The following is a 72,089-nucleotide window of genomic DNA, read 5'->3' on the forward strand; positions in this document are numbered from 1 at the left end:
CCCAGCTTGTAATGAGTTGGCTGTTGCTAAGGTCAACTTAGAGCTCAAGACTGCTATTAGCAGCCACATATGTTACTCTCCAGGACATAAGTCCAATTGACAGGGACCATGTGTTTCCACATGGGACTGGGGAAGTCCAGGAGCTCCATTTGTAGGTATTGGCCTTGGGACAGGGACAACTAGCATTTGCTTAGTGATGTTTTCTCCAGATCCAAGATACAATTCTGTGCTCACCTTGGCACCCTACTGCCCAGCGACTAGAGTCTTGCTCCTTAATACATCCACAGTTGGTCAAAGGGTGATGAAGGTAGTTTCTTGGCTGCCCTGGTTGACACTAAGCTGGTTTGCATCTGAGTCTCACAACTACAGGGATCTGTACAGTCTTGTGGAATAATGCCAATCTGGCAAGAGTCTGAGAGTGATGACAGCCAAAACATTCATCAGTGCAACCAGGACACAGATCAGCACTTGAATCTTGGGTATGTTTTCTAGACATACATGTATCTGTATGTGAATACTTGCCTGGAGGTGGGGCCTCTGTACTCTTTCCAACACTAGGTCTCCCTGACATGATACTGGCACTGATCACATACCATAGATTCTCTCATTTAAGTATGTAATTCAACAGATTTTAGTATATTCATATTTTAGTGTTTGAATTAAAAATAATTACTTTTGTCTTCCAAAATTTTGTCTAATTTTTCTATCCCTATACATCCCATAAACTCAGCCCTTAGCAATTATTAATCGATTTTGTGTCTACCTAAGATTTGCCTCATTCGGGCAGGCATTGCTATAGCAGTTAAGTCACTGCTTGGGATGCCTACAATCCATATTGGAGTGCCTTGATGGAATCCTGGCTTTTTGCTTCTGATTCCAGTTTCCTGCTATTGAACACTCTGTGAGGTAATGGATGTTGGCTCAAGGGATTGTGTCCCTGCCACCTCACATGGGAGACATAGATGGAGTTCCTCACTCCTGGCTTTGCCCTGGCCAAGACCTGGCTTTTGCTAGCATTTGGGGATTGTATCATAGGATGGAAGATCTTTCTATGTCTGACTCTCAGTCTCCCTCTGCATTTCCAATGGAATGAAAATAAAAATTCTTAAGAGAATTTCCGTACTATAGACATTTGATTTCAATGAAAAATGTAATATGTAGTTTTTATGAGTGCTGTTTTTCAACTATGTTTTCAAGGTTCATCAATATTGGTGTATGTATTATGTTTTCAGTCTGTTTTACTGCTGCATAACACTCTATTGTCTAGATATTCCACAATTTGTGAATCCATATATCAGTTAACAAACATTTGATTTTTTCTAATTTGGAGCTAATATGTTGTTGAACCCATTTGTGTACAATTTTTTGTGTTATTGTATGTTTTTGTTTGTGGGGGTTATATGTCTGGGTATGGAATTGCTGAGTAATATGGTAATTCTATGTTTAATGAGAGAGGGAGAGAGAGAGACAGAGAGAGAGAGAGAATTTGGATGTATGTATTTGTATCCTCTCCAGATTACATTGGAATTTTAATGAAATGACAGAGGAAAGAACTTTAAAAATGAATTGTGCCATCAAACACTAGTGTTACATATTAGAAACTAAAATTTTAAAAATTTTTAACACTCAGAAAAAAACTAAGAAATACATTGTATATTATCTTCTCAAATTTGCACACTCAAGTCTTTTCTTTATTTTCTTGTATTTTTATATATTTCACCTTACATGTTACACGATATTTTTTTAAAGATTTATTTATTAACTTGCAAGTCAGAGTTACACAGAGAGGGAAGGAAAGGCAGAGAGAGAGGTCTTCCATCCTCTGGTTCACTGCCCAACTGGCCACAATGGCCAGAATTGTGCTGATCTGAAGCCAGGAGCCAGGAGCTTCTTCCAGGTCTCCCACACAGGTGCAGGGGCCCAAGGACTTGGGCCATATTCTACTGCTTTCCCAGGCCATTGTAGAGAGCTGGATTGGAAGTGGATCAGCTGGGACACGAACTGGTGCCCATATGGGATGTCAGCACTGCAGGTGGTGGCTTTACCCGCTACTCCACAGTGCCAGCCCCCACAATATTTTTTACAGATGTTCTTCTTCAGAGTACCTTGATGTCACCTACAGCAGTAAATCCTCAACCTTTAAGAATATCAGTATCATCCACTTTTCATATTAATCACATGCACTCTCACAAAACAATTAAAAAAAAAAACATAGATTCTTGGATCACTCTGTAGAAATTCTGATCCTATAGATCTGAAGAGGGTTTTGGAAGTCTGTGTTTGAATCGTGTGACTATTTTAGCATAGTCAGACTGTGCGCCTTTTTTATATTATAAAGTGTTTCTCTCTATTTTTTTCAGAGTTTAAGTTCACAAAATTTACCAGAAATATTTCAGTCGCATTTATGTTGACTTTAGATACATTAATATTTTTTTACTTTATTCTGATATTGAAGGAAAAGAAAGCCAGGCAACCCTGGTTAATAAATGTGAATGCTGCAGAGGATGTGGGGAAAAAGGGACACTAATCCACTGTTGGTGGGAATGCAAACTGGTAAAGCCACTATGAAAGACAGTTTGGAGAGCCCTCAGAAACCTGAATATAGCACTACCACAGGACCCAGCCATCCCACTCCTTGGAATTTACCCAAATGGAATTAAAGGGGAGAAAAAAAGAGCCATTTGTACCTCGATATTTGTTGCAGCTCAATTCACAATAGCTAAGACATGGAATCAACCTAAATGTTCATCAATGGATGACTGGATAAAGAAACTATGGGATATGTACTCTATGGAACACTATACAGCAGTAAAAAACAATGAAATTCAGGCATTTACAACAAAATGGAGGAAGCTGGAAAACATCATGCTGAGTGAAAAAAGCCAGTCCAAAAGGGACAAATATATGTTCTCCCTGATTGATGGCAACTAAACGAGCATCTAAAATAATACCCATTGAAGTGAAATGGACACTATGAGAGACAATGACATGATCAGCCCTCGTCTTGACTGTTGAGGAACAACTTACTATTTTATTCCTTTTAGTATTTTTGTTGTGGTGGTTGTTGCTCTGTTTGTTCTACATAAGACCACTGGTTGAACTCTGTAATCAATGCACAATCATTCTTAGGCGTTTAAAATTAACAGAAAAGTGATCCATGTTAAACATAGGAGTGGGAATAAGAGAGGGAGGAGATATATAGGTTGGCACATGCTCACTCGGACTTACCTCCAATGGTGGAACTAGAAATGTGCCAGGGGATTTCAAATCAATCTTACCAAGGAGGCAGGTACCAATGCCAGCGCACTTGGTAAAGTGATAAGTATAAATACACAACCGATCAAAAAGATAGGGTATGTGTCGAAGAGATTTCACATATAAGACCAGTGTAAGCAAAAAATGAAGGATAGAATTAAAAGGGAGAGAATGATCCTGCGGGGGAAGCAGGACACACAGCAGACTCATAGAATGGCAAACGCCCAAAACAGCACTCCTGCCTCAGAATCAACCCTTGGGACATTCGGATCTGGCTAAAAGGTCCACTAGAGTCTCACAGGCATGGAAAGCCATGACACGATGGCAAAAAACAATCTAAATGAAAGACCCTGAGAGGCGCCTTTCTCTGAAGGGAGGAAGGAACCTCCACTGTGACACGGCCTTGACTAAACAAGTTCAGAGTCGGTGAACTCAAGGGACTTCCATAGCCTAGACAGCTCATAGCAAGAGTCTCGGGTGATTGCTGACCTCACAAATAAGAGTGCCAATTGTTAAATCAACAACGGGAGTCACTGGGTACATGTTCCCCACGTAGGATCTCTGTCCTTAATGTGTTTTACTATGAAACTTAAAAACACTACTAGTCGAACAATACCCTATACCTTGTGCGGTTGTGTGAATGCAGCCTGTTGAAATCCTTGCTTAGTATATACTAAGTTGATCTTCAGTATATGAAGGTAATTGAAAATGAAACTCGATAAAGGGCAGGATGGGAGAGGGAGAGGGGAGGGCCACGGGAGGGAGAGAGGTTGGGGGGGGAGCCACAACAATACAAAAGTTGCACTTTGTAAATTCACATTTATGAAATAAAAAATAAAAAATAAAAAAAAATGTGAATGAGTCACAAAGGAAGACAAAGCTCTTTTGATAACGATAGAAAAGAAACTAAAGTATTAAAGAATTTTACCAAAATTGAAATTGAATCTCTAATTCTATGCAATTCTAGCCTGAAAGGAAATTACAATAGAGGCAGTTCAATAATTCAGGGATTCTATAAATATAAACAACAAAAAATTGTAGATCTTTCATATTTAGATATCTTACAAAATGTTGTTATGTGAAGAATACCCTTTATAAATATCTGGGATATACTGTATACCCTTATCAAAGTAATTTTTGAATCAACTTGGTTTTGGAGAGAATGCTAAAGAACTAATACTTTATAGAAAATGGTCAAAGTTATAAAGCTTATTCATAGTGCCTTCCTCAAAACTTTCTTCCCTCAATACAACTCATGGACCCGGGTTTATTTCATGCTGTCTCTCTCTGTACATCACTTCATTTTTAGTCCCTAATAGTTCTTTCCATAGTTCCAAATTCACATCCTCAAGAGAAGACTGTGAAAGGTTGATATTTCATACACTATTAGAGATACCTATCTAGACAAAAGCTTTGAAGTTTCACATTCAAACTGGCTTAACAAATTGTAACATGAAATGAACTGGGTCACACAATTAAAAATATGACTTCTTAGGAGATCTTTTTAATGAGTGATAGTGTTACCTAAAGGGATTACTGAACAATGAATTTATGATTTTCCAAAACTTAACATAGATAACGTAATGTAATTTAATATTAATAAGTACTAAGCATCATAAATATCTTATTATTTTTATACTAGTTCTACACTTGAAAACCATAAGCATTTGTAGAACATCTCATGCTTTATCTGTTCATTGAACATAGACTAGGGATTTTTTGTTCATTTATTTAAAATAAAAAAAAATTAATACCTTCACTTTTATCCTCATTGTCACAAAAAGTGATTAACGTTAACTTTTGAAAAACTGAAGTAAGGTTACTACTTTCTAATATGTGTAAGCTAAAAGAGTTCATTTGAATCAGCAGATGTTAGTGTATAATTTAAAAATAGAATGATACACATATACAAGTATATAATGAACCAAGAAGCAGAAATATTATGAACATATATGATGAACATAGAAGTAAAACATTTTAACAAAATATTAACAAATTAAATCTAACACAACATATACACTATATTATAATGAAGTGTATTTTATCCCAAAAGTGTAGAGTTTCTTAGCATTAGAATATTAATTAACATAACTCAGCATATTAGTAAATCAAAAAATGAAATTATATATATCAATAAATGCAGAAAAATGACAAATGAAATACCCTTTTATGATAATAAAAAAAACTTGGAAAGCAAGTCATAAGGCAGGATTTCCCCAACCTTACAAAGATTATAAAAATCTACAGTTAACATTATACGTAGTGATTAAGCTAGGAACAAGGTGAGAATTTACATTCTCGCCACTTTTATTCAACACTGTATTGGCGGTGCTACAACTGCAATTAGGAAAAAGAAAGAGAGGATATCTAAAAAAATAAAAGTACAACTGCCTCTTTTTCTCCTCATGTAAGACTGTTTAGGTAAAAATTTTAGTGGAACTACAAAAAGCACCTAAATACATTAGTTTAGCAAAGTCACAAAATATAGGTAAACATGAAATATTTCTCAATATTGATAAAAATGAAGTTAATATTTTAAAAATCAATTACATTTCTAAATATTAGCAAGAACTAAATTGAATAAATGCATATTATAATTTAATTAATAATAGTATGAAATACATAATTCTTAGGAAAAATGTAGAGTACTTCTAAGCAGAAAACATTACTGAGAGAAAGTTAAATAAAATCTAAGGAAATGAATTAATATTACATACTATGATTTGAAAGACATGATAAGATTAGAATGTCATTTCTCCTCAAATTTCTTTCAAGATTCACTGTTATACAAATTAAATCCTGAAATTCTTTTTTTGTGTAAATTTACAAAGTGATTTTAAAATGTACATGAGAATGCTAAATGTTTGGAATAGGTAAGACAATTTTGAAAATGATGATGTTGCTCTTATGGGTTTTTTTTCTCCTCATGTGTATTAGTAGGAGTTCCCAGGAAAATTCTTGTTTCATAACATCTGAACCCTCCAAACGAATTATTCCTTCTTCGGTTATCAGGAACTGAATGAAAACCACAATGATGAATTTTTTATAGTAATCCAAAGTCAGGTGTTAATGCTGCATTTTAATTATGAACATGGAATCTGCAGCTTTTTATCATCTCCTCAGCTTCTAAGAAGACACAAGATAATGAAGAGAAGTTCTAAAATATCCTCCCAAATTCCCAGGACAGATCACACTTAATATTGTGATGTCATGTTTTATGTGTACAGAATTGACATAAAGGAGAAGTAAAAGTCCTCATATTCCTCAAAGAAAATATCTTTGATTCTTTAAGTAACAGGAAGCAGAGATTTAGATGCTAATCAAGAATATAAACTACTGCCTCCATGATCTCAAAAATTAATGGCAGTTTTTCAGCATCTCCTAATACCTGGAAATTACCTTTATTGTAATAGGCATAACCATAAGGTGGATCATCTAATATTAAAATAGATGTAGTAAAAAAATGTTTTACAGCCACTTCTTCTTGCTTGCCACAAAGAAAATAATAGCAAATAAGATGCTATCTATCCATAAAGCTTTCTCTCGCCATTCCAGTGCAGGAAGCAGATTTCAATCATTTCTCCTGCCCGCTTGCTGGACAACAATAAAAGCTTACTTTTCTGTAAAGACTGGCACTGCTAAGCATGATTGTAGGCAGCAGGAAAGAGAACTTGCCTCATTTCATAACATGCATACTCACATGTATTTTGGATTATAAAATCAATTATCTATATTTTAAATTGTACTGAATTCATATTGTGCTATACATTCCAAAAAGTATTAACTGTCATATTTTAGCATGAATGTGCTTAGGAGTTAAAAAGTGCCACATTTTCTATTAAAATATTTTAAATCACCTAGTGAATATTATACTATCTTATAGGATATTGTGGAAAGTAAATTATAGATATAAAATACATTTTTTATTAATAAGGAAAGAGCAATATAGGAGACCCAAAATATGGATAATCTATTGTACGAGACAGATGATAAAAATGAATTTATTTTCAAAAAATATATTTTAGACAGAATATGTTAAGGACCTGAATTAATAAAGGTGAAATGGAGAGGAAGAAACAGTTTTTGTTACAAACACTATAGAAAGTAAAACAAACAAAAAGCCCAAGTCTCTGTTGTCAAATATTCTTCTAGATATTAGATCCATCTTTATAAAAAGCACAATTGCCAGAATATAAGGAAATATTTGAAAAATATATATATGATAAGAGATTAATATCCAACATATACTAGGAACTTGGACAACTCAATAATAGATCAACACATAATCCAATTTAAAAAATGGACAAAGGGCTTGTATAAACATTTCTTAAGATATGCAAATTACCAGCAGGATAAAAATATAGCTCAACATTATTACACTTGATCTTACCCAAAAGGCCAAAAAGCAAGTCTCAACATTATTAATCATCAGAGAACATCTAATTAAAATCATAGTTTGATAATGCCTCAAAAACTCAACGAATCTAATGTATTAATTAATTCTTTTAAATGAAAACATTCAAAGAAAAAATAAAGTACTATAACTTTAAAAAATAGAATGGCTATTATGAAAAAGAGAAAAGATAAGGGGACAGCATTGTATTGCAACAGGGTAATCCAACAATTGTGACACTGGTATCTCATATCAAAAACCTGTTTAGGTCCCGGCTACTCTGCTTCTGACCCACTTCCTGTTAATACGCACAGGAAACAGCATAAGTTGGCCCAAGTACTTGGGTCCTTGATACCCATGTATTAGACTAGGAAAGAGTTCCTGGCTCCTGGTTTTGGGGTATATATTCAAATGGAGCAAAATCATGCCAAATATAAATGAATGTAAGTGTCCATAATTTAATTAATAGATTTTAAAAATGTGAAATATCTAAATAACTAGATAATACAATATTATTCGGCCTCAAGAAAGAATATCCTCTTTTGAGACAACATGGTTGAACTTGTAAGACACTGTATTAAGCGACATAATTCACCCACAGAAAGATAAATACTAGATGATCTCAGTTGTAAGTGCGACCTCAAATACAGAATTCATAGAATAAAGCAAAATGGGGTGAACGGGGGATTGGAATGATGATTTGGGCAGAAGTTAATTAAGAGGTCAAATTTCAGTTAGATAGGAGGAATACATCGAGCAGATCAATTTGAGGGACCAACAAAGTTACTATATTTAACAAAAATATACTGTATTCTGGAAAATTACTAAGGAGTACATTTTAAGTATTTTCACTTCTAAAAAATGACAATTATGAGATATATCAATTAACTCAGTTTAGCCATTTCATAATGCATATTTGTTTCAAAACAATATGTTTAAAATGATAAATACTAATATTATTTGCCAACTCAAAAATAAAGCAAATCTAAAAAAAAACTGATTGAAAGAAGATATGCAGTGGTTTCTTTGCATAAACAAATATTGCTGGTAAAATGAAATAAAGACTACACATTTTGCTAGTAAATCAATCAACAGAGTAAGATTTAGTGGAATAAATGCTTCTGTTTCAAAGATATTAGCTTTCATGACTGTAGACTATGAAAACATTTTCAATAAATGAGTTACCAATTCTACCATTATACACAGGTATGAGAGCAAAATTTAGAGGGAAGAAGAAAACTAGTATAAGAATTATTTTAAAGAAAAATGTCAGCCTACACCGCGGCTCAATAGGTTAATCCTCCGCCTGCAGCGCCGGCACACCGGGTTCTAGTTCCAGTTGGGGTGCTGGATTCTGTCCCGGTTGCCCCTCTTCCAGGCCAGCTCTCTGCTGTGGCCCTGGAGTGCAGTGGAGGATGGCCCAAGTCCTTGGGCCCTGCACCCAAAAGGGAGAGCACAGCACCGGCGGTAGCGGCCATTTAGGGGGTGAACCAACGAAAAAGGAAGACCTTTCTCTCCTTTCTCTTTGTCTCTCTCTCTCTCACTGTCCAACTCTGCCTGTCAAAAAAAAAAAAAAAAAAAGAATAGAAAAGAAAGAAAAATGTCTTCCTTTTGTCTTTCATTCTTTCATTTTGGGGATTTAAAAACATTAAATACTTGTTTTATCTCAATAGTAGACATCATTTATGAAAATGAAGAAACACAGTCCAAGTCTTTCTCTCTCACAAATCAGAGTGATTTCCTTATCTATATTAATTCTATAACATCTTTAAGATATCTCATTATCTCTTACAAAATTTATAACAACTAAAATCCAAGTCTTTACATGGTATCAAAAAGCACTTAAACGCTTTGCTAAGGGATCCTCTCCCATTATTACAGCTTGTTCCATGTAAGTAATACCCAAACCATGTAATAGTCAGGATTCATGGTGATATTCTCTCAGATGATAGGAGCCAGTGTAGCCTAACTTTGGTTGGCTGTATAGACATTTTTTCTCATTCAGTAGAAGTTATTCTTTCTCCTGCAATATTTTACGTCTTAATTCACTCACCCTTGTTACCTGATACAAGACCTTTGTACCAGAATTTTCAATTGATGCTAAGTGGTAATTTCATTTCTCACCCCTCTGCTTGAAGTATAGATTTAATAAACTTAGATTTTGCTTTTATCAACTTCATTCTTGAATTCAGTCTCTAAGGGTCTATTTCCTGGAGTTCAACGCTCTTAGCAACTGTTTCAATATATGATTTTTGATCCAACTTTTAATAATTACACAAAATGAGATCATGTCCATCCCTTCTTCTCAGTGATATCTTAAGGTCAGAGGGAAGAATATACGTGTTTAAATAAGCATTTTGGTACTAAAAGTTCCTGCAGATCTCTTGCTCAGTAAATTCTTAGACAGATCAAGGAGTGTTACGCTAGAAATATATATACATACTGCCAGACACCATTGCTTTAGAAGCTTTTGGTTGGCACTAAACTAAACATCTAGGGCTTCCTTAATGCGATGCTTTATTGCCTCAGCAAAGTAATCTTAATCTCACTTTGCTATTAGCCTATATATAATGAGGCAATATATTATATATTCATCATCTACACAAGGAAAAGGATATGACAATGAAAGTATGCTTTGGAAATTATAAAGAAAAATCTTCTTTAGCAAAAGCTAGTAAAATGTATATCTTGAATCCCAGTGTATTACTTCCACAGCAAGTGAAACCAATTGATTCACAGATTGTGTTGAATTATCAATACTTACATACCTCTCGAGTATTTGCCTATGCACCATTGTGATCTGTGCAATAATTACAAGTAGATATTTGAATAGCGTGTCATTGTCCATGGAAATATGGCAAGATTTAGATTTTGAGTATGATGACTTTTTAAAAGATTTGATTAATTGTTTTTTTGAAATGCAGAATGACACAGAGAGAGGAAGAGAGAGATATCTTCTACCTCCTGGTTCACATCCCAAGTGGTCGGAAAAGCCAAGTCTAAGCCAGCTCAATTCAATAGCCAGGAGCTTCATTCTAGTCTCTCACATGGGTGGCAGGGACCCAAGTAGTTGAGCCGTCTTCTGATGCTCTCCCCAACTAAGTGCATTAGCAGTAATCTATTTTTTTATAAAAAGAAAAAAAAAATATATTTTATTTATCTGAAAGGCAGATTTACAGAGATAGAAGGGAAAATGGAGATATAGAGAAAGAGAGATTTTCCATCCACTGGTTCACTCTCCAAATAGCCACAATGGCTGGGGCTGGGCTAAGCCGAAGCCCTGAACTTCATCTGGGTCTCCCATGTGGCTTCAAGGACATAAGCCATCTTCTACTGCTTTCCCAGGCCATAGCAGAGAGCTGGATTGGAAGAGGAGCAGCTGGGACTTGAACCAGTACCCAAAGGGGATGCTGTTGTTGCAAGCAGTGGCTTAACCTGTTACAATACAATGTCAGCCCATGTATAAGAACTGGAGCAGCCAGGACTTCAACAATCATTCCTATATGGGACAATGGTGTTGCAAGCAGTGGCTTGATCTGCTGGGCCACAGCACTAGCCCTAATAATGAATTTTTTGAGCAAGTTTATGTTGGGAACACTAGGAAATAGCTTGCACCTAGGGCAATGCTAAGAAAATGAGGCTTGGAAGCAGGACTGGACAAAAATTTGATGTTTATTTCCAACTACTGAGCAACATCATGAGATTCCCTGGAAAAAAATTCAGACCAGAGCAATACAAAATTTCAGGCTTCCAAGTAAAAAAAGAAGGTCATAGGAATCCTGTGGAGCTTCACACAGAGCTCTGATCTGTAATGCATCACAGGTACTCAGTGGGATTCAGCACAACACAAGTCGTTTGATGTTTATGGAAACTAAAGAGAACTTGAAAAGAAACAAGCTGATCTGGAATATAATATAGTCTTGATCATTCTCCCTCCCAAAACTGGCCTTCTCAAATATGCCTAACATACTATTTCCATTAGTATGTTTCCTTTTCTTCCTTCAACACATAGATTCTTTATGCAAGTGAATATATGTTACTGAAATGTATAAATGCTATGAAATAGATGATTTTGTTCTTGATGTAAACGAATGTGATCATTTACCTTGTTTCCCTCACTCTTCTCTCATTTTCCACACACATCAGTGAAAAATCCATTTTTGTATCACAGAAGAACCACAAATGAAGTATTTCTTCATTATTGAATGAGTACATTCCAGACCAAATTCTTTCCAGCATAACCTGCATCACTAAATGACACCACAATTTGAGAATCAACTTGCATACCTCCTATTTCAGACCACTTACAAAGTCATGCAAAGTCATCCAAACATCAATCTTTTCTATTCTCAATGAACCTACACTACCATAATTCAAGCAGAAATCACCCCCAACCTGAATCACCCTCATTGTCTATTAAATCTTCTCAGTCATATAGCAATGATTTTCTCAAATGTTTCCAAAATTTTTCCACACTGTTTTTCCACACTGTTTCCACACTGATTTTTCACATTATTTCCAAAAATATAATTTTACTTAAATACATAAATGCAGTATTAGAGATTTACTGTTTTATACTGGAATATTTATTTTCCTCTGTCTTTTCTTGCTTGTTTTTCTTTTCCAAACTTGTCCCGTATTCACATGTATTACTCTCGATGCTCCTAGGCAACCCATGCTAGCAAACTAGCACATATCCCTTCATATTAGCTTCCAAAATCATATGACTAGACATAATCAATTATATATACATACTCATATATACATATATATATATAAATGTTTTTAATTGTTTTTAAAATTATGGTCATCCTGTTAGTATTTCCCTTGCTAAATAACTAGTAAATACTCTTATTTAATGTATATATTCAGATAACATTTGATTATAAATTGATGGTATTTGGTGTTATATGCTCATTTTCTACTGTGTATAACATTACCATAAACTTAACAGTTCAAAACATTCATTTATTAGTTTACAGTTTTATAGGTCAGAGATCTGAATATGTTCCATTGGGTTCTTAGTTTATGGTCTAACACAACCAAACTCAAAATATCAACTCTTATTCTAATGCTCTGGGGAAACTTCCCAACTCAACTAGTTATTGACTGAATAAGTTTTCTTGCGATATAGAACAAATGTCCTCTTACTCTTGCTGGATGTGGATGTCCCCAAACTAGTCTACTCCCAGAGTTCTCATATATTCTTTCTCACGTGACCACCTATAACATCACAATGTTCTTCTGTTGAACATTTCTCCAACTTCCTGTTCTGCCATGAGCTAAAGAAATAAATAAAATAAAATAAAAAATAAAAATAAGTCTCTACTGATTAGGTCAGCTCTCTCAGGTAATCATTGTATTTTAATGTCAACTATGCATTTGTTTTATGCTTCTTATTATTATCACTTTAATTCCTGGCATCTGCCAGAGCCCAAGATTTTAGAAACACTCAACATATATTTGAAGAATAAATAGGCAAATTAATTGATATAAATATTTATAGAAAGAAATCAATAACAAAAATAATAAAAGCACAAAATTAGTAATTGGGCTATAAGAATAGAATAAGCTTTGATTTGAATAGATTTCTGTAAGTAAGCTTTGAGAGTCCACACATACTTCCTAATGGCAAAGAAAAAAGAAAAATGGAAGAAAGATCTATATCTCTTAGAGAAGGCAGCATTATCCCTCATTTGTTTTTTTGTTTTGTTTTGTTTTGTTTTGTTTTGTTTTGTTTTTTGGTTCTTTTGACAGGCAGAGTTAGACAGTGAGAGAAAAAGAGACAAAGAGAAAGGAGAGAAAGATCTTCCTTCCGTTGGTTCCCCCCCAAATGGCCACTATGGCCGGCACGATGCGCCGATCTGAAGCCAGGAGCCAGGTGCTTCCTCCTGGTCTTCCTTGCGGGTGCAGGGCCCAAGGATTTGGGCCATCCTCCACTGCCTTCCCCAGCCACAGCAGAGAGCTGGACTGGAAGAGGAGCAACCAGGACAGCATCCAGTGCCCCAACCGGGACTAGAAGCTGGGGTGCCGGCGCCACAGGCGGAGGATTAGCCTAGTGAGCTGCAGCACCAGCCAATCCCTCCTTTTTTGCACTTAAATATAAAATAATGTTGTCACATCAGGCTTTGTATAGAATAATTTTCTCCCTATTTTTCAACTCTTTTGTATTTTAAAAGTAACTTACATTGGATATTATTATATTTGCCATATAAAACATTTATGCATACCTACTCTGTACCAGTTACTTCTCAAGTATAGTATCTCCATTCCTTCATTTAATTTTCACAACACCAGGGAGATCAGACTATAGTTCTCTTTTTTTGCGCCTTTTTCTGGCTTTGCAATTTAGGTGATACTGGGCTTATGAAGGAGTTTGGGAGCATCCCAACTCTTTCAATTGTTTTATATATTTTAAGAAGAATTAGGATTATTTCTTTAAACATTTGGTAGAATTCAACAGTGATGCCATCTGGTCCTTGGCTTTTCTTTTTTGGGAGCGTCTATTTCAATCTGTGTCTCGGGTATTGGTCTACTTAGGCTTTCTCTGTCTTCATGCCTCAATTTTGATAAATTTCATGTGTACAGAAATCTATTCAATTTTTCTAGATATTCCTAATCGTTGTCATAAAGCTCTTTGTAATAATTCCTAATAATCATTTTTACTTTATTGGCATCGATTGTAACATCTCCTTTTTCTTTTCTTTTTCTCCCCCCCCCCCCCCCCCCCAGGCAGAGTTAGACAGTGAGAGAGAGACAGAGAGAAAGGTCTTTCTTCTCCGTTGGTTCATCCCCCAAATGGCGGCTGCACTCGGTGCACTATGCCGATCCAAAGCCAGGAGCCAGGTGTTTCACCTGGTCTCCCATGTGGGTTCAGGGCCCAAACACTTGGGCCATCCTCCACTGCCTTCCTGGGCCACAGCAGAGAGCTGGATTGGAAGAGGAGCAACCTGGACAGAATCCAGCCCCCCAACCAGGACTAGAACCCAGAGTGCCAGTGCTGCAGGTGGAGAATTAACCAAGTGAGCTGTGGCGCCGGCCACATCTCCTTTTTCATCTCTGATTTTATTAATTTGATTTGGATCTTCTTCCCATTTTTGGGTTAGTTAGGTCAAAGGCTCATCAATTTTTTTTCTTTTTTATTCAAAAAACTAGCTCTTAATTTCACTGATCTTTTGTATTTTTTTTTTTATTTTCAACTTTGTTATTTCTTTCCAATTTTTATTCTTTCCTCTTACTAGTTTTGGGTTTGGCTTGTTCTAGTTTTCTAGGTCCTTGAGATGCATTTTTACTAGATATCGTTCCAATTTCATTTTCTTAAGATTTGCTTATTTAAAAAGCAGAAAGAGAGGGGGAAAGATAGAGAAAGAAAGGAAGAGAAAAAGAGAGATCTTCCATCTGCTGGTTCACTCCCCAGATGGCCACATTGGCTGGGGCTGAACCCAGCAGAATCTGGGAGCCAGGGCCTTCATCCGGGTCTCCCACATAGCAGAGTCCCAAGTACTTGGGCCATTTTTGTGCTATTTTCTCGGACATTTTAGTAGGGAGCTAGAACAGAAGGGGAGCAGCCGGGACTTGAACCAGTGTCCATATGAGATGCAGTATTATAGGAAGTGGCTTAACCTGCTATGCCACAATGCCAGCCCCTCCAATTTCTTGATGTAGACACTAATTGCTATAAACATCCCACTAAACGCAGCTCTTGCTGTATACAACCCGTTTTGATCTGTTGTGTTGTAATGTTTGTTTCAATTAATTTTTTTTAATTTCCCTTATTATTTCTTCTCTGATCCACCGTTCATTTAGGAGCATGTTGTCCAGTCTCCAAGTGTCTGCATTTTTTAGAGTCTATTGTGTTATTAATTTCTAACTTTGTTCTATTGTACTCACAAAATATACATGGCATTATTTCATTTTTTTTTTAATTTGTTGAGACTTGTTTTATTATCCCAGAGTGCGTTCCATGCACTGATAAAAAGAATGTGTATTCTGTAGCTGTGGGATGACATGTTCTGTAGGAATCAATTAGATCCATTTGACTTATAGTGTAGATTAGCTCTATTGTTTCTTTCTTGATGTTTTGCCTAATTAATCTGCCCATTGATGAAAGCAGAGTGTTGAAGTCCCCCATTGCTATTGTATTGGAGTCTGTTTTCCCTTTAGACTCATTAATTTTGTTTCAAATAGCCAGGCACCTGGCATGGGTGCATATACATTTATTATAGTTACATCTTCCTGTTGAAGAGATTCTTTAATCATACATAATGCACTTCTTTGTTTCTTTTAACAGCTTTTGTGTAGTTCTCCTCTGTAGTCAGTAAGGGAAAGGGGATGATGAATCTAGGTTTTATTGCTCAACTAATATTTATTAGGCAGCTGGCACTCACACTTAACTTTTGTGGATGAAATATGTTAGTGGGTTTCTTTTCAGTATTTCATAATTTGCCATTCTCTGAACAACATTTTATATTCTTCATCTGCATATGACATTTCTGTAAAGAACTTTGCAAGGGAGGAATTTAGATTTTTCTGTATCGTGACCATGTTTGTCTAAATCCTTTGTCATGGCATTTCACGTCTTGGAAATGTGGGTTCAAAAACATATCAAATACTTGAGAAGAAGCGAACATCCTTAAATGAATCAAAATAACTCCTTCCTATTTTTCCATAGTCATGTAGTCTTGTCTGGGTTTAAAATAAAATAGCCTAGGGCAGGCTCTGGGCAGAAAAGTTAAGTTCAAAACCTCAGCCTGCCTTTCATTACTCTTCAAATTTTGGCCGTTTCCTACCTTTCTGACTTTATCTCTGTTGTTCTGACCATAAATTTTCTTAACATCCGAGTCCCTTTCTTGCCTCTGGCTCTTTGCTCAACTCTTCCTTCTGCCTAGAATGCTTTTGCCCCCTATAAACTTAATAAAATACATTTTGAAGCCCACTCAAATTTCACTTTCCAAGAATATGCCTGCCTGGATACAGTGAGGATTTTTGTATGCCTCTCTTTCTCTTCTGTAATAAATCTGTAGATCCATCAGAACACTTATTACCATCTGCCTCAAACCGAATTTATCCATTTATTTCTCTGTGATTATTTATTTACTGGTAACCTCCTGAAAATCTATTTATTTTTAAGTTATGGATTGTTGTTCCTGCAGGATGCATTGCCAAGTGAGTTTTTACACATTTGTTGGAAGAAATTCTACACAGACCGTGGATGGAATCAAATGTTGAAGGTGGGTTCATATATTGCCTATATTCCTTGTATAGACAAAATAATCTCTAGTGTTTATTTTCTTCATTTGTAAAATGGAAATAAATTTAGCTACTTTACCAAGCTGGTTTATTTTATCAAATAAAATAGTATTGTGAAAGTGTATGGACCCATAAAACACAAGATAAGCATCGATTGCTGTAATTTATTTATTTTTATTCTTTTTAAAGATTTCATTTATTTACTTGAGAGGCAGAATTACAAAACGAGAGAGAGATAGACACAGAGAAAGATCATCCATTTGCTGACTCACTCCTCAAATGGCTGCAACTGCCAGAGCTGGGTCATTCTGAAACCAGGAGCCAGGAGCCTCTACTAAACCAGGAGCACTTGGGCCATCTTCTAATGCTTTCCCAGACCAGAGCAGGGTGCTTGATCAGGCGAGGAGCGGCGGGGACATGAACAGATACCCATATGACTGCCGGGGCCGCAGGCTGAGACGACCTAATATGCTACAGCATCAGCCCCAAATTGGTGTAATTTAGATTCTCCTTTCTTTTCAGGCATTTTCTTGTCTTTCTTGTGCCTCATGGGCAGGATTTGACATGCAAAACTTTTTCTTCCCTTCACATCAGCCACTGAATAAATTTTCCTAATGGATGGATGTCTTTACTTGGTAATATATGTCTTCATTTTTAGTTTAAATAGTTTGTTTAAAAGTTAAAAATCCAAAAAGACAAATACTCAGGATTCCAATACGGCTAAAAAGGGAAACAATATACTGATTTTGATCACAGGAAAATACCAGAGAAATAGCAGAGGATCTGCATTCCTGAGAGACAATTGAAGAGAAATTTTCAGCGAAAAGTCTACTGAAAGAAGAGAGGTTCTCTGTAGCGGGGAGGACTGTACAGATCTGCAGCAGCTCACAGGGCACCACTACTAACTCTCATGGCTGGCAACTGGCAGGGAGCTGAATTTCCAGGGCCTAGGGCAAGGTGACAGGGATCTGCAGAAGCCTGCGCTCCACTGTTTATCATGTCTGGGGAAGAGATTCGGGGCCCCCACTCTCTTTGAGCCCAAGTGGATGAGTTGGAAAGTGACAGGGTATACTTTTAACTCTGAACAGAGGGCCCCAGCAACCAGTGGGGAAAACATCATCTTCCCAGAGTAAGGCAAGTGGAGGCTAGAGTGGCCTGTACAGCTCTGGTGGATTTTGTCAGAGGGAGAAAACCCCATTCCCTCTCACTTTGGGTACAGACAGATGTGCTGGCAGGGGTCAGGGTGTCCACTTAAATTCTGTGAATGGACAGCATATTTTTTCTCTCTTCTCTGGCACCAAGGTGCCCAGTTCATGGACAGGGACTTTTACGGACAGGTCTGCTCGCAGGGCAGAAAGTGGATCCCCTGTGCCTGTGAGAGTGGGAACCCTTCACCTGTGACTGTGTGAGTTCTATGACTGTGTGATATGATGGGAAACCAATAAAGGAATAGCGTGTGACTGGGTCTTTGGGCAATTATTGACCCTGACTCCAGAAGCTCAGAATTCCCTCAGTGCTGTGAACAGACATTGCAGAGTTATAAGACATAAAAATATAAATGTATATATATATGTAAATATATAGTAAAAACATATCACGCATATATGTGTAAAATATGTGATGCTAGACAAATATACAAATTATACATAAAAGTATAAAAAAGTAAAAGGAAATGTATAAATTGATAAATAATGCATTTTCTTTTGAATTTATGCTTAAAATTAAAATTCAACTTAAAAAATACTAATAAATGCCAGTGAATGATAGCCTCCATAAAACTATTGTTCACTAACAAGTTTATTCATTTTTTTTTATAAAAAGTAAAGTCAATAAGCTTTTTAAAGCACATAAATTTAATATTGATTTTGGCATTTCCCATATAACCTTGCTTCAGATTTTGCTATCAGATTTTAAATTAATAAGATTTCAAACTTTGTTAACAGGTTAAGAACATGTCAGGAAGCTGATAATTTAGTTAATATATTTAGTTTTCATCTATTTAAAAAAGAAATGAAAATGCAGAAGGGAAATTAATAACTATTTGCTTTTAGGGAAAATGTCTATTTTGAAGGTTCAAAGATATTTTTGAAAGCTTAAAGGCATTATAATCATCATCACATTTAAAAACCCTTTGAAAATATGAAATGAATTCTTGACAACCTTTCGGATAGGTAGTGTTTATGTAAGCTATTGAAACTTTTAGATAGATAGATGTGTTTTGAACAGTCCAAGCTTGGTTTTCAAGCTCAAAAAAAAAAAAAAATCAGAAAAGTCTTCTCATTGTAAAAAAAAAAAAGTGCAGAGCATGCTCATACTTGCTTCCTACTTATTTTTGAATTTTGAATTTGTAGTAATAGCAATCACTGTAACTCACTTTAAATATAAATTGGTGAATGTGACTATAGTTCATATATACAAGATCCTCTAAATTCTGATATGCTTAATTTCTTGTTGATAGAAATAAACAAGACAATAAAACTATTTAATGCATAATTGACTTAAGATTTCATATTTAATTTAATGACCTTGTGGACTTTAAGTATGGGTAACTGGCATGGTGGAAGCCACAATGCAGGAAATTATACAGTTGCTGGCATCCGGGGTTAGTGGAAAAATCCACCTATTTTGAAAACATGTGTGACACTAATCATGTGTCATTGCACTATAAAAGGCACAGACTGAATATTAAAGTAAAAATGGTATTTTTGTTGGCACCAAATGCCTTCCTAGAGATATAAAATAGAATTAGTATATTATTAAAACGATAGATAATTCATTACTATTTAGAAAAAACTGACAACCTTTTATTCTTGATTATATTCTGTGTCACTTAAATGTGACCTAAAGTATGATGTGTGACACAAAATAGATCAAAACAAAATAAAAGATTTTTATTGTAGAAAAGTAAGATGCACAACAAAGAGGATTGTTAGGGTCATGGAATTATTTGGTAAGTTATCATAATAGTGGATTCTTGCCATTATACATATGTTCAAACCCACAAAATATACAACACCAAAAGTGACCCCTAATATGAGCTATAGACAAACTTTGGATGGTAATCATGTATCAGTGTAGGTTCAATGATTGTAAAAATACATCATTGTGAAGGATTTTGACAGTAGATGAACCTGTGTAAGTAGGAACAGAAGACATACAGGAAGTCTGAACCTACTAGTTTTTCCAGTAAAGGCAGCAAAGGACAAAGGGATGATTTTTAGATACTGTTTGTAAACATATTTTAAAGAGTGATTCTGGGGCCAGTACTGTGGCATAGCAGGTAAAGCTGCCACCTGCAGTGCTGGCATTCCTTTATGGATGCTGGTTAGAATATCAGCTGCTCCATTTCTGATCCAGCTCCCTGCTAAGGTGCCTGGGAAAGCAGTGGAGGATGGCCCAAGTCCAAAGTAAAAATGTATCGATTGTTTATTTCTGGAATTTCTCATATAAATAGTATTATATGGATTTGCCAGACCGTAGTTGACTCCAGCTAAGTGAAATTGTGGAAAGCAAAGTCACTGGGTAGGCAGCAATTTTGTATAATAAAATGTCAAGAAAAATAATGAAGAGATTGCTACTATTACATCAATTACTGCAGAGAGAGAGAGAGAGAGAGAGAGAGAGAGAGAGAGAGAATAGAAAAAGAGGGATGTAATTGTGTTACCCACTTACTTAAGTTCAAATGTATTTGAGGAGATCCTTATATAAGTTAACATTGACATGATATTAAATTTTGGAGTTATAGCAATTCGGCATTATACTCATATAACCATTTTTAATATAGAAAATAGATTGTCACCATTATAGGAATGTGAATTATCTAAGCATAGGAATTGTCTGTATTGCTCAAACTCTGTGTACTTAATTTGTAATAGCTAAATATGAGGCAATAGCCTCATAATTTCTCTTAGGAAATGACATAAGGTTATATAATAAATAGGGACAACACTCTAAATTTATGAAGCTTTAAGCATTATCTTTTGTAGCCCTGAAATAAATATTGCTCAATTCCATTTGGATTGTTTATAATCCAAACTCTGTTTTGCAACCTTCTCTTAGCACTTTATCCTTCACACTATCGTTAAGAGCAATGAAGCACATGTCTTACTAACTTCAACAACATTGATAGAAATTTTTTAAAAATCTCCTAGCCACTAGGTTCAGTTCAAAGGATGAAATAACCACTAAAATTCAGGTTGAGTAATTTAAATTTCTATGTCCCAATAGCTATTGATGCATGTGAGTTGTATATAGAAAATCCCAATACTCATCAATCTGGCAATATTAAAACATGAGAGAGACTTTTTAAAACTTAAATCCCTTCTCTGTCTGTAACTCTGCCTTTCAAATAAATAAAATAAATCTTTGAAAAACAAAGACAGGACGCATTGTGGCATAGTGGGCTAAACTACTGCCTGCAGCACTGGCATCCCATATGACCATCAATTGTAGTCCTGGCCACTCCACTTCAGATCCAGTTCCTTGCTGATGTGCCTGGGAAAGCATCAGATGATGACCCAGGTCCTTAGGCCTCTGCACTCACTTGGGGGACCTGGAAGAAGTTCCTGGCTTGATCTGACCCAGCCCTGGCCATTCAGGCCATTTGGAGAGTGAACCATCATATAGAAGATCATTCTCTCCCTCTATCTCTCCCTCTCTCTGTAACTGTACCTTTCAAATAAATAAAATAAATCTTTTTAAAAAGTAAATCAATATTATAATTTTTATTTGACCTAAATTTTAACTTCTGAAATGCTTACACCACATTACTGAATAGTTCATAGTTGTACTCAATCAAAAGAATATTTAAATGTTTACTCCTTGTGAGATAATGTGACAGCCTCTGTTGTCCAGAAAGGTGCTTAAATATAGAACTTGCCCTCAGGTAACTAAAAATCAAAATATAGTTTTTATCAATGGCAGCATTTTTAATTGAGAATATGGAGAAATAAGTGTGTAAGTACTCCTAGACATTCAGAACCAGAAGACAGGGACAAAGGAAAAGATTTATAAAGGAGTGAAGAACCTCTTCAATGAAAACTGGCCTGGTGAATGAGATAGAACAGAATTGGAGGCAAGGGCCAGATTATGGAGAGAAAATCATTCGTAGAGGCAAATACCAACACAATGATTAGAAACAGAATTGTGTGCTTAAGGAATTGTTGGTAGTTAAGTATGTTCAAAGTGCAGATTGCAAGAGAGAGGCAGGGTTGAAAACAGATTGGACTGAGAAGAACAATTCTGAGTGTTACTGAACAAGGTAGGTCTGCTACCCGATATACCTAAATACAATCTATAATATTGATCCCTTGAGAAGAGAAAAGTTTAATTGCTGGACAGAGGGATTTAGGAGCTTATGTTTCAAATCTACCTTTCCAATCAGGGTACTTTATGGATTGGGTAGGAGAGAGCTGGTGTGTGGAATTGTAGTTCAGTTTGGAGGAGTTTGAAATCAGGTCAGCACAGCATAGTATTTTCCTAAGACACAGGAACCTTAAAAATATACACTAAAACCCTTGATTAAATCATAGGATAGAAGTCCCTCCAGGAAGAGAATGGGGAAAGTCTAACTCTTTTGTGTTTGAGGTGTCGGGGGAACTAAATAAAAGGATGACTGGTATCATGAGCTTATAAAGCAGGACTTCTGTCAATATTTATAAACCATGAAGGGAGAGTACAAGTGAAGATTTACACATCATGTGACAAAATGTTTAGAAGTTATAAATTATGCCTTGAAAAGATAAAACAAAGTAAGTTATATCTTAGGTGTGACTTATAGTACATCATTTGCCTTGGAGGCTGAGTTTTAATTTAAAGTTTGGAATTTGTTGGGAATTGATGCAGAATGTGACAATAGGTGAGACCTATTCCCAGTTTCCTAACCTGTATTCAGCCACTCCTCTTTTCTCTTCTGTATCTACCCTATATGAACATATACACACATGCAAACACATACATACAAGTTCCACCCATATCCTTCTCTTAAATTGGCCATTCATAGGACCCAGTGTTGTAAACACAGGAAGGTCATTGAGTTCCAGCTGTGCAGTGCATTGTCTGAGTCAGCTTTTATGCGCTCATGAGCTCTGGGTATACATACAGCTGTGGCACTGTATGCTGTCAAGAACTGACACAGATTAGGATGAAGATAGGCCCTGAAAAACAGGCCACCACTGAGCAGACATTCTAGAATAATATCTGAAATATGTGAGATGCAGGAGCAAGAATTTTAGATGAGCAGATTCCCTTGACCCCACAGAGTGCCTTCTGGTAGAGAAGTGTCTACATAACCAAAGGAGGGTCACAGGGTATTCTGAAAGCACAGAGGCATGCCCAGAGGCACCCCCTGCCTGAATGTAACACTGGTAGCTTCATAAGTTACATGCAATAGTTAAGACCATTTTTTCAGCCTTCCCAGAGCCTTTTTGGTAGTAAATGCCTATCACAATGACTCATTCAATGTAATAAGGGCATTGAAATGTGAGTACAGCTAAATTTGGATCTCAGAAAAATGTTAAGCACACAATGGTGGGTGTTGTGTACCGACCCCCACCTTTGGAATATAAATACTCATTTACCAGGATGCTATAGTTAATGGCTGGATCTTTCTCTGGGAATTGTCCTTTTCCAAAGGGAACCACCTCCGCCAGGGTTATCCTGCCTTCCTGGTGACAATTAGTCAATGTAAGCCCCTTTATAAAGGATGAACCTTTGTGACTCCACTTATTCAGGGAGCCTTCTCAGTAACAAAGCTGATCACTTCGCAGTTCATCCTCTCCCTTTGCCAAATCTACTTCCATCACTCTCCCACTGTCCTCTTAAACTCTCTGCAAAGGATCAATTTTCTGGAGAAAGTGACTAGAAGACATAATAAACTCATTATTTCTTAGAACATTTATCTTAAGGCATGTGGGAAAAACATCATTTTGAAAATCGCATCTTAAGTCAATGGCTCCACTTTCCTTCCATCTTTTCCTTAATGTTATAATTCTGTAGTTATTTTACCTTTGTCAAATATTTTTTAAATATTTCCCTGGGGAAGGCACTGTGGCATAGCAAGTTAATCAGCTATCTGCAGCACCAGCATTCCATATGGGCACTGGTCCCAGCTGCTCCACTTCTGATTCAGCTCCATGCTAGTGTACCTGGGAAAGCAGCGGAAGATGACCCAAGTGCTTGGGCCCCTATAGCCACATGGGAGACCCAAAGCCCTGACTCTTCTGGCTTCCACCTAGCCCAGCTCTGGCCATTACATCCATTTGCGGAGTGAACCAACAAATTGAAAATCCCCCCCCCCCTCACTTTTCTCCCCCACCCTGTAATGCTGACTTACGAATAAATAAATAAATAAATCTGTTAAAAAAAAAAAAAACCTTTCTCTTTGCTTTCCTGGATCATTTCCTCCAAAATCTGGTTGCTTATAAATCCCGTAGATGTCCCTTCGAAACATATATGAACCATTTGAAAGGCTAAATAAACTAATGTTGAAACCCAGGAATGTTTCTCCCAAGGATCTGGAAGACATCTCTTTGAAATGTAAACGTTAAGGAAGCCAGCATCCCTCTCTACCTGTCTTCAGAATTTCCTCCGAAAGGAATTGTTCTAAATTGTATCCACCTATTTGTCATAAAGATACAGAAGATTTTAATCTCTTCAAATAAAAGCAATTAGTAAACCCTGCTGGTTACCCACATTACCAGGTGACTTAGGAATGAACTATGAATGTGCTGCATTAATCTTGAGAATGTGTATGTAATAGATTATATCTCCTAGCTGTGCTTTCTTGCTATTTTAATAAACTGACTAGTAGATAGCCTGTGATGCATACCAGTATGTTTTAACCTTTATTCAATAATAACATTCTTTTTCCTTTTTTCTATATTTGGGAAAAGGATTTTATGAATCAACATGGGATTTAATTTTCAATTTTCCCTTACAAAAGCAAAAATAGAAAATAAAACAATTCTATCATCATTGCTAACTCCACTGATGTCAGTGACACCCCTGCCTCTTGGCCATTCCTGGATATATAGTTGTAGAACTCCATTAATCTAAAAGTGGAAACAGGGAGATAGGTGGTTGGACTCAAACTCTAGAATTCCTATCTGTGCAAAGCTCATAGGCACATTTTATACACTGTGAAGTTTGAATCTCCCATTCCTTTTTTTTTTTTTTTTTTGACAGGCAGAGTGGACAGTGAGAGAGAGAGAGAGACAGAGACAGAGAAAGCTCTTCCTTTTCCATTGGTTCACCCCCCAATGGCCGCTGCAGCTGATGTACCACGCTGATCTGAAGCCAGGAATCGGGTGCTTCTCCTAGTCTCCCATGCGGGTGCAGGGCCCGAACACTTGGACCATTCTCCACTGCACTCCTGGGCTATAGCAGAGAGCTGGACTGGAAGAGGAACAACCGGGAAAGAATCCGGCACCCCGACCGGGACTGCAACCTGGGGTGCTGGCGCCGCAGGCAGAGGATTAGCCTGTTGAGCCGCGGTGCTGGCCTCTCATTCCTTTTTGATTCCTGGATATTAATGAACTAGCTCTGGGTGTGCACATTAAGAAAATTATTCTCATCTAGAACTAAATGACCTGGTTTCAAACCAGTACTCCTTGGTCTATTGTCCCCAGGTCAAGAATTACTAATCTTTTTAGGAATCTCATGAAGTCTTGGAAACTATGAACATTCTACCCTCCAAAGAAATACATACATCCACATAAAGATAATGTTTGCATGGAAATTTAGGAAAGTTCTAAAATCCCTGAGCCTCTTTCCTCCAATGATCATGAGAATGAAACATTTCCTAACACCATATGATTTGCACCAGGTGGGCATTCCATAAATGCCAAAATTCCATATATTTTAAATTTTAAATAATTGGATAAATTCTAGTCTCACATAGAGAAGTGACAGAAGCTTGTGATTTAAATTAAAAAATTTTTTCTTGTTTCCCTGGGAAGAAGTAAGTTTCTAGATTAAATGGGCCCCTGCCCATTCTAAAACATCCAGTTTAACTTCACTGTTTAGTAAGAATTCTGATTGTACTCATATACACCACTTTTCTATAGTTGAGCAATGCATTTGTTAAGAGCACAGCTCTGGAGTCCAATTGCCTCAGTTTGAAATAATAAGCCTCTCTATTTCACATCTCCTATAAAAAAGAGATAATAACTGTATCTACCTCTTTTGTGTTTTGTGTGTTTAAAAACATTTTATTTATGCATTGTATTTAATTGAAATGTACACTGAATAACTCCCATCAACTGGTTCACTCTCCAAAATGGCTGCAATAGCAAGGGCTGGGCCAACCCAAAGCCAGGAACCAGGAACTCTTCCTAGGTCTCCTAAGTATTTGTGTTATCACTCCTTCCCATGGTACACAATAGCAGGAAGCTAGAATCAGAAGCACAGGTATTACTCAAACTCAATCACTCTTGATATGGGGGAGCTAAGTAAGGAGTTAGGTAGGAATAAATGAAGCTGGAAGAATTGTTTTTCATAGTTTCTTTGTAGTATTGCATTGTAACTCTGCCCCCTTACCTGTCAATCCAGTACACTCATTTTCCAATGATGCACCTGTGTCTCATCTGGGGCCAGGAAGGAGGATGGCCTCATGGAAGTTCAGCTTCATGTGGAGGCACCATGAAACTCCTAAGAAGCTTCACCCTCACTAAGCCACACCCCCTTTTGTATAATTCATTAGGGCAACTGGCCCACCTCATAAAAGTGACTGATACATTCGGAGATACCCTTTTTTACTTTGGTTTTTGGATCATGCTTATGCTTCCTTCTCTGGCTTCCTCATAGGCAACTCTATGGCCCACTCATGGCAAGTATTTCTTCATGTGGGATTGCTCACACTTACCCAAAAATGTGTATCCAAAAATGTGTCTTTAGTTTTTATTCACTCTTTTAAATATATCCTGCTCTCACTGTATACTGTATCTATGCCTCTGAATTTTTATCTCTGCAGGGCAAGAACTTGGAATAAAAATTCAGATATATATACCTCTAACACTCTGATATGGAATGTAGTCATCCCAAGTGATGTATTAACTTTGCCACCAAAGGCCCACCCATATAGAATATTTTTAGATGAAAATTAACAAGTTAATTCAACTACTATGCTTAAAATATTTGGCAGAGTAGAAATCCAATAAATAGAGACTCTAAAAATTATAAGAGGGATGTTTATATTCAAAAGATGCCATGGGGAATTTTAAATTTATTATTTTCTCTCTGAAGTTTCAATAATGTTAGTCTATGAAACAAACTGACAATAGAGAGATATTAGAAAAAAATATAAGTTTTATTCCATGCCTAGGGTATGAGATTGTGAAAATCCAATAGGGACAAGATGGCTGAACTTTACATGGAATTTAAGGAACAGGTTTTTGGGCTTCTGGGAGAGAGGGAGGTGGCTCAGACTACAAAAGGTGGGAATGAAGCTATGCCCTGCAAGCTAAGGCCATCCTGTTATGCAGATGTGCTTTGCAGTCATGTATGGGCCACTAGAATCTGTCAGATTCCCCAACCTCTTCTTCCAGTGGAAAGACCCTGCCTAAGATGAAAGGGAGAGGAGGTATCAAGTTTTAAAAAAGCTTGTGCATACATCTGTTATGATCTCAACTAATTTTGAGAGATAAAACTTTCTTTCATTTTTTAAATTATTTATTTCTTTAAGAGGTAGGATTACAGAGAAAGAGAGGGAGAGACAGAGAGAAAGGTCTTCCATTCAGTGGTTCACTCCCCAAATGGCCACAACTGCCGGAGCTGGGTTGATACAAAGCCAGGAGCCAGGAGCTTCCTCTGGGTCTCCCATGTGGGTGTATGGGCCCAAAGCACTTGGGCCATGTTCTACCGCTTCCCCAAGCCATGAGCAGAAAGATAGATTGGAAGAGGAGTAGCCAGGACTCAAACCAGTGCCCATATGGGATGCTGGTGCCCAGGCAAAGGCTTATCATACTATGCCTACAACTTCTTTCTACAAAAATATACATCTTTTCAGATTCATTCTTGTGTCTGCAGAGGTCTGCACTTTGAATAACCTGCTCAAAGTATGTCAAAGCAATATATTTGAGATGGGATGATTTACTCCCCTCACTATTTAAGGATTCATCTGGCAGAGAAAGCAACCATTGGAAAAATTAAATTGTCAAATACTGATACTTACATTTGTACTTGAAAAGTGCAATTTTTAATTCACTATGTAAGAAACATCTATAGACCTGTTTCCTCTGAGGCAAACCAACCAGAAAAAGTGAAATTGGGAAAAAGAGAAAAATAATAGTGGCCTGATTGACAAAGGTGGGAGAGCTGGAGCTGAGGAACAATCCTATATTTGAAATCTTCACACATGAAGAGAAATTTTTGTGATTTTAATAGGACACGCACAAGGTTCTTTCCTTTGGAGATAAGCGTTCTGGTAAGTGTTGCCTTTGAGATAAATTTTCTTTCCCTGTGCGAAAAGTGTTCCACTTAAGTGTCTCTTTTAGATAAGTGTTCTTCTTAAGTGTTCACAGACTTCAATTTGATGAATGGAGAAAGAAAAATGAGCCTTAATGGTGAAGTTATAAATGATGTGACAGAATTTGAATAAGACAACTTGGGAATGATTGGAGAACAAAGCTTATATTGGCACTATGTTCATTCTTTACCCTTCCCTCCAAAATTATTTATATGTTTATTGTTTTCCAGTGAAAATTATATTTAAAGAAAATTAAATCTTTATAAATTTGAGTAGTTATTATTTCTCTTTTAATACAAGCATACTGAAAGTGAGAAGCCTTATCATTCAGCCAACTATTTGTGAAGTGCTTGAAGATGCATATAATGAGTTAAAACGATTCCAGGTTTAAATTTTCCAACTTATTTAGGCAGGGAGAAAACAACAAGGTTTATTTTTTATATATATACTTCATTTCCATTTAATGCCCTGGAAGGGATGTGCCAAATTGTCTTTCTTTTGCAAAATATTCTAGGGAATCAAAGCTACAAATTCTGTAAACCACAAATAGTAATAACTTTTCACAGTCAAAACAGTCAAGGTGGATTTATTACAGAGAAGCACAGTTTTGCACTTTTTTCCTGCTTCTATAAATTCAAGGTCTGTTGGACTGACTCTCTGGAGGAGGGAGTAATTCTCTCTGTGTTTTTCTTTGACCTAAAGATGAAAGTTTACTGATCTCTATTTCATGTGTGAATGTACAATAGTAGACTACTTCCTCATAAATATTGGCAGCATCCACAAAGCCACTATTTCCTGTTTTTGCATTTATGACTTCCAGAAATTATTATGTTACTTAAAATTAACTGTGTCTTATTGTGAATTTCTATTTTCATTTTTGCAATGTACACATTGTTTGCTATACTTGGAATGCAGATCTAGCCTTTATTAAATTTTGCACCTCCCCACACCCAGCTTTAAGTGATACCTTCTCCCTCTCTGGAGCATGAATTGCAATTAATGCTCCAGAGAGCATTGTTGCCTGGGGAAAAAATATCACAATTGGCTACTTTATACATGGCAGTGGACATGTTGAATCCTTGAATGTGCTTGATAGCATTTCCATGGAAGACTCATGCCTTACACTTCTCCGTGCTACAGAAAAGTATTTTATTTTCTTTGCTCCAGAACTAAGAACAACTACCATGCAGCTGAAGATGCTTGAGCTAAAAAGTCACTCAAAAATTTCTCTTTTTGGGCTCTATGTGTTCTCCACAGGGGTAAAAAAAAGGGAAAATCAAGTCCTAGTCATGAGCTGGGCATTGGGAAAACTGTCCCAGCCTGAGATGGTTCTTTATTTTAGTGGTGATCTTGAGGCTGCAGATAAATGACAGTAGCTGAAAACGACCTCTTCACAGTCTCCTCTTCATGCAGCAGCCTGCCCTTGTGACTGTTTTATGCATACGGACCTCTTTTTATCTTCAACACAAGACTGAAAGTATTGCTTCTCCACCCTCTATTTGGGCAACACTAAGATTGAGGTACCTTGAACATTTTGCTCACCACAAAGAAAATGGTTGGAGTGAGGTGGACATGAGGTAGAGATGTCGAGAATGTGGACGATATGGTCTGGCAGAATGGGGTCTGTAACAAGGTCAGTGTCCCCAACAAGAAGCATGTGTGTGTGTGTTCTTACACTGAAATAGTTATCCTAAACCTGTCTTTCTCTGTACTGAGTGATACAATTTGGCCCAAAGCAGCTTCTGTAATAGTGTCCTGTACTTAGTTTGGTATGTATGTAAATAAATTGTAAATCCACCTAAGGGTATATCTTTGAAATTCTCAGCCAATCATAACAGCTGAACTTCCAGCCAGTCAGAGCCTACAAGGTGCCAAAAAATGACCATAGAAAGTAAATTTTAACCATAGTCAATTAGATGGTTTCTGTATATTTCTACTTTTCTCTGGATATCAGTATAACCTGCAAATGTGCAGATGGGGCATTCTGAATTAATTTTTTTTCTGTGATGCACCTGGTTCTAGAACTCTTTTTCCTGTTCAGTAAAATTTTGTTAAATTTAGATAATTTAAGATTTAAGAACAATCAACGTTGCTAGAGAAAAGATACTTTCTTTCTCTATAGAACATATTACAAAGTGTTTATTTTTTAAAGTGACAAAGAATATGCAATAAAAATGTAACTACACAAATATTACCAATGTAAGTTTGGCAGGTAACTAAAATATTAGAAGTTATATTATCCTGAAAGAATTTGTGATGTTTGTGGTACTTATAAACTTATAAAATTTATAATTTTTCTTAAATTTATTTTTTTCTAAGAAGTTGGAAATGGGCATTTTCTTCTGTTACTGAATTTGCATTCTTTTTCTTAAAGAATGCATCCAAGCATTTAGATTCTGCTACACAGTGAAATTTATCATATTTCTTTGTACCCATAAGATAGTTCCCATCTTTTTAATCTTCTTCAAAGCAATCCTGATTCTTTTCATACTTCTTTTTCATACAGTCAACTCTTGATTATCCTCCCACAGTGATGAAAAGTATAGAAAATTCAAAAGAATAAGTAATGCAAGAGTCAAGTATATTTGACTTTGGCATTCTTTATATAGCTTCTTAAAGATTATTCTTAGTTATCTAATACCACCACCATCAGAAAATGGGTCAGTATTTACATTGATTCCTTGATATATACGGACACTTGTTTCTATGGACTAAGACAACATCAATACTCATAATTAATCTGTATTTGAAAAGAATGTGATTTTTCCTAATTTGTATTACAAGGTTCTCATACACACACACAAACACACACACATACACACACACACACACATATATATATATATATGTGAGTTTTAATGGATTTCAAAATTTTGCACCAAAATAAACTTGTCTTTCAACTCCATTTTCCATCAACTCTTTGAAGTTCCCTCACATATGTTATCAATATTGTTACATGTTTTAACTCTTCTATATCATTATTAATGTTTTTGTGTTCTTGTTCTCTGTCAATTAGTATGTTGAATTACACATCACAATGATAGATTTGCTAATTTTTATTTATAAGTCTCAATTTTCATTTTATGTATTTTGAAATGTTAATACCAGTATGAGAACAGATAATTTGTATCTGCTCAGTGAATTTATTTTTCTATTATATAGTATCCTTTTTTGAAAATCTTTTACCTAATAATTTTTATATAATATCCTTAAATCTCTAGAAATGCTTTTGCCTTAATAAGTATTTTAGTTTATCAGAATCATCATATCTTCCTCATTTGCTTAATATTTTATATTATTGTCTTTTCAAAAGTTTTATCCTATAATGATGATTTTAAACATATTTGAGCCAAAATTTTACTACAAATAAAATGTAAATGTAGAATAAATAATGAAAAAAATCTATTATATCAATTAAAAAATAAAGTATTATCATATTCCCAAGAAGTGCCATTCATATGTGTCCCCAGTCAAGTTTCCTCAGTGACTCCAGGAAGATAACCACAGTAATGACTTTTATGTAAATCACTTCTTTTTGTGTTTTGCTAATCCAACCCTAAATACAATTTAAGTTTACTCAATTTTGTAGTTCATATAAATGAAATCATATGATAAACCAAAATGTTTGACTCGCATCCTATATATGACTTTCTAGGACCTCATCCTGTCTTAAACTCTCCACCTTGATGTCTGAGATTCACCTCACACTCAATATGAACAAAACAGTTTTTATAGCCTCTATGGTTTTCAAGATTCCATGTCTGTCATCTTATTTCACTGCTCCAACCTATGGACTCAGACTGGTGGACCATCTAATGAGAATTGACAGACTATCCCATTTTCAAACTAGGTTATTTAATTTCTAGTGAAGTAGACCTACTGTCTTCCTGTAAAAGAGCAACCTTCACCATTTCAAACACTTAGTTTCTATTTATTCATTGTTTCTACAGAATTTTTTTTTCTTAGAATAGTTACTGGGGCTAGCACTATGGTTTAGCAGGTAAAGCTGCCACCTGCAGTGTCAGCATCCTATATGGGCACCAGTTCAAGTGCTGGCTGCTCCACTTCTGATCCAGCTTTCTGGTATGGCCTGAGAAAGCAGTAGAAGATGGCACAAGTTCTTGGGCCCCTGCACACATGTGGGAGACATGGAAGAAGCTCCTGGCTCCTGGCTTTGAATCAGCACAGCTCTGGCCGTTGCAGCCGGTTGGGGAATGAACCAGTGAATGGAAGACCTCTCTTTGTCTGTCTGTCTGTCTGTCTTTCTCTCTCTCTCTCTCTCTCTCTCCCTTTTTCTCTCTGCATTTGTAACTCAGCCTTTCAGAGAAATAAATAAATCTTACAAAAAAATCTTGAAAGAAAGGGATATCTTATACAAAAACATTGAGGGTCAAAGTATACCTTGTTATTGTTACTATAATTATTTTGTATAAGTAGTATAAACAAAATATGGAACAACATGAGAGAGAAAGTTATGGAAGTATGGGGCCAGTGCTGTGACGCAGCGGGTTAAAGCCCTGGCCAAAAGCGCCAGCATCCTATATGGGCACCGGTTCTAGTCCCAGCTGCTCCTCTTCCCATCCAGCTCTCTGCTATGGCCTGGGATAGCAATAGAAGATGGCCCAAGGACTTGGGCACCTGCACCCACATGGGAGACCCAGAAAAAGCTCCTGGCTCCTGGCTTCTGATTAGCACAGCTCCGACTGTTGTGGCCATCTGGGGAGTGAATCAGCAGATGGAAGACCTCTCTGTCTCTACCTATCTCTGTAACTCTGTCTTTCAAATAAATAAAATAAATCTTAAAAAAAGTTATGGACGTATGAGAGGCCCAGAGTTGATGATTCCCATCTTTTATCACAACTCTATCTATGGTATCTTGGTGTTCTAAAGTGACTTTTTTTCACAGAGACAGGTCCATTACTAATCTCTACAACTCTTGAAGACATGCCTACATTTTAATCACATTTTCACTTGTAGCTTCTAGATTAGCGTCTTGTGCTGCAGTCAATAAAGACTTAATGAATTATTTTGCACATATTATTTGCTTAAAATGTTTCATTACACATGCATAGAATTGATCTTGCATATATTGAAGTTCAGCATTTTTTTTTGACAGGGAGAGTGGACAGTGAGAGAGAGAGACAGAGAGAAAGGCCTTCCTTTTTGCCGTTGGTTCACCCTCCAACGGCCACCGCGGCTGGCGCGCTGCAGCCGGCACACCGCGCTGATCCGATGGCAGGAGCCAGGTGCTTCTCCTGGTCTCCCATGGGGTGCAGGGCCCAAGCACTCGGGCCATCCTCCACTGCACTCCCTGGCCACAGCAGAGAGCTGGCCTGGAAGAGGGGCAACCGGGACAGAATCGGTGCCCCAACTGGGACTAGAACCCAGTGCTGGTGCCGCAAGGTGGAGGATTAGCCTGTTGAGCCGCGGCGCCGGCCAGAAGTTCAGCATTTGAATAAAAACCTCCAATTAAAATAAAATAATGAACAGGTATAATGAACAGGTGGCAAAAAACTACAGTAGTGTATTTGAGACTGATCTTTTCTTTTTTTTATTTTTTAAAGATGTATTTACTTATTTGAAAGGCAGACTTATAGAGAGGGAGAAGAGACAGACAGATATCCCATCCACTGGTTCACTACCCAAATAACTACAAAAACTGGGGTTAGGCCAAGCCAAAGCCAGGAGCCCAGAACTTCTTTTAAGTCTCCCACATGGGTTGAAGGAACTCAGGGACTTGGGCTCTTCCACTGCTTTCTTAGGAATATTAGCAGAGAGCTGGATCAGATCAGCCAAGACTCATACTGTTACCTATATGTCATGCCAGTGCTACAGGCTGCAGCTTAACACACTGTGCCACAGTGCCAGCCCTGATTTTTTCTTTATGATAAGAAAACTGTTTTGTGTCTTTTTAGCATGCTTTATATGTATTTATACCTTTGTATGCACAAGTTAAAAAGTGTTAGAAAATGAAGATGATATGTCAGATTTTGAACACCATAAAATAATAATCTTTGGATACTTTCTCATTTTAATTCCCCATGTTTTAAATCCTAAGCTTCAAGTTCAAGAATGTCTTCAATAACACATCCACTATTAATATATTGGCCTTTGAAGAAGATCAAAGACTGGCAAAGTTTCCTCTGTGGAAACTGGCATTTATCAATAGAAAATTCTATGAGGCTGGGGTGGATGTTCAGCTTGGCGGTAAAGAATCATGCATCCGACATCAGAGTGCCAGTGATCAGGTCACAACCATGCTCCTGTTTCCAGCTTCCTACTAATAGAAACATGGGAGGCAGGAGACCAGGATCAAATGGTTGGGTCTCTGCTGTCCACATGGGAGACTCAGGCTGAGTTTTTAGTTTGTGATTCCAGCCAGGCCCCAAAGCTTGCAACCATTTGAGGAGGGAACCAGCACTTGGGAGATCTCTGTCTGTTCTCTGTCTTTCTCTCTTTCTCTCATAAATAAAAGTAAAAATATATAATTTTTAAAATTATGTGGTCCTGAATAAAATACCACAGTATATTTAAAGTACAAATGAGAACAGAGACCATTGTTTTATTAATTATTACATCTCCCAGAAGACCAAGTCACTGCTTTCCTATAGGAGACAATTCAACAAATGTTCATTGAGTCTTTTTTTAATTGTAGCTTAGATTATTTGGGGTTCTCATGAGTAATTCTGTTAACAATTCCAATTTTTTAAAGCATGTGAAATGAATAATTAACACAAGTTTTTGTACCAATTTAAAATTAAGGCGTTAGATCCAGTTTGTTAAAGACCTAATAGTATTTTCACATTGAAAATTAATACAAGGGACTGATCCTTGCTAATATGTGAAGTGGCCTTTTTTATTTTGATTCTCTTCTTACTGTTGCCAAGTTCCCAAATCTATTTGATGGGTCCTCTCTGGGGTTTTTGTAAGTGTCATCTGAAACTCAATTCCTTGCCTGTGATGCTTCATTGAAAGGCTTCCAATTGAATAATTTTTATTCCTCTTCTGCCTTTACAGTTTGCTCATGTTACAGAACAGAATTCCCCTACAACTTGGGGCCACAACTTTGCTAATATATAAATCATTGTAGTTTAACATTTTGCTGCCATGAACAAATAGCATGGACATTTCAGGAAATCTGGAAGGCAGAAGAAATATTTATTGGAAAAAGACTCCCATAGGCTTATAGGCCCGAAAGGGCTTACATCCCTGTACTATATCATTATTTATTGAATGCCAAATAAGCCACACCACTATTCTGTGTACTTCTTGTGTTGCATACTTAATTATCACAACAATCCAAGGATGTAAGTATATTGTTATACTCATTTCATGAATGATAAGCCATAAGACATAGGAAGATCAGTATGAAGCAGTGAATCAGTAAGATTTCATGAACCTCTATCTGACACTGTTTTGTAAGTCTTACAATTGTCTCTTATCTGTGTGTTACTCTGAAGTACTTCTCCTAGGACATCTACCAAAGATTTTGCCCAAGAGTCATTGCTTTCCATTTCTAGACTTGCATTTCGTTATGGTTTGCTGAGAGGCTTGTTGTCAGCTGATGAAATTGGAAACACCAAACCTTTAAGTTCCTCTGCCTACAGTTACTTTTCTGCATTACCCCAGGGCACAGCAGATGAGCTACAGCACTGTCAGAAATTGGCTTGCATTGTAGCACATTTCCTAAACTCGAATAACAGTACCATCAATTTTTTGAAATACTCTTCAGTTTGTATTTGACCTATGTTTTCCAGAAGGAGATTTTTTTTTCTTTAAAAGGATTCTCTTTCTCTGCACTGGAAAAAAAAAAAAAGAAGTTTCTCATAAATACAATATAAATTGCTATCTAATGCATCGTAAAAATTATTCCTTCCTTTAATTCCCACTGGTTCTGTCTTAACTTGAACACTATTTATAAGTCCTGCTGCTCATTACAATAGTCTTAATAATTCCTTGTTTTCAAAAATCTCCGTTCAAAATCATGCACACAATTGCCATATTAAAAATACTAAAATACAACTGCCATTATCTTCCCTCCTAATTAAAAATCTTTGCTGGCTCTAACATATTAATAAGTGAAATTATGTGAATGGTATGTAGGAATTCTTTATATTACTACCTCACATTTTTTACTTGCAAATTTAAAACTATCCTGAAATATAATGCTTAAAAATAATAGAAGTAAAATACCTTAGGCATTACTTAATTAGATAGTAAGTTGCAAAGACATGAACTTGAAATCCAACTCTTTTACTTAGCAATTTTGTGATTTGATAGTTATTGTGTGCCTCTGAAAGTCAGTTTCTTTTTGAAAAAATAAAATGGACTGTCCCTTCAGAGAAAGTTAATTAACACATGCCCAAATGTTGGAAAACAGTAGATAAGACATAAATGATGGCTGCATTTCCTTAGCATAATTTTCAGATCTTTCTACTATTTTGTTCCAACTCTAAAAATAAATATTCCTGAACAACTACTATGTACCATGTATAGTATAGTATGTATAGGAGAGAACAGTGGAAAGGAAGATACCAAAGTCTATGGGTCAGTCCATTTACTAGATGGCAGCTCTTGTTTTCTTTTGTTTTTTAAAGATTTATTTATTTGAAAGGCAGAGTTACAGAGAGGTAGAGATAGAGAGATCTCCCATCCGCTGGTTCACTCCCCAGATAGCTACAATGCTAGAGCTGCACTGATCTGAAGCCAGGAGATTGACGCTTCTTCTGGATCTCCTTCATGGGTACAGTGGCCCAGGAACTTGGGCCATCTCCTATTGCTTTCCCAAGCCATAACAGAGAGCTGGATTGGAAGTGAACCAGCCAGGATTTGAGCCAGCGCCAATATGGGATGCCAGCAGTGCAGGCGGCAGCTTTACCCACTACACCACAGTGCTAGCCCCAGCTCTTTGCTTATTTTGTTTTATTTATTTGCATATAATCTCCTTTAATCTATTGAATGCCCTCAAGTGATGGGAAGTTTCTCAAGCTCAAAAACCATGACAGAGAATTATTTACATCTACAAATTGTTCTATACATAAAACAGGAACTCAATAAATATTTAATGAAGGAGAAAATGCTTGTAGAGAAGCAAGCAATTTGGGGATGAATAAAGTCCATCTGGGATAAGAGGATTTCTTTGCTAATAGTTTATCACTCTCCTTAATAACACCAAGGCTTAGGTACTAGCCCCTATGGTGAAAAGAATTGCTTTAACAATATTCCAAAATGCACATACCTTATTTTAGTCATTTTAATTCCATTTCCTGAAGTTGTTAAAAAGCTAAAAAAAATTGACTTAGATTTTATTTTTAGTGTTTTTTTAATAGTGGAAAACTGAAAAAGAGATGAAAAATAAGATAGATATTGGGAGAGGGAAAGAAACCTTAGAAACAGTTTATATATGGGAAAGCTATCCTCTGTATTTACAAACATTTTATTATAAACTGTAAACATGTTTTCCAAGGTGTTCTAATTAATATGAATAAATATGTACATATACACTTGTAAAATAAATTTACTTTTAATGTATATTATTTAAATTGCTAATTAAATTATAAAATTATTTGATGCATGTGAGAGTTCGAGGAATTTTTCTTAAAATCAAGTAAAAGAGTTATTTTCTATAATCTGTTATAGCAACAATAGACAATTGATTATAAACATGTTTGATCACTCCTAGCAGAAATTTATAGAAGACCATTTGAAAAAAGCAAGAGCTCTTGGTCTCCATTCAGAGGTAGAGTGCTGGATGAACAAGACAATGACTCTTAGTGGTGTTTTCATCATCACAGTGTACCCAGCTTCCTGGAGGATCAGAAACATATTAATGCTGCTTAAGTTATTGTCCACCAGGTACTGTCACCTGCTAGAGTGCAGCTCCAGCCAGTCTAGGGGTTCCCAAAGGTGTGAAAGGTGTCAGGGCAGGAAGAAATGAGAGACACACTGGCAACAAGGCCGATGGCATGGCTCTGGCTCTCGAGCACCAGACTGTTTTCATATAATAAGTCACATTATGATTCTTTCTTCTTACAATAACAAGTCTGTTGTCCACTTTCTTAGAACCATTGACCTTGTATTTTGTTTCCTCTAGATTCTATGTCTACATCTAGTTACAATTTCTTTGATTTTCAAGGGCATATTCAGAGCATGGGTTACAATCACAGACAGGCGCGAGATAACAAGCTGCCCACACAAGCCAAGGCCTTGAGTGCTGCTGAGCTATGCAGAAATTGGCTACACAAGCTATGATATTACCTTCCGAATCTAATCTTTACTAGAAGCCCCAATGTTTAAAGCAGACCCTTTTTTAAATGTATCCCCTTTTGCAGTTCTTTCTGTAACTCTTTAATTTCTTTATTGTACTTATCTAAAGGTTCACTTAGATATATTCCACAGTTTTGACATCCTAACCATTGTTGTGTTAGTAGCACATATTGAATTAAAGCTTTAATAACATTTACCTTTGTTTTAATGGGAAATATACACTAGGGAGCCTGTTGCCTTTTAATTCTTTTCCCCAACAGCTCAATCTTGTGTAAAGCATTAACCCCTTCTCCTACACTAACATTCTGCTTGATTAAAATTCTACAAAGCAATGGAAATTTGTGGGATTATGAGACTAAGCATTCTTCCCTAAGATTAGGAATACAGCAATCATTAGTGGGACAACCAGGAAGCTCCGGCTTTCTTAAGCAGAGTGTAGTTCCCAACAAACCTAAAACTACCAAGAGGACCATAGCTGTCCTTCTCATGCCTTGCTGAGACAGACCTTCTGCTATGACCTTGTCAGCCAACCAAAGTTGCCTTGGCCTCGCCAGTCACCAAGTGTTAAAATAACTACCATGGACTAGGCATCATGCTTCTAAGTGGTTATAGAAATGAGACTAGAAACTTGTGATTGTATAAACAGGTAATGGAAAGGAAATGTGATCAGGCTGACCCCAGACACACAGGTATCAACCCCAATTGCATGAAGCCCTTCCCTGCTGTGTCAAGAGTTGGCTTCAAATTCTTTCTCAACAGTGTGATCCATGCAGATTCTCTACATCATTTAGAGATGGCTTGAGGACTGAGGCCACACGCAATCAAGATGGGCTTTTTTATTAAAAGGTTTAAAGACTGAAAAGAGTATGTGAACCACAGAGCCTTGACCTCATCCTATTGAGACACTTGTTTAAATCCAAGTGGTTTTGACCTTGCAAGCTGAGCATATACAAATGAAATCCTGAGACACATAGAAGGGCATGAATGTAAGTAGCTTGAGGCCATTCATTAATGAAGTAAACCTCTAATAAATATTAATTTCTTGCTAAGAAAGGTGGAACAGAGATGTCCAATGGGAAGTTGCTTGGTATATATACAGAAGGGCATCTGTTGAGGTTACCCATTCCTCAGAATTTTTTCTGTCTCAGAAATTGTATCAAGCCATTGGCAATGCCTTTCACTTCATTTAGCATCTCTGTGGATTTTGCATGCTTCTAATATTTCTTCACAAACGTTGCTAACAGTAAAATATATGGATATGATTTCCATTGATGCATTAAAGAAAGGTAGATGCTGTGGTCAGCATTGTGGTGTAGTGGATAAAGCTGCAGCCTGAGACCCCAGCACCCCCTGTGGAGGCCGGTTGATGTTCCAGCTGTTCCACTTCCAATCCAGCCCTCTGCTACTGGCTGGAAAGAGCAACAGAAATTGGCCCAAGTGCTTGGGCCTGTGCTGCCTATGTGGGAGAACTGGAAGAAGTTCCTGGCTCCTGGCTTTTGCCTGGCCCAGCACTGGCCTTTGCAACCATCAGGAGAGTGAACCATTGGATGGAAGACAACCCCCTCCCTCTCCTTTCTGTGCATAACTCTGACTTTCAAAAAAAAATAAATAATGAAGCAGGACTGAGAGCTCCTGCTGTCTCCACATAAATCTGCTGTGCAGTCACCCAGGTAGAGCCAGGTCACGTGGCACACTCAGTGATGTTCCCAAAGAAGCAGGACTCCTGCCTGCTCCAGGTTGTCCTCTGCACCCATATTTTTCATGCTGTAGAATAGAGCTATTGAGACTGAGAAAAAATTATTTAGAAATAGTCTTTCCTAGGCTTAAAGCCAAGGAAAGAGAAGAATTTAGGAGATTCTAGGAGCGAGAAGCATAATTTATAAAGCAATAACTCTAGGGTTTCAGAGTGTTGAAGAGAATAGTGCCTGACTGCTAATAGGTTCTCCATAATTCACATTGTGTAAGGGAACAAAAACATATTTGTGGCCCAAACTTAAAGAAAAAGTCCTATTTCCTGAAGTCTGGAATCCAAATTGCCTCTATCAAGAGCCTGTAGGGGTAAAATAAAAAAACTATATTTTGGTGTCAATATTAATAAAGCTCAATTCTGTAATTAGGGTATCTAGTGTAAATATATCTTCTTTTTAATTTTTTAAAGGAGTAATGTAGGAACTTTCTTGATTTCTAGGTGTTTTTTTGTTTGTTTGTTTGTTTTGTTTTTTACGAAAGGAAAAATTATCTAATACAGGTTTTCTTCCATGTTCTTTAGAGATCAGTCTCTCTAGAAGTGGAAATCACTCAGAGATAGTTTAATGCTCCTAATCCAGGATCTCACTATTTACACATTTGGATTCATAAGATCTGGAGCAATGAGTGGATGAGAACTCTGTATCTGTCTATCCATTTCTCTCTCTCTCTCTCTCTCTCTCTCTCTCTCTCTCTGTGTGTGTGTGTGTGTCTCCTCCGCTCCCTCCCTTCTTCCCAAATACACAGATTTTAACTGGGGACAAGTTGTCCACATATTTTAGGAGCTTTTATCCTTTCATTTAACATCCTAACCTATTCAGCAATGTCTTAGAGCAGTCTTTCGGCATCATTTGCTTGAATCTCATGATGGGAAAACTCATTATTTTCCATAAAAATGAGCTTTTAAAATAACAATATTTGTTTTACTAGTTTCAGAGAGTCCCTGTGTGTACAGGCTGACAAGAAGCAGAACAAGCCGTGTGCTAACCTGTTGCAAACACAGTATACAATGTTAGAGGTTTGAAACACATTTTCTTCTGAAAGATTAAGGAGTCTATGAAACCAACTATTCCATAGATACTTCTGTTGTTGAGCCAACACGGTATCTTTGCATTCATTCTCTTAATGAATTTTGTTGAAATAAAAGAAGGCTCAGGAGAGCAAATAGAGGCTATTTATTCACACAGTTTGCTACATAGCAACCTTCTGTCACTGGCATTTAGCAGAGATTGAAGGACAGGAAGGGGATGGGGAAAGCTTTACAAGGAAAAAAAAAGAAGGAAGGCGTCAAGTATGTTGTGGGAGGGTGGCATGAGGATGATGGAGGCAGTCTAACTGGAAGCAGAACGTCTTATGTGACTGGTTTGGGGCACACATTGAACTTCCTATAACTGGTCCTGAGTTAGAAAGGACAAAATGTACAGGGAAACTGGAAAAGTCATGATCAGCCAAAGATGATCACAAAGGTAAGATATAAAATCAGTTCCCACTAACAGAAAGCAATTACTCTTAATCACTACTTTACCTATTTTACAATAGGAAATGACAGTATTTAATAAAATAGTGCATTATATATGTGCCTACTCAAGTTGTTTCATTTTCTTTCTCAAGAGCCCTAAATTTATCCCAAGTTGTATAATGACTCAAGAAAGATCAAAGTGTCTCAACTACAAAGTAATATTAATTCGAGATTAGAAAAATTAGAAATACCTTCAAAGATTTTTAAATTTAAATACATTTTTGTTTGTTTCAGATTTATTAAAAACAGTATTTGCGAGAAAAATATTTTTTAAATTTTTGATTGCATGTTATATTTTTTGAGATTTATTTATTTATTTGAAAGTCAGAGTTACACAGAGAGAGGACAGGTAGAGAGAGAGAGGTCTTCCTTCCACTGGTTCAATCCCCAGTTGGCTACAACAGCCAGAGCTGTGCCGATCCAAAGCCAGGAGCCAGAAGCTTCTTCCAGGTCTCCCACATGGGCTCAAGGACCCAAAGACTTGGGCCATTTTCTACTGCTTTTCCAGGCCACAGCAGAGAGCTGATTGGAAGTGGAATCGCTGGGTCTGGAACTGGCGCCCATTTGGGATGCCAGCACTGTAGGCGGCAGCTTTACCCGCTATGCCACAGCGCTGGCCTCTGCATGTTATTTTTTATTTGGAAATATATTTCTTTAATTACAAAGAGGACTGCTATATTTTGAGAGGTAGGCAGTTTAATCTTTAGAAGATTATCCAACACACAAGTTAAAAGTATTCTATTGGTAGAATTCCAAAGAGCTTAGTAAGTAAAGAATACACTTCCATATACTGCTGCATTTTTATGACCTTAAAAGAGTCTTTATTTTTCCTTTTTTATAAATAGAAAATGAAAAAAAAACATTATTTGCAAAAGTGTGCCAACACGATGAACCCCAAGTGTATTTCTAGAACTATCTGAGATATCTGTTCTTTCTGAAATATATGAGTGTCGTTTTTATTGACAAGATAGAAATGAAGAGAAAATATTCTGAGTCAATTCATGTGATTTAATTGAAAATAACAATTCAAGGCGCCAAACACTGTGGCATAGCAGGTAAAGCCGCCACATGCAGTGCCAGCATCTCATATGGGTACCAGTGTGAGTCCCAGCTGCTCCACTTCCAATCCAGCTCTCTGCTATGGCCTGACAAAGCAGTAGAAGATGGTCCAAGAACTTGGGCCTTTGCACCCACATGGGAGACCCAGAAGAAGCTCCTGGCTCCTGGCTTCGGATCAGCGCAGCTCCAGCCATTGCGGCCAACTGGGGAGTGAACCAGCGGATGGAAGACCTCTCTCTCTGCCTCTGCCTCTCCTTCTCTCTCTGTGTAACTGGGACTTTCAAATAAATCTTTAAAGAAAATAACAATTAACTAGTACTGAAACAGTATTTTACATTTTGCGTTTCTGTGTGGGCGCAAACTGATGAAATCTTTACTTAATATATACTAAATCGATCTTCTGTATATAAAGAGAATTGAAAATGAATCTTGATGTGAATGGAATGGGAGAAGGAGCGGGAAATGGGAGGGGTGTGAGTGGGAGGGAAGTTATGGGGGGGGAGCCATTGTAATCCATAAGCTGTACTTTGGAAATTTATATTTACTAAATAAAAGTTAAAAAAAAATTAAAATTAAAAATTAATAAAATAAATCTTTAAAAAAAGAAAATAACAATTCAAAAATAACTTGATTATTGAAATTTTTAAACTTTCAAAAATATTCATATATTTCTTAGTAACGTTATAAACAAAAAGCATAGATCATTATATATTTTAATATTTGAAGAAAGAATGAATTTATTAGTATATTAATTTCAGTATAAATTGGGATGAATTTAAAATTTATTTCATGTGAATTTTTGTTATTTGTATATGAAATTAAGTTTTCAGTTGGGAAATTGAACAGATTTTTATTCTTACCTTGTTACATATATTCCATCACATTAGCTTGATCTGCATAAGGCATTTAGAATTTAGAACAAAAAAAAAAAAAAAGGAAGAAGCAAGAATGTAGGAAGAGTATATACTTTTGGAATGTACCTCCAGAAAGTTAAAGTAAGATCAAGAAAATAGCTTTGCAGTGGAGTAGGGAAGGAATCACACTTGTATAGTACAAGTTGATGAGGAGGGTCAAAAGTGCACTCCTATTGTTTTTAGTGTTGTCATGAAGTCATTATGGCTTGACAGATTTATACAGCTCAGTCTCGTGGGGAGAAAGATTGAAATCCAGGAAAGAAATCATTCTCTATAAAAATACTGATTGCCAACATAATTTCAAAAAATAATTCTGTAATACAATTCTATTTCTGAGAATTTGTTAAGAAATGAGTATTTGAAATATGTGTAAAATATGTCATGAGTTAGACAAACTTACTCTAATTGGGACATTACACAATGTATACATGTATTGAAGCATCACATCAGACCACATAAGTATGGACAATTTTTGTGTCAATCACAAATTCAAAGAAAAAAACTGAAACTCAAAAAATATGGATCTGTTATGAATCTAGCACACAGAGGACACCAAAAACTATGTAATGGAAACACATACTGTCAGGACATAGTCACTGGCCTGCATTGACTACATTGTAAGCAAATTAACATCTACAGTGCAAAGCAGGTATAAAGAAGTGTTTTCAAAACAAATAAAGTATTGATGAGGTCCACTTGAGCTGCTATCTGATTTAGATCAGTTGGGTCATTTCCTAGTTAAAGTTTGTATTTCTTGTTTATTATTAAATAACTCGGGTAAGATGTGCAGCGTTTTTTTATATTGTATTCTCAGAAACTATCTGGGGGTTCACCAAACATTGTAAAGATATGCTATGAAAATACTTCACACTTACAAGCCCAGAACACTGCCCAATATCAACAAAATATTTTCCTTTGTTCATAGAAATTGTATAGCGTGTTTAGCCTTAAATAGTGGAAGCCAAATTGGAAAAGGAAGAAAACTGGTTTACTGAAGCATGTTAGGTCTTCACCATGAGTTTGATTTAATAGACAATATAGTTCCTATGTATTCTGGCTGATATTTAAATCAACTAATAAAAAACCTGTTCCAAAGTTTGGCAAGGTACAATGAATTATTTTCTCTTATAGATTTTCTGTCACAATCATCTTTCTCTATATCAGGATGCCAACCCTGCAACTACCACAAATTTAAAGGTGAATTTCAGAAAGTTTTATATTGCTAGAATGACTACTATTCTGTATAATAGAAATGTTCTAGAAATGTAAAGTGTAGACTTTAAATTATTAAAGTCCTGGTAATTTTTAACTTTGTCTTTCTTTGGTTGACTTATTTCACGTAACAAAATGAGCTCCAGTTCCATCCATGTTGTTGCAAATAATAAAATTCGATTTGTCATGGCTGAATGGTATCCTGTTGTGTACATGTACACATTTTCTTTACACATTCATCAGCTGATGTACATTAAAATTGCTTTCATATGTTGGCAATTGTGATGGCGCAGCAATAAACATATGAATGCAGAAGTCTCTTGGACAGAGTGGGTTCATTTCCACTAAACATATTTCCAGCAGTGGGATAGCTGAATCCATATGGTCACTCTATTTTTAGTTCTGTGAGTAACCCCAACACTATCTTCTATAAAGGATGTACTAATTTACATTCCCATCAACGGTGCTCAAGGATTCTCTTTTCTCTGCATCATTACCAGCACTTGTTATCTTTGCTCTTTTTGATAGTAGTTAAACTAACTGGAGTGAGATGATATCTCATTGAGGTATGGATTTGTAGCTCCCTCAAGATTAGTGATGTTGAGCACTTTTTCATTAAAACTTTAATAGGGATTGTATTGAATCTATAAATGCATTGGATAACATGAGATATCTTCATTTTGTGTGTGTGTGTCATCCTCAATTTCTTCCACCAATTCTTTGTAGATTTTATTTTTAAAATCTTCCTGCTTTTTGGTTCAATTTATGCTTACCAATCTTATTTTATTTGTATGTGTATTTATTAATCTATTTTGCTTGAGAAGCTGACAGAGAGATCTCCCCATCTCTGCTTCACTCCTGAAATGCTTGCATCAGTCAGCAATGGGCTAGGCCACAGACACGTTCCTGGAACTCAGCAGGTGGAAGGGACTCAAGTACTTGAGCCAACACTAGCAAAAGAAAGGAGAACTGGACAGACACTCAAACTGAGGCACTCTGATGGGGAAGTAGGCGTTCCAAGTGTGAGCATAACATGGCACCAAATGTCCTCCCTGCCCTGGATATTTTATATTTTTATAGCTACTAGAAGTGGTATTGTTTTCTTGATTTCTTTATTCAGAAAATTCTCAGTTTATGTGTAGTAATGCTACTGATTTTGAGTTTCAGTTTGATTTTAATTTTGAATCGTTCAACACTGTTGAATGCTTATTAGCTCTAATTTTTTTTTTGTTATAATCTTTAGGGAATTCTGTATGTATACAATCATTTGATTTAAAAAGGTTGACAATTTTCTCCTTGCTGATTCTGATTTGAGGTGCCTTAATTTCTTTCTTCTGACTAATTGTTCTGGCTAGGACTTCCAGTACCATGATGAATTAAAGTAGTATAAATGGACATCCTCTTCTTGTTTCAGGTATTAGAGAGAAAGCCTTCAGTTTTTCCCCATTCAATATTATGTCAGTCTTGGCTTGGTATATATGCCTTTTATTTTGTCAAGATATGCTTCTTCTATGCCCAATTTGTTCATAGTTTTTATCATAGAGAGAAGTATTTATCGATATGATCATATGATTTTTGTCATTAATTCTTGTTTTGTAATATAACATATTCATTGTTTTTTCTAGTACAGAGAACAAAATAAATGGAGTTATATTCACTGAAGGCATTTTTTAAGGTATGGGTTTAATTTACAAGAAATATGTTTATAAAGAGGAAATATACATTTGTTGTATCAATCCATACTTGTCATTATTTATATAGGTTTGTGTCTTAGGGACAGTGATTGACCATGCTTCTTTTCTCTCTTTCTTGAAACCAACACATTTAATTCCATAATTTTTTCCTCACTTATTTTGTGGATTGTTAAGATATCATGTTTTGAATTAGATCTACCTCTTTGGGTTAAGAGGATAGAGATTCTGCTACTCCCTTCTGTTTGTATATCTCAGCATTTATGGCTCTCTTCAGTTCAATATAACCATAGCCTATATTAAACGAGTCTCCTTGTTTCCTTCTTCCATGGAAATATTAGATCTGGGATCATCTTGAAAGCTTCCCACCTATTTGTGCAAATTATCTGATTTCATTTTATGTATGAATACCTTTGAGGATGTTGATAACTTACTCACGGAATAGGTCTTCCTAAACAAAGACATAAACACTAATGAAAACATGTAATCAGTTCTAGAGATTAACATGAAATCCTGTTTTGTCGATCAGCAAATGCCTACTTACACTGAACCAATTTGTTTAAATATTAAAATAACTATGGATACGTTAGGGATTCCATTTGTAATACTATAATAAACAATGTAAAAGCAACAAATAAAATAAAACATAAATATGTGTGGATTGTTTTTAAATAAAATAATGTGTTAAGAGAATATCTACCCGTAAGTAAAAGCTCATTAGGAATATTACTATTAGCATTTTACTTAGAAAACTATTTGTTAGTTCAGCTGATCTAGAATGAAAAGCATCAAATGTCTCTGATTTATTATTCTGTGTCAAAGGAGAAAAATCTCATTGATACCTAGTTACTATGAAACAATCTAGTGATTTTCACTGTCAAACAAACATTTTACCTAGATTTGAGCTTCAAAAAAATGAATATATTGAAAAGAGTGTAGATGTCATATAATCCCTGTGCAAAAATCATGTCTCTAAGTAAGTATCAATTACTCTAATTTTTACTTTCTATAATAGAAAAACCAAAAAGTTATCATATCTGAATGTAAAGAGGGTACTTGGCCTTGGCTGGGAGAACTCAAGATACAAGTATATTAAAATTTAAATAAGAAACAATAACTACAATAACAATAGAAGACAATTCAATAAGAAAGCATCAGTAATCACAACATAAAATAGTGACACAGATGATATGAAGAATGACCTCAGTGAGGTTGGGATACTCATGGGAAATTCTAGGCATTTGAACTCCTTGGTAAAACCAATATCTCAGGGCCAGTATCAGGGCTTAGTGGGTAAAGCCAGACTGTGGCACTGGCATCCCATATGGGCACCAGTTGAAGTCCAGTTAACTCTTATGAGGATGTACCTACATGTGGATGTTATTCCAGTCATGATGTGCAGCTCTTTGATGAGCCCTAAATAATTGAGGGTCAGCACTGTGGCATATCAGGTAAAGCCACCACCTATTATGCCAGCATCCCATATATGTGCTGGTTTGTGTCTCACCTGCTCCACTTCCAATCCAGCTGCCTGCTAATGGCCTGGGAAAGCAGTAGAAATGATCCAAGTGTTTAGGCCCCTGCCACCTACATGGGAAACCCACATGGAACTCCTAGTTTCCATCTTAGGCCTCACCCAGTCCGTCCTTGAAGTCACCTGGGGAGTGAACCAGTGGGTGGGAGATCTGTGTGTGTGTGTGTGTCTGTATCTCCTTCTCTCTCTGTAACTCAAATTTTCAAATAAATATAAATAAATCTTTAAAAATATATATAAAGACTTCTGAAAGACTTCTGCCATTATCTTTATTTGAAGGAGTCTCTTCTATTATTATTAGATATTTTCCCTCTTCTGTTTTCTATCTTCTATTATTTTGTCAAAAGATGAGGGTAACACACTTGCATTTTTCATATGAGGAGACACAAAAAAGTATTATCCATGGGGGAAGCATTGTAACACAGCAGGTTAAGCCACCACTTGCAATGCTGGCCTCCCATATCAGAGAAGGATTCTGAGTTGCAGCTGCTCTGCTTCTGCTTGGACTTCCTGTTACTGTGCCTGGAAAAGCAGTCAAAGATGACCCACATGCTGGAGCCTCTGTCACCCACATGGGAGACTCAGATAGAGTTCCTGGCTCCTGGCTTTGCCTGGGCCCAGCCCCAACTATTGTGGCCATTTGATCAGTGAACCAATGGATTGAAGAACTCTCTCTCTCTCTCTCTCTCTCTTTTGCTCTCTCTCTCTCTCTCTCTGTCTCTCTCTCTCTCCACCTGCAACTGTCTTAAAATAAGTAATTCTTTTAAAAAAAAATGTTGCCCCTAGATGATTCTTCAGTACCTTCTTGATACTTTCTACTCAATTGAGAAATATTGTAGTTGAATAAGATCTGAACCAAAATTAGAAATGTTTTAAAATGGCATGATTGTTTATCACATATTTTATGCCAATCACAGTTTTCCAAGTTCAGGAATGTAAATGAGAACAAAGCAAACAATGGCTAAACTCTCATGAATTTCATATTCTACTGAGAAAAAAATAAATATGGTATCATATAAAACTCATTAGAAAGCCTAATATAGAAACATGGGTTGTAAGCATCTGACTCATTTAAATATAAAATTAAGTTGTTATCTAAATCATGTAGGGTGAAAAAAACCTGAATATATGGGTGTATAGTGAAGACTTTATATTGTGGATGGTCAGAAGCCTGTTCAAACTTTTTCAGCTCATTGATTCCAAATAATTCATCTTTTCAGGTAATTATTCTTCGCCTGGCCATATGGAGTTTTGTACACACATAAGTTGATATTTTGCTGAAGACCTAAGGGATTTTACCTAATGCCCAGACTCAAACTCCAGCCACTTCAGTAATGCTGTATACCACTTTCTCTCTCCTTATAAAGACCACAATTCTATTTGATTTCTTTATCCCTGAATTGCATTCTAAGAAATGTCTTGAGGAAAAAAACTGATGCAATCTTTATATGTTTCACAGTCATTTATTGCCTGTTTGCATGGATCACAGCATCGCAACCATTTGTCGCATGTTAGCCAACATCTGAAAAAAAATTCCTTTTTTTATTTGTCAGAGTATTAAAAAGATTTATTTATTTATTTGAGAGGCAGAGTTCCAGAGAGAGAAGGAGAGACAGAGAGAGAACTTCCATCTATTCATTCGTTCACTTCCCAAATGACTACAACAATGGGCTGGGTCAAGCCAAAGCCAGGAGCCAGGAGCTTCTCCCAAGTCACTCATGTGTGTGGCAAGGCCCCAGGGATTTGGGCCACCTTCCACTCCTTTTCCAAATGCATTGGCAGGGAACTGGATGGGAAGTGGAGCAGATGAGACATGAATCTGCACCCATATGGGGTGCTGGCATCGCAGGTGGCAGCTGTATGCCACAATGCTGTCCCCTTGTTTTCCATTTTATAATTATTTACAGCAGGAAGGTTAGTTCAAGATTCATAGCCATGAAGAAATCTCCATAATAATTTTTATGTCCATGGGTTAGGACATTTGTTTTTGAAAATGGTTTGGAAAAGCATTTAAACTTTTTCTATGAAAGTAGTTTGTGGGACCAGCTCTGTGGCATAGGGAGAAAAGCTTCTTTCTGTAGTGTTGGTATCCCATATGGGCGCTGGTTCAAGTCCCAGCTGCTCCACTTCTGATCCAACTCTCTGTTATGGCCTGGGAAAGCAATGCAAGATGGCCCAAGTCTTTGGATGCACACATCCATGTGGGAAACACTAAGGAAGCTCCTGGCTCCTGGCTTTGTATCAGCACATCTCCAGCCTTTGCAGCCATCTGGGGAGTGAATCAACAGATGGAAGACTCTCTCTCTTTCTCTCTCTGCCTCTGCCTCTCTGTAATTCTGCCTTGCAAATAATAATTTTAAAAAAAAAAGTAGGTTGTGTGTAACAGGACAGGCATACAACATATGTATATTTTAAGTTCCAATGTATAAATCTGTAACAATAAAATAATTAGCTTTCTTATCTGCATCTTTTTTTTACTTTACATTTTAATTACATTTCAATTAAGTAGTTGTTTTATCATATACAAAATTGGCTTAGTCAATAAATTTGTGACTAGTGTGAAATTTAGTTAGTAAAATCCAGGAGAATGTTAATGCTGAATAAACGAGAATTAACCTCAGTAGTATCATCCATTTGATTTTGCTTTTATTGTCCTTACTTACAGCCTTGAACTGACTGCAACATGTCCCAGAAAAAAAGATGTCACACAGTTGAAATCTTATTTAGCAAATTAGTGACTCCAGTTTTATATTTCTACACTAGTGAATTTATGAATTCTCCAAAAGATTTAGAAACAGTATGATTTTACAATCTTCAACCTCTGAAGTCAATGACATATTCTCCACTGTGTGGATAACTTTTTTGTAATGGTAAAACATAGACCTAATTCTTGAACCATGGCCACTAAGGCAAGTGTATGAGTTTGAAAAAGCATATAAGGTTTTTTAGAGAAAAGGATACTCAGGATAGAATGACAAGAGACAAAGATCTGGGCAGAAATGAGGGATGAGACAGGGATACAGGAGCTTAAAACACAATAAAGTAAGTCATTTCAATAACTTAAATGTGCCATATCCAATTTTACATCCTTATCTCATAAGGATAAACTATAAATAAGACAAAACTATTTGAAATAGCCACATTTTCTAGTTACACAGCAAGTGGAACTAAAGCCAAGCATTGCAGGTAACAGCAGCATGACCTAAACCACGATTGTCTGTGATAGAGCAAACTTTAAAACTTCATTGTGTTAAACTACAGTAATGTCACAGTGTACTTATTGCTGCAGCATAAACTACACAACATACTGTGTTGAGTACAGTGTCGACAATAACAAGAGCATTTTGTGGAGTATAAGCAAGTCTTATGGAATTGGGTTGAAGAAAGAATGGAAAATAAGAGGGAGAAACATTACAAATAAGCAAGTTTCTAAGTTTTGTTGTTTTGTTATCTTCTGTCTTCAGATAAACCAACTGAGTGAAGAAAGTATTTTATGAGTGTGCAGTAGTAAATAAAATTTGTTACTTACTTTGCTGAATTAAGAAAATTTTGTTTTTTTAATTTGAAAGATAGGAAGTGTGTGTGTGTGTGAGAGAGAGAGAGAGAGAGAGAGAGATCCAATTTCCATACCCTGGATCATTTCTCGAATTCCTGCCACAGAACAAGCTGAGCTAGGTTAAAGCCTGAATTCTGGAACTCAACCTGGGTCTCCCTTGTGGGTGGCAGGTACCACACTACTTGAGCCATTGCCGGCTGCTTTACAGCATGTGCATTAGGAGGAGCTGGAATCAGAAGTGGACTCCAACCCAGGTACCTCAATATGAGATGCGGGTACCCTAAGAGGCATCTTAACCCCATGCCAAATGTCCATACCTAACTAATGTTTGATCAATTTACCAAAATAATGGGAAGCCACACAAATCTCCTACTATGATCATGGATTTGTAAATTTCCTTTTACAATTATTTCAATACTGAATTTATAGACTTCTTAGATGATTGACAGGTATATGACCATAAATTTTTCAACATCTCATGGAATGGGTATGTAAAGGGTTCACTGTGTAAACAACAACCAAGACCAACAAGAAATAGCTTGCTATGCCCATATTTCTCATATATTCCTTGGAGATAGGCATGAGAGCCAAAAAGTTGTTGGACACAACAAAAGCTATGCTCTAGGACTGGAATCTTAAACTCTACCTTTGAACAAAGTGTGAAACAGCCCTAGTTGTGAGATATAAAGCAGAAAGGACTAAGGTCCCAAACTGAATGAAAATGGAGAAAAGCTATGCAGAGAATTAGTAGCAGCAGCTGGCAATGTTGCAAAGTAATTGGACCTGTGATGTTGGGAGAAAGGAATTCTCCAGTCCCTTTAGAAATTAGGTTCTGCACAGTCCTTCAAGGAAGAAGATACTCTTGTGCCTAGGCCTGGTATTCTGAGTAGGACTGGTGACATGATGTGGACAGGTCAGTGCTAAATGAGTATATGAGGTCCTCTGATCAAGAATTCCAACAACAGCAGCAGAACACTTAACCAAGCATGCTAGTCTTCTAAACATGGGACACTAAGCAACTACACAAATTGGAAATCTATAAAACTGGTTCCTATCCTAAGGTTTCTAGTCTTGTTTATGCTTCACCCATAAGATGTGATAAACTCTTATTGAAATGTAGATACAAATTTATTATTTTTTAACTTTCTCATTATGAAACATCCCTTCTTATCCTTATAAATGCATTCTTCTAGCTGAAAGTAACATCAGAGAGATTTTTTGGGTGGCCTAGTTCTCCTTTTGGCCTCATGTTGGAAGCTAGTCTCAATTGCAGATGTCGTTGGTCACAAGATGGCTTTGGTTGATGGACCCTGCACTCAGATTAAAAAAAAAAAAAAGCATACCTTTCAAATTCATGCAGCTGACTGAATTCAGTCTCCAATTGCCACAGCATGTTTTCCAGAAATAAGTCCAAAAATCCTGGGGAAAGGCAGATGTCAATAGAAAATGGGAGCCACAAGATGGACCAAGAAAGTTCAAGCCAAAGAATGGAAAACCAAGATGACAGATTTTGATGATTTTAAGGTCATGAAGGCAAAGAAAATGGGGAACAGAATAATTTGGAATGAAGTTAAAAAGCTTCAAAGGGCAGGTCTCCTGATAGCCTCTCCAAATATCATCTGTTGCAAGGGATGTTGCAGGAGCCTCAGCGACTGCTAAAGTTCCAGCAAAAAAGAAAAATGTGATGAGAACAAGAAGGCTACATCCCAGAAGGTTCCTGCCCAGAAAGCCACTGGCCAGAAGGCAGCACTCCTCCTAAAGCTCAGAATGGTCTGAAAACTAATAACATTTCGTCTGCCCTAGTACAATAAGATGGCAATGACAATTAACTATATACATGTTGAGAAGGAAGGGAAAAACTGGCATATTTGAAGATAGCAAAATTGTCTATGTAGAAATAGTAAATTACTGTATTCAGATTATAGAATACAAGGCCAATATAGTAAAATCAATTCCTTTTTGTATAAGAACATGTTATTCAGGGGCTGGTATTGTGGTGTAATGGGTAAAGCTGCTGAAGGCCATGCCAGCATACCTTATGAGCACTGGTTCATGTACCAGCTGCTTTACTTTCAGTTCAGCTCCCTGCTAATGGCCTGGGAATAGCAGCAGAACATGACCCAATGTTTGGGCCCCTGCCACACATGTGGGAGACCAAGAAGAAGCTCCTGTCTCCTGACCCCAGCCTGGCCCAACCCTGAACATTGCAACTGGCCATTTGGGGAGTGAACCAGTGGATGGAAGATCTCTTTCTGTCTCTCTATCTCTCTATTTTTAAACTATTGACTTTAAGCTCAGTTGCATCCCAAGGCCCTCATTACATTGTTGCAACTATATTTTTTCTTTAAAATTTTAAGATGCAAATTTTTTCAATAAATAGTAAAAAAATATACTTTATGTTAAAAATAAGGTTTTACACAAATTCTATGAATGGACTATCAAAGCTTATGTGTTTCTAATGAATCTTTGAATAGATTGGACTCAGAATGCTACAGGTAAATTAAATGTTTCCAATTTTCTGCAACCAATACTCTAGAATTGATCTCTCTTCCTTGAGGAAAAACCCACAATAGATAACACATGCAAATGAAGTTATTCTTGGCTGCTATTATATCCTATTCCTAGGAAGGAGAGAACATTTGGAATGTTTAACTGTGTACAGCAGTGAACACATGTCTAAGAATCTTCAGCAGATACATTCCCTGTCTGAGTAAATATGCTTCAGAAGGAGGGAAATACAAGAAACAAATTAGAAACACTTTATCTACTTAATACATGCTAGCCAGATCAAAACTTTCAAAGCCTTAGAGAAAACATAGTTTAGTAAAAATCAAACATATTTAGCAATTTTTTTTGTAAATTTGGAACATTCACTGGTGCATGCAAAATTGATAATTGAACATGTAAGTAGCTATTTTGTTCCTGTGAACATCTGTTGCAGATCCAATGTGCTGCTTAATGGAAAGGGAGATAGCAAAGAAATGGTAACATCTGTCTTTTGAAGATTTACCTTCTCTAGTTAATACAACACACAAGCTTCTACTGCTACCTAAGCATAATTTCTGAGCCCTAAAAGCATTTTCTGTTTAAAAAATTGAGAGCAAATTATATATATTCATGAGCAGCTACTGCATTCTCATCCCTCAGGAAGGTACCTATGAATAATATTGAAATATGAAACATGATCTCTTCCTTTGGTGAGTTTTTAGTAAATATATTTAAAAGAATAAATTTAAATAGCTAAATCAAAAATGGACAGTTTAAAACATAGTTGCAGGGATGGTGCTGTGGTGTAGTAGGCTGTTTCCACATGCGGCACTGGCATCCCATATGGGCATCAGTTCAAGTCCCAGCTACTCTTCTTCCAATCCAGCTCTCTGCTAATGGCCTGGGAATGCAGTGGAAGATGACCCAAAATGCTTGGGTCCTTGCATCTGTTTGGGGGACCCAGAATAAGCTCCTGGCTCCTGGCTTCAGCTGGGCTCAGCTCCAGCCATCACAAACATCTAGGGAGTGAACCAGCAGATGGAAAACTTTTCTTTCTGTCTCTCCTTATCTTTGTCTGCAACTCTACCTCTTAAGTAAATAAATAAATCTTAAAAAAAAAAAAACATAGCTGAACACAAGGAAATCTGAGAACATAGGGGAAGACAATTAGAGTTAGGATAGTTGGTTTTGAATATTCAATATGATACAGGTGGTAAAATGAACTTGAGCTAACTAACCTCTCTGAGTACAGTCTTCCCTTTGATACAAAGGAAATAGCATTACTACTCCATACTTTGCAGGACTCTATCTTTAAATATGCATTGAGCAAGTAGCAAAACAATGAAATGATTTCACTTGTTCTGATAATCTTCAGATGACACAAATATAAACAGGGGACCATTTATATCCTTTGGGCAAGGAAGAATTGCCACTAATAAGGAGACAAGAGTACTCTAGGGATGATCACAGGTGATTGGTGAGCCATGCAACCTTTAATCTACAAAGGGAAGACATCTTTGTCTTCAGCAGTGATAAATCTAAAAGATCTGAGAACAGTAGATGATCAATAAATGTTTCTTAAATAGTAGATAGAATTGTGACCAGAAGTTCAGTGTAGTCATCTGATCGACATCTCAAACAGATTTCAAAACAATGCATCAGGAACCAGGGCACAAATCTATATATTGAGAGTCATTTAATTGTAAATAAGTTTCAAAGAGTGATTCCATACAAACTAGAAAGAAAAGGGTCAGTTTGGAAAGCAGCAATAAAAGTAATAAGAGCTAGAGCTGCAGAGAAGAAAGAGTGGATGGATGTGCTTGAGAGAAGTATTTAGCAACACTATTAAATGCTGGATTGAGTGAGTACTATGATTTGTTCCCACCGAAATTCAGGTTGAAATTTAGTTCCTATTGTAAAGGTTTTGAGAACTAGAAATGTATTTCAGAGTACATTTTATTGCAAATGAAAGCAGTTATTTTGTTTTTACTAGAGTGATACAAGATTTTATTGATTCCATTCTAGCCAGAAATGCTTTGCAACATAAACTTGCAATTTGGAATCTTGCTGAAGTCTCAATATAGCTAAAAGGTTAGGCTGAAAGATACATGTTTGAATGTTTTATAAATCTTTGAAATATTAGCTTTTCATATCCTGTGGGACTCAGATTTCAGGCAGTCCTTCTCAGAAGTATATACTCTGTCTGAAATGTCTCTATCTCAATTTTAGAGACTTTTATGTTTCAGTGTCTGTCTAGTGTTCCTCTCATTGATGGTCTTTCAAAGAAGCTGGAATTTGGTTTAAAATGTACAGATATTTGCTATTTTGAAGAAAGAAATATAATAGTCTTCAGAAAACAATTTTCAACAGGATTATTAAATTCAGAAGAGTTAGAAAACTTGTGTATGCGTGTGTGTGTGTGTGTGTGAAATGAATAATTCAAAGTAACTGTACTGATAACTAACAAGACTGAAGCTTGAATCATTAAACATATCAGCATGCCTTATAAATCTAAATAATTCATTTCCACAGTTAGGCCTTCCCCAAAAATATAGCTTTTAAAAGATTGCATAACATTTTAAACTCCATATAATAAATAATTAGTGATGCTTTAATCTAAATTTGGACAACACATTAAGGACAGATCCCACATGAGACATAAGTACACAGTGACTCCTGTTGTTGAACAGTATTTTTGAGACTGCATACAACTTTATGGATTGTTGCTTTCATGTGTCCAATTTAAAGACATGGGCAATGCTGAAAACTTTAGGAAGATGTTTGACCATTTTCCATTATCTAAAACCACATCTAGGGGCCGGTGCTGTGGCATAACAGGTAAAGTCACCGCTTGCAGTGCTAGAATTTCATATGGGTGCTGGTTCTTCAGTTTGGAGGGCTTGAAAAACTACAGTCTAAATACCTCTTATACTCTGTTTGCAAATTATATACTTCCAAACCTTGTAGATCTCGAGGGAGATTTGGAAGGCAAAATGCACAAAAGACGATGTCCCTGCAACTCAGTCCTTGGTGCTGGCAATGCAGAAATGTAAAGTTTTTCTGAAGCTGCATTTCAGTGTCTGTACTCTTTTTGGTAGATATGAACCTGCAGAGAGACTTCCTTGTCTGGCCACCTAAGATCTGACTGCATTAGAGGTAGTGGTAGAGGCTAGTGCTTTGGCTCATCAGGTTAAGTTGCCTCCTACAGCACTGGTATCCCATATGACAGCCTGTTGGAGTCCTGGCTGCTCTACTTTCAATTCAACTCTCTGCTATGGTCTGAGAAAGCAGCAGAAGATGGTGCAAGTCTTTGGAGCCCCTGTGTCCACATAGGAGACCTGGAAGAAGCTCATGGCTCCTGGTTTCGAATTGGCCCAGCTCCCACCATTGGGGCCATTTGGGGAGTGAACCAGCGGATGGAAGGCCTCTTTATCTCTGCCTCTGCCTCTTTGTAACTTTACCTTTCAAATAAACAAATAAATCATTAAAAAAATAGATAAAACCACATCTGCCATTTTCTGCTATTTCTAGGCCTTGAATTAATGTTAAATTATTTTTCTTAACTTTAAAAAATATGAAGACAAGAAAATTATCAGTTCTCATGTTCTTGTGTAAAGCAACCTATAGAAGAACAGAAAGCAAATGCAGCCTTTCAACTCATTTAAATTCTCTGTAATGATGAAGCAAAGATCTTAGATATTTGTCCTACAGACTGAAATATTGCTTTGGGAGAAACAGCTTGGACTCAGGTTATTTGACTGGTGACGTCTTACTATTCCAGATTATTTTACTACTAAGCAAAACAGGTTCAGCACTTTTGCAGCAGCTGGACATACTCAAGTGTCCACGGACTGAGTAAATGGATTAGTTCCCAATAAAAGGAAAAAAAAATAAGGCTTTACAGTTATTCTAATTTATTTCTCATTAAAAAAAACTTCATAAACATTAAAAATTGGAATATTCATACTTTTAACTCAGACAAAACCAAGTGTTCAAAAACTTCATGGAAAATGTGTACTGTGTTTTAACGACATTTTCCACAAACTTTTTAAAGCTCCCTTGTATAAGACATGATTTCAATATTTTATATATATTTCTAGAACTATCCTGTCATTACTTTTTCATAATTAGTGCTTACTATTAACATGGAAAACACTACAAATGCACTTTGTAGCTTTTATCTTATTAGATCATTACAAGTCTATGAAGTTAGACAATATTATTAGCCTCATTTTCACTAATAACAAAGTTGTTTATTTTACTGTTTTAGCAAACATTGTTCTCATTAATGCTAGAAAATATGCTAATCACTTTAGAAATATTAACCTGCTTAATCCTTATAATAACCCTCAAAGTTAGGAGCTATGATTATCCACAATTTTTGATTTTGGAAACAGCGTGAAAAGAATTAGCTACTTCACCGGAGACCATACCACTTCTTACTAGTAGAGCAGGAATTTAAACCATTGCATTTTGACATCAGATCAACACTTAAGAATGATTAAGGTAATTGTCTGAGGAGACCTAGCTAATAACTGAAAACTAAGTTTTAAACCAATATTTGTAGTATCACAATAAGTCAAGAGGAGTCCCTACTCTGGGTCATATATTAAGAAAATCCCTCTTTGATCCACCTCTCACCAAGCCACCTTCAATGCACTTGAACCCGATGCCCCACTTTCAGAACCTACTTACCATTGTCAGCACAAGTGTGCTTGCTTCTGCTTCTTGTGAATGGAATGTGCATGAAGACTAGAAATACAAGTGTAAACTAAAGACCTCCATACATGTATCTGAAAAAAAATGCTTATGGTTCAGGATGCACCCAGAGATGGAAATAAAATTGGGTGGACCCTAGTCAAGATGCCAACAGACACATTTCAACAAGTGTCAATGCAGAGCTCCAAAAAATTTGTTCTACATTTGAATATGGCCTTCCATGTCATCAAAAATATTTATCAAAGTTAGACAACAGAATTACTTTATCAGTGCTTTAGTTTACAACTTTCAGATATCTAGACATATGACATGTGACCTACCTTTGAACTCTTACTAGGGCTCTAAAATCATCCATTCCAGAAACACTCATTATTAATTATTTTACAGTTCTGCTTCATTATATACACATAAAAATATGAGTATGAAAATGGCAGAGTACTGGATTCCAGCATTCCAATGAGAATAAAAATAGTGTCTGCACTTGTTTGTACCTTATTCGTCTTTTATTGGACAGATCATGGTAATTTTGGCTGCACAGAAAAATCAGTGATGATATGCTAAGGAGTTTAGAGCATGGAGATCCAAGAAGAGTAGACAGGAAACCACGAGGCAATTACTAAACTATTAGTGCCTCTGAAAATAGAAGGACTGGGGCTAGAGTGAGGTGAGAGGGACACTTACAGTCCACAATTTAAAGAAGGACTCCCTTACATGTTGAGACTTGGGAAACTCATTCTAGGTTTAGGTCTATAAATAGTTATGGAGTCCCCCTGAGAGATTCCTGGAATCTTAAGCTGCTTGTGCTACTATAACAAAATAACTAAGAATAATAAGAAGTTCTTTCTCAGTTATTGAGATTGGTGCATCTAAGAATAAGGTGCCAATAAATGTGGCATCTAGTGAGGGCTGGTCTCCGCTTCCAAGATGTCACCTTGTTGCTTCTTCACATAATGGAAAGCAGAGGGCACAAGGGTCTACTTATATTCCCTCCAGTCCTCTTATCAGGTCAGCAATCTTATGAGGTGACCCAGTCATCTCCCAAAGGTCTCATCTCTTAATGTTATTAATGTTATCACATTGAGCTATTTACAGCACAATGGATTTGGAAGACAAGTACATTCAAATTAAAGCAGATGATACCATGATTTTTTGTGACCATTTATTTAGGTTGAGGAAATGCAATGATCTTAAGATTACACACTCTGACAAAATAATATTTGTAAAATTTGTTTATCAAAATGCCCTTGCTTCCCACAAATCTATGGATGACATAAGAACTTTTAGTAGATATTCCATCACTTTTATAATCCATCTCATTCTAAACATTTTAGTAATACTAAAGAATTAATGTGTCATTTTATCTGAAAAATGTTTCAAATTGGTAACAAAATGTAATTTGAGAGGAAAGTCAAAATTACATTAGCTCAGAGTTTAGCAATAATACATGAATGATTGGAGCCAAACATACTGACTAGCCACAAAGCTAGTCAATTACATGAAGTCAAGCTGTCTTACTAGAGATAGAATTCCCAATTTTAAAAAAATTGACTTTCCATTATCATTTACTGTGTATCCATTTCAAAGAAATCATGTACATAGCCAGCCTGGTAGGGTAAAGCCATACATTTTAGGAACAAAAAGCACTATTTGAAAAAAGACACTCCCACCCTCAGAGGGAGGTGGGAGGGAAGTTATGGGAGGGGGAAGCCATTGTAATCCATAAGCTGTACTTTGGAAATTTATATTCTTTAAATAAAAGTTTTAAAAAATAATTTAGTACAATGAAAAAAAATAAAAAAATAAAAAAATAAAAAAGTCCAAAAATGCCTCATGGTCCACTGAAAAGTTTTCTATTGCATCATTTAAATAACTTTCTATAAGACCATTTTTTTTAGTGAAGGTAGAATGGAAGTGCTATTTAAATCTAGTTATTTGAAAATATCCCAAATTATTCAGGAAGAGGTGGAATGAGAAAATTAAATAAGATTGCAGTCTTTTCTCTCTTTATAGTCTATATCCAAGCATTCTACTGTTACATGGTCCAGTTCAACTCCTCAGAGATGAATGCATACATCAGACTTTCTAAGGGATCATCACTCATTTTTTAGTGGTGAGTCATGGGACACTTATTTTAAAATACACCCTCAAATCTCTTTTTTTAATTTTTTATTAAACTTTTATTTAATGAATATAAATTTCCAAAATACAGCTTATGGGTTACAATGGCTTCCCCCTCCCAAAACTTCCCTCCCACCCACAACCCTCCCCTTTTCCACTCCCTCTCCCCTTCCAATCACATCATGATTCATTTTCAATTCTCTTTATATACAGAAGATCAGTTTAGCATATATTAGGTAACGATTTCAACAGTTTGCCCCCATATAGCAACACAAAGTGAAAAAAACACTGTTGGAGTACTAGTTATAGCATTAAATAAGAGTGTACAGCACATTAAAGACAGAGACCCTACATAATATTTTTTTAAAAAGTAACTAATTTTCTATGCCATTTCCAATTAACACCAGGTTTTTTTTTTTTTCATTTCCAATTCTCTTTATATACAGAAGATCGATTCAGTATATAATTAGTAAAGACCTCATCAGTTTGCACCCACACAGAAACACAAAGTGTAAAAATACTGTTTCAGTACTAGTTATAGCATCACTTCACATTGGACAACATATTAAGGACAGATCCCACATGGGATGTAAGTACACAGTGACTCCTGTTGCTGACTTAACAATTTGACACTCCTGTTCATGGCATCAGTAATCTCCCTAGGCTCTAGTCATGAGTTGCCAGGGCTATGGAAGCCTTTAGAGTTTGCTGACTTTGATCTTATTCCAATAGGGTCATAGTCAAAGTGGAAGTTCTCTCCTCCATTCAGAGAAAGGTACCTCCTTCTTTGATGGCCCAGTTCTTTCCACTGGGATCTCACTCACAGAGATCTTTCATTTAGGTCTTCTTCTTTTTTTTTCTTTTCCATGGTATCTTGGCTTTCCATGCCTACAATACTCTCATGGGCTCTTCATCCAGATCCGAATGCCTTAAGGGCTGATTCTGAGGCCAGAGTGTTGTTTAGGACGTCTGCCATTCTATGAGTCTGCTGTGTATCCCACTTCCCATGTTGGATCTTTCTCTCCCTTTTTTATTCTATCAGTTAGTATTAGCAGACACTTGTCTTGTTTGTGTGATCCCTATGATTCTTTGACCTATCAGAGCCATCGATTGTGAACTGAAATTGATCACTTGGACTAGAGGCAACCTACAGAATGGGAAAAAATATTTGCAAACTATACTACAGATAAAGGGTTGATAATCAGAATCTACAAAGAAATAAAGAAAATCCACAACAACAAAACAAACAACCCACTTAAGAGATGGGCCAAGGACCTCAATAGACATTTTTCGAAAGAGGAAATCCAAATGGCCAACAGACACATGAAAAAATGTTCAGATCACTAGCAATCAGAGAAATGCAAATCAAAACCACAATGAGGTTTCACCTCCCCCGGTGAGAATGGCTCACATTCAGAACTCTACCAACAATAGATGCTGGAGAGGATGTGGGGAAAAAGGGACACTAACCCACTGTTGGGGGGAATGCAAACTGGTTAAGCCACTATGGAAATCAGTCTGGAGATTCCTCAGAAACCTGAACATAACCCTACCATATAACCCAGCCATCCCACTCCTTGGAATTTACCCAAAGGAAATTAAATTGGCAAACAAAAAAGCCATCTGCACATTGTTTATTGCAGCTCAATTCACAATAGCTAAGACCTGGAACCAACCCAAATGTCCATCAACAGTAGACTGGATAAAGAAATTATGGGGTTTCCTTCCTTTACCTTCTTTCATATTGGTGACCATGTTTCTGTGTTTCTGTGTGTAACACATTTTTAAGCATCTTTTGCAGGGCAGGATGAGTGGCAACAAATTCTTTCAGTTTCTGTTTGCTATGAAAAGTCTTAATTTCACCTTCATTCACAAATGAGAGCTTTGCAGGATATAGTATTCTGGGCTGGCAGTTTTTCTCTCTTAGTACCTGGGCTATGTCTCGCAAGTAGGGTCAGCAACATTGCAGGCAGAACTGTAAATTTCTTGTTAGAGATGCCCCCTGTCTTTACCTGGCCAGCTCTCCTCCCAGGCCAGCCAAGTAATGAGAGTCAACAGAGTGCCTTCCCCTAGGAGGTTCACACCTCCCTTAGGATATACCCCATGGGAAGAGATAGATAGGTCTGGGCCTCTTAACTCACAAGGCCTAAAGCCCACCAGATTATTATCAAGCCCCTTCTATCAGGTTCTATTTGCCTCTCAATCAGAAAAATTACTTGTAGCTTAGACAGCATCTTTCTTAGCTCCTCTAATAATGACTCTGTCCTTTGTTCTAGGCCCTGTCTAGTGCACTTGGGCCTCATTCCTTTGTAATCATAACCTCTACTCTACCACCAATGGCTCTACTCCCAACCTGTGTGTACTGATGGTCCTCTTCCCCACTTAATGCTGTATAATTGTTCAAACCTGGTAAATGCCACTCTGAGGATCATTGGTTACTATCCTCACTCTGTCTTTTATGACCTTGTCTAAATATGATCAGAGTCGGGGAACTTGGAAGGCTTCCATAGCCTTGGCAACTCATGACGACAGCCTAGGATGGTTACTGGCGCCATAAACTAGAGTGTCAATTTGTTGGGTCAACAACAGGAGCCACTGTGCACTTGCTCCTCATATGGGATCTCTGTCCTTAATGTGCTGTACATTGTGATTTAATGCTATAACTAGTACTCAAACAGTATGTTTCACTTTGTGTTTCTATGTGAGTGCAAACTGTTGAAATCTTTATACTAAATTGATCTTCTGTATATAAAGAAAATTGAAAATGAATCTTGATGCAAATGGAAGGGGAGAGGGAGCGGGAGAGGGGAGGGTTGCGGGTGGGAGGGAAGTTATGGGAGGGGGAAGCCATTGTAATCCATAAGCTGTACACTGGAAATTTATATTCATTAAATAAAAGTTAAAAAAAAAGAAATTATGGGACATGTACTCCATAGAATACTATACAGCAGTAAGAAACAATGAAACCCGGTCATTTGCAACAAGATGGAGCAATCTGGAAAACATCATGCTGAGTGAATTAAGCCAGTCCCAAAGAGACAAACATCATTTGTTTTCACTGATCGGCGACAACTGAGCACCAAAGGGGAAACCTGTTGAAGTGAAATGGACACTATAAGAAACAATGACCTGATCAGCTCTTGTTCTGATTCAATATGTACAATGTAATACTTTATCCTTTTTAGTATTTGTTGTTGTTGTTGTTGTTCTAGTACTAGTGGTTGAACTCTGCAATTAACACACAATTATTCATAGGTGTTTAAATTTTAACTGAAAAGTGATCCCTGTTAAATTTAAGAGTGAAAAAAGAGAGGGAGGAGATGTACAATTTGGGACATGCACAATCAGACTTGCCCCAAATGATGGAGTTAGAAATGTGCCAGGGGATGACAATACAATCCCATCAAGGTGGCATGTACCAATGCCATCTCACTAGTCCAAATCTCTTTTTTTAACAATGATAAGAAATTAAATTTCAGTCGCTACTCAATGCAGAGGAAAAGAAGAAAGACAGGAACAAAGATCAGGATAGATAGAAGAGAGAAAGGAAAAAGAAAGAAGGCAATTACCAAAATTGCCTATAGAACAAAAACATATAAATAAGAAGAATACAGTCAATCATTTTGATAACTTGTCTACAATACACAGAATTTGCATGTTTAAATAAAAATTAAATGTTATTCATCTTTTAGTAAACACTGATTACAGACAAAAGAAAAGAACATATGAATTATAACCAGAAAATTGAATTTTGTTATTCAAAAGAAATATTTAGATAGTGAAAGATTTGTAATATACTAATTTCTCTCAAATCATTCTTATTTATATTCCAGAATGGTTATTTGAAAAGTGAAAATTTATAACAAGATACTACTTTCTAAAAATATATAATTCTGGGAAAAAGCAAATAAGTAAGGTAAGCAGCAGAGGTTCAGACCACGGAGGTTGGCACCAGCCCCCAGCAGACCAAGTGAGATGGGAAACCACAGGTCCACAGAGCTGTCACTAGCAGTGGGAGGGAGAGCTGGGCAAACTGCTTTTGAAATTCCATGAGGGAAAGAAGAAAAGGTATCAGGGAACAGAGAGGTTGGGCACCCCCTCTTCCCACCTCTCTCTCCCCTTTCCTCACCCATACCAGCAGCCTGCTGGGAGAAACCATTTTGTTTGTTTACATTTTCAAAGGTAAGCAGGGGACTGCTGCCTTTGCCTCCTGCACACATGCCCATCAATTGCAGGGGCCACCTCACCACACCTTCTACCCAGGAATGAGGACCACAACATTTCAGAAGAATTTCTGTCCCACCACACAAGTTGTACAACAAGGAGAAGCCTTGAATATCAAAAAATTGAGCCTGCCCCATCCACCACTGAGAAATGAGCCAGACTACAGTAGGCAGGGCTCCATGCTTCTAATTGCAATGTACAGACACATAGCAGCTCATAACAGAGGGAAACCTCACCACAGGAAAATCTCTACAGATTAGAGGTGCAGTTCATGAAGCAGGGTGATATAAGCCTGAAGACATCAAATATTAACACTGTGGTGACCCACAACTTAAGAAAAGAGTTGGTCACACCAATAGAAGTGAACAACCTCCTGTAACCAAAAAACTACAGGAAAGCTATAAAGCCTCACAGGGAATGTACACTGAATACCACCTCTACCCTGGAATACTGAATAGAGCACCCAGGCCACATCCAACACACACTGCTTTGAACTCACTAAAAGTATAGACATCTCACTGAATCACAAAGAGAAAAGCAACCAAAGAAAAAAATAAAAATTACACAAATGCCAAAAAAACAAAGGAAAAACTTTAAATAAAAATAAGGAAGTCAGTATGAACCCCTCAGGGAAACACTACAACTCTTCAATAGTAGAAGGTGAAGATGAAGAGATCAGGAATATGCCAGAAGCATAATTCAGAATATCAATTGTCAGATTGGTTAGAAACAATCAGAAGTAAATTCACTATCTAAATGAAAAGTTCTCCCAAGAATTTGAGACATTAAAGAGAAGTCAGAATGAAATACTAGAAATGAAGAATTCAATAGATCAAATCAAAAATGCAGTGGAAAGCCCTAACTACAGAATAGGTAAGACAAAAGAAAGAATATCAGAACCAGAAGATAAATTTCTGGGAATATTACAGTCAGACAAAAAAAAAAGAAGAATATATTAGGAAACTAAAAAACACAGTAGGAGTTCTACAAGATGCTATCAAATAACCTAATATACAGATGCTGGGAGTTCCAGAAGGCATGGAAAGCGAGAAAGGTTAGAAGGCCTTCTTAATGAAATAATAGCAGACAACTTCCCCAATCTGGAAAAGAGACATCCAAGTACAGGAAGTACACAGAACTCCCAGCAGACATGACCAGAAAAGATCTTCACCACAACACATTGTAGTAAAACTCCCTACAGTAAAAAATAAAGAAAAGATCTTAAAATATGCACAAAAGAAATGCCAAATCACATTCAGAGGAAACCCAATTAGACTCACTGCAGACTTCTCATCAGAAACTCTGCAGGCAAAGTGAGAATGGTGAGATATATTAAAAGTCCTAAGAGAAAAAAAACTCTCAGCCCAAAATACTGTACCCTGTAAAGCTCTCATTTATGAATGAAAGAGAAATAAAGATCTTCCACAACAAACAGAAATTGAAAGATTGTGTAACTATTTGCCAGCCCTACAAAAAATGCTCAGGGATGTGCTACACACAGAAACACAGAAACAGGAGTATCCCTACAAAAGAAAATGAATGCAGAAATTGACCCAGTAAAAATACAAAGGTAACCCAAAGTAAAAAAACAGAAATATTTATGGAAAAATGGCAGGGCAAAGTAGGTACTTAATAATCACCCTCAGAATCAACCCTTAAGGCTTCCTGGTCTGGCTGAAAGGCTTGTGAGAGCATTTCAGGCATGGAAAACCAAGACACTATGGCAAAAAAAAAAAAATCCTACATGAAAGACCTCTGTGAGACCTCAGTGGAAAGAAAGGGCCATCAAAGAAGGATGTACTTTTCTCTGAAAGGAAAAGAGAACTTCCACATTGCTATGGCCTTGTCTAAATACTGAAAGAAATTGTGTATTCAAAGGCTTCTATAGCCTTGGCAGCTCATGTCAAAAGCCTCAGCTAATCACTGATGTCATATATAAGAGTGTTAATTATTAAATTAACAACAGGAGTCACTGTGTACTTACTTCCCATGCTGGACCTCTGTCCTCGGTGAGTTGTATGATGAGAATTAACTGTAAAATTCATTCTCAAACAGTTTGTGTGTGTGTGTGTGTGTGCAAATTGCTGAAAACTTTACTTAGCATAGTGCTGGTCTTCTGTGTATAAAACTAATTGAAAATGAATCTTAATGGAGAATGGGACTGGGAATGGGAGAGGGAGAAAGATGTGGAGTGGGAGTGGGGGTGGGAGGATGGGTATGGTGGGAAGAATCACTATATTCCTGAAGTTGTAATTATGAAATGTTTACTCATTAAATAAAAGGTTTCTTAGGGGGAAAAAAAGCAAAAAAGAAAAAGAAATATACATATAAAATTCTAAAGAGTTTGACCAACTTCTTTTCCCCAGAAAGTCAAGCAAGTTGAGATTTAGTATCATTGATAGCAACTCCAAAGTGTTGGTAGGTAAACGCTAGTTAAGTAGACATTGTGAGAGTCTGTATTCATGAATCATTAGTCCAAACAGATTGCCCTTCCAGGGTGATATCTGACACGTTGGGGTGACATAAATTCTTTTGAATGGCTATAACTGAAAAGCATCTTATTATTCTTATAGAGAAGAGTAGTTGAAAAGGTCATGTTTTTTTTTTATTCTTTCTTCCCTTCTTCCTTCCTTCCTCCCTCCCTCCCTTCCTTCCTTCATTCATTCTTTTCTTTCTTTTTTTGCCAAGGAATCTTTTTTTAAATATTTGGAGCATTTGGAAGAATTTTCTGACTTGCATTCTTAAGCAGCAAATGAAATACAGGTTAAGGCATCCCTTACCAAAATGTTTGAAAATAAGTGTTTTTGGATTTCAGATTTTTTTTCAGGTTTTAGAAAGTTTGCATGTACACAATGAGAAATCTTTAGCTAGCACTAAAAATTAAAATCAAAGACCATGTTTATAACTTAAACACCTAGCTGAAAAGTAATGTTATACAATATTTTTATTTTGTACTCATTTTTATTGTAATCTGCCACATGAAGTCAGGCCTCAAATTTTCCACCACTCAAAATTTTGGGGTTTTAGTGCATTTTGGATTTCACATTTTGGACTAGAAATGCCTAATCCACAATAGCAAAATGTTTGATAGTCTAACGGTTGGTTTTTGGAAACATGTTCACAACATCAAATTCAAAACATGATGGAACCCATCCCCTTCTCATGAACTATTTCCTGTTGAATTCTCTTAATTTCATTGGTGATGGCACGTATATGAAGTGAATTCCAATAATTTCATGTGGTCTTGGCACCACCTACAATTTGAATATTTTCTTGTGAACTCAAGAATGTAATCCTCAGTCTTTTGTCTGTGGAAACTTAATATAAACATAATGTTTAAAGGTGGGAACAGGGGCTGACTCTGTGGCATAACAGGTAGCCACTGTCTGCAGTGCCAGCATCCTATATGGACACCAGGTCGAGTTCTGGCTGCTCCACTTCCGATCCAGCTTTCTGCTATGGCCTGGGAAAGCAGTAGAAGATGTCCCAAGTCCTTGGGCCCCTGCACCCATGAGAGACTCTGAAGAAACTCCTGCTAATGGCTTCTGATCAGCACAGCTCCAACTGTTGAGGCCAATCGGGGCGGGGGGGGGGGGGGGGTAAACCAGTGGATGGAAGACCTGTCTCTCTCTACCTCTCCTTCTCTCTCTGTGTAACTCTGATTTTCAAATAAATAAATACATCTTTAAAAAATGGTGAGAACATTTGGCAGATGATTAAAATGGATTAGGTTTTCTGGGTGGATCCTCCATGGTTGAATCATTATAGCTTTATAAAGAGAGGGATCATACACGTAGACAGTCACATGTGCTCCTTCTAACCCACTGTTGCTCTGCACCCCTACATTACTGTGCTTGCGAGAACCACTTCATCAGATGATGTCCCTGGATCCTGAATCTCCAGAACTGTGAGTCAAATAAATTTTTTCTGTTTATAAGTTAGGTGGTCTCAATCAATTTGGATATTGGTTTAATTTCCTCATACTTAAAGCAGGGTTTAGTCACCCTTAACACAATTTGAAATTCTTCAGTCTCCCTTGGGTCTTAATAGAGATTATCCAAGTAGCTGCCTTATTTAACTACCTGCTGGTGACCACCTCTGAGACATAGAGATATAACCTGCTTGACTTGCCCTCTGAACCCATACTTCCCACAAACTGCACTGATAAGATATAGTGAGCATCTCTCAGTAACAGTATGACTCCATGGAACCACAGGCCTACTTGCTGTAAACTCACCAACTAGAACTCCCTGAGTGAAACCTGCTTGTCACGGACTTTAACAAGGGCTTCACCTCATGGGTTCATCTCTCCCTCTCCCTCTCCCTCACCCTCGCCCTCGCCCTCGCCCTCTCCTTCTCTCTGTCTCTTCTTGTCGGACATATTACCTGTCCATCCTTCCGAGTGACCTTTGTTGGCACCATTTTTCCCTCATTTGTGTCTCTTCTGATGGATAACCATACCTAACTTTTCTGCCAGTCAAGGCTCTCCTAGAGAGTGGCTATCTTTGCAGAAATAAATTGCACACAGGTCACACAAGAACCAAAAGGGTGTCTGCCACTGTAAATAGGATTCCTGTAAGAGGGATACCTCTTCCCTTGTTGGACCATTAGATATTAGGCCATTTATCAGGGTAAAGAACGTTGGAAACATTCATGACAAAACACACAAGCTTTTAATCAGGGCAGGGGTACAATTTAAAGCCAGTTTTTCCCAAGATAGACCTCAAGAACAAATCAGATAGAAAATGTACCCGAATGTACAATAGCTCACATCAACATCATTCAACTAAATGTTTACATACTAAATGTTATACATACCTAGTAGTTTAGTGCTGGGTGCAACAATAAATATGATATAGTCTCACCTCCTAGGAGCTTATAATTTATGTTTCCAATGACCCTATTTACAGATTTAAATATATTTATATCAGAAGCAAAAAGTTACCATGAATCATTAAGTCCATGTTCTATATAGAAAGGGAAAGGTATTGACGTTGAGAGTGATCCTTGGACCTGTGTCCACTGATTTCAATTTTGCTTTCATAGTCAAATTCATTAAAGTTAATAATTTTATCACAGTATCCAATATTTGTGTTCCACTGGTAGAATCAAAAGTCACCCTTATAGCACAATTAACACAAATATCACAGAACCAGAAAAGCAAGTTATTATGTGTCTAAATCTGGACTCTGGAATATTTTAGCGTCTTAAATCATTAGATTTACAACAACAAAAATAACATGTAACAAAAGCTTGTTGTGTTACAGTCAACACTAAAGTATTTTTATTTTTGTTTTGTTTTGTTATTGTTGGGTAAGAGGAAAGGGTTTTATTTTAAGAAGTCAGCAGTCTTGTGGCATTTTAATTCACTGAAATATGATAAGAACATTAGGAGGTAGGTCATATTATGCTTCTTCATTTAAGCAGGTAAGCACTTTGTTCTGTTCAGCAGTTATCAGTTCTCCTACATTTAGTTCAATTATGTGTTCATTCAATAAATGCTGACTAAGCCACTATTCTGAAGAGGGTACTGTATTGATCACTGAGGACATAACAAAGAAGTTTGAGGGTGCTTCCTAAAATTCATGGAAGCATGCAATTTAAAGATAAGTTTATTTTGGTGCAAAAAAACCTTGAAATCCATGCAAGGGTTTTTCATAATAATACATGTTTTTATGAATGCTTTGAATACACCTTTTATATTACATTCAATCACAGAGTATAATATAATGGACGAGAAGATCAAATAAAGTCAATGGCCACAGGAGAATTCCAATAGATGTGTGCAGAGAATTGAATGTATCAAAGGGGCATTAGAATCAGACCAGGGGGGTCTTGCAAGACTTTCAGGTATGAGAGACATTCACGTTGAATTTTGAAGGGCTAAGTAGGAGTTAACTAGAGAAAAAAATTGAAAGACAGTTGGGACATTGAGTGAGTGAGTGTGTTTGTGTGAATGCGTACAGCAGATAGCATTCCAGCCAGAGGAAACTATGTGTCAGAATAATTTTATTATATATCAGCAAAATTTTTGACCTGTTACAAAAGTTTTATTTTTGTGAGATGGAACCTTCAAAGAGCTGATGGGTGTTGTGATTAGTTAGTGGGAGAGTCTCAGCAGCCATACATCAAAGATGTTAGTTTTTTCCATGCTTATCTGGTTGACTGTAAATCTTATTTTGAGCTAAAATATGTTTTATGACTTGATGAAAAACACAATAATAAAAGTTGAGATTATTGACTTAGTAAGTGAGTACACATCCAGGAAATATAACTGTTGGAGAGAAGTTGAGAGAAGAGAGTAAAGAGGAAAAGGGTAGACATAAATTCTGTGGAAATAGAGGTTGTTCTCTAATTATTTATGATTTAAGGGTTATGAAAAGTCTTGCAACACACTAATCTTGAAGACTCTTTTAAGAGTCAGTTCTATTCTCCAGCTTGTTATGATATAAATGACTTTAGTTTAAATAAATTAATTCATTTCCTGTTTCTTTTTACTAAGAGCAGATATAGATATACTCTCGATGTTAAGTAGACAAAACACATTACTTTGTATAATAATCTACATTAATTTTTACTTAATTCATCCATGAACAGTTTTCTTTCATGCAGAGAACCTATAAGTAGGATTAGAGCATCATATAGGATCATACCATGAGTGTTACAGAGACATCGCGCCATTC

At 36.6% G+C, this 72,089-nt stretch overlaps 1 pseudogene; it reads left to right on the forward strand.

The window, feature by feature from the left end:
• Positions 1-29,944: 29,944 nt before the first annotated feature.
• LOC133763723 (large ribosomal subunit protein eL14-like) lies at positions 29,945-53,669 on the forward strand (annotated as a pseudogene).
• The last annotated feature ends 18,420 nt before the right edge of the window (positions 53,670-72,089 follow it).

Source organism: Lepus europaeus, chromosome 7 (genome assembly GCF_033115175.1).
Source record: "Lepus europaeus isolate LE1 chromosome 7, mLepTim1.pri, whole genome shotgun sequence".
Classification (NCBI taxonomy): domain Eukaryota; kingdom Metazoa; phylum Chordata; class Mammalia; order Lagomorpha; family Leporidae; genus Lepus; species Lepus europaeus.